The sequence below is a fragment of the Callithrix jacchus genome, chromosome 17 (genome assembly GCF_049354715.1).
Source record: "Callithrix jacchus isolate 240 chromosome 17, calJac240_pri, whole genome shotgun sequence".
Lineage (NCBI taxonomy): Eukaryota > Metazoa > Chordata > Mammalia > Primates > Cebidae > Callithrix > Callithrix jacchus.
The window spans coordinates 62,293,946-62,366,034 of record NC_133518.1 but is presented as its reverse complement, the minus strand read 5'-3'; the positions used below and the strand labels follow the sequence as shown (position 1 = coordinate 62,366,034).

General features: G+C 42.5%; 1 protein-coding gene and 1 pseudogene across 1 annotated transcript; both read right to left on the bottom strand.

Annotated features, from left to right (window-relative positions):
• Positions 1 to 588: 588 nt before the first annotated feature.
• On the bottom strand, positions 589 to 1,743 carry LOC100393966 (nucleophosmin pseudogene; annotated as a pseudogene).
• A 34,492-nt stretch (positions 1,744 to 36,235) lies between these two features.
• Positions 36,236 to 71,416, bottom strand: NR1D2 (nuclear receptor subfamily 1 group D member 2). Its single transcript, XM_035277735.3, has 8 exons — positions 71,123 to 71,416; positions 61,012 to 61,278; positions 59,726 to 59,814; positions 57,019 to 57,163; positions 53,351 to 53,979; positions 50,795 to 50,980; positions 48,015 to 48,225; positions 36,236 to 39,620 (listed from the first exon to the last, which is right to left on the bottom strand). Exons 1-8 carry the CDS (start codon positions 71,136 to 71,138, stop codon positions 39,424 to 39,426), a joined length of 1,740 nt encoding a protein of 579 aa, XP_035133626.1. The 5' UTR covers positions 71,139 to 71,416; the 3' UTR covers positions 36,236 to 39,423.
• Between the last annotated feature and the right edge of the window lie 673 nt (positions 71,417 to 72,089).

Below are 72,089 nucleotides of genomic sequence, written 5' to 3'. Positions count from 1 at the left end.
AAGTTAACCAGAAAACTAAGCCTGGGCTGTTGACACGGGGTTTATCTCCCTGAGAAGCAGAGTTTGGAGGGAGTTCAGTAGACAGGATATACATTAGAAAGCACCCTTGGAATCAACACCTATGAAACAGAGAGAGGAAGGGATCAAGTGGAAGGGAACCCAAGCCTCTGATGTAGGTCCAGCAGCCTCAGTTAACCTGATGCTGAGCCCTGGAGCTAAATGGCCCATCTGAATTACACCAGGTAAAGAGAACATGGCCGGGCCTTTATATCTCTTCCTCCATCAGTGGCTGGATATGGTCCACCAGGAAAGGATACAACCTTGATCTGAGACAGTCCATGAAGGAATGACAGCTGAAGGCAGACTGCCAACAGAAACGGGGGCAGCGGGTCCTTTCTTGAAGGGGAATTTGGGAGGCACATACTGAAAAGCAAGAGGTTTTTTTTTTTTTACTTTATTAAAATACTGAGTTTTATTTCACATGTATATTTTTGTCTCCCCACCATTTCGAAGTCTGACCAGCACTACTACTATGTCCTATCATAACATTCCATACATACTTAAAACCAAGCAAAGAGTGGAGTTCCATCTTTAAAAACTACAGGCATTTTGGACAACACATTCTTGGCAATGGAATCTCGACAACATTTATCAAACACGGTAGGGAAAATTCTCACTCTGCATTATAAAAAGGACAGCCAGATATCAACTGTTACAGAAATGAAATAAGACGGAAAATTTTTAACAAATTGTTTAAACTATTTTCTTAAAGAGACTTCCTCCGCTGCCAGAGATCTTGAATAGCCTCCTGGTCAGCCATCCGGAAGCAATTCTTCACATAATTGATGAACTTGGCTTCCACTTTGGGAAGAGAACACCTTTTTCTACACTTGCTTGCATTTTTGCTTTAATGTCTTCTACAGAACTAGGTCCTTTTGGTGTTTTCGGAGTTTTTTCCTGTTTTTTGAAGGATTCTTGTCCTTTTGATCTTGGTGTTGGTGATGGTTTTGAGTCTTTTCCATTCTGATTTGACTTTTGTGCATTTTTGGCTGGAGTATCGCATATAGATTTCTTCACTGGCACTTTTTCTTCAGTTTCCTCATCATCGAAATCATCTTCATCATCATCATCATCTTCATCATCATCATCATCCTCATCATCTTCATCAGCAGCAAGTTTTACTTTTTTCTGTGGAACCTTGCTACCACCATCAGGGGTAGATCACTTTCCAGACATACTTAAGAGTTTCACATCCTCCTCCTCCTCATCTTCTGACTCTGCATCTTCCTCCACAGCTACTAAGTGCTGTCCACTGATATGCACTGGCCCTGAACCACACTTCAATCGTAAGACCACCGGTGGTGTTATTTCAAAGCCCCCAACGGAAACCGTTGGCTGTACAGACATTTTCAAAGTTGCCAGTGTTACTTTAATTGGACTGCCTTCGTAATTCATTGCCTCTGCTTTGACAATGTGCAATTCGTCCTTTGCACCAGCTCCTAAACTGACCGTTCTTAAAGATAACTCGTGCTCATTTTCATCATTATCCACCTTAAAGTGATAATCTTTGTCGGCCTTTAGTTCACAACCAAAAAGATAGTTCTGGGGCCTCAGGGGGCTCATGTCCATGTTCATTGAATTTTCCATCGGGTGGCGACATGCACTTAGGTGGAAGAGAAGGCGGACGGAGATAAACGACCACAGCTCAAAAGAACAGCCGCTCAGGACAGACTCACACCAGGCAAAGCAAGAGTTTTGACTGAAAGTCTACATCAGGGACAGTTAGATCTCAGGCTCACACTCTCCCTGACCCCTGCAGGGAAAGCATGTTCTAACCTCTGGGGAAATGTACAAGGGAAGCTCCAGACTCTTGAAATTCAGATATAGTGGAGAGTTGGGGGTGAGGTCCCAGATTACAAGCAGTAGATTTTCAGAAAGTCTGCCTCCTGAATGATAAGAATCCCTCCCAACTTCCTTACCCAGCCAGTCTCCCAGAAATTTCACAGCCAAGCTGGAGAACCTCCAAGTGGGATAAAAAGATCCTTGTCAAGAGAAACTGGGCAAGCCCAGAGGAAAGATGGCCAGGTACTAAAATCTTGGAATCTCCCAGTGAAAAAGCCAGCTTCTTACCAGATCAGTCTGAAATGACAGCCACAACGAGCAAGCCTCATCAATGCTCACAGAGTTTCCAATCATTTTCTCAGAGCCTCAGTCTTCATTCTAACAGTTCCCTGGTTTAGGATAACTTGACATTTAAAGACAGCCTTGGGCCGCGCACCATGCCTCACACCTGTAATCCCAAGCTTTGGGAAGCCAAGTGGAGATAGATCACATGGCATCAGGAGTTCAAGACCAGCCTGACCCACATGGTGAAACCCCCTTTCTACTAAAAATACAAAAATTAGCTGGGTGTGGTGGTGCACGCTTGTAGTCCCATCTACTCAGGAGGCTGAGGCAGGAGAATCATTTGAGCCCAGGAAGCAGAGGTTGCAGTGAGCTGAGATCACACCACTGCACTTCCAGCCTTGGTGACAGAATGAGACTCTGACTCAAAAAAATAAATAAAGTAGGCCAGGCGTGGTGGTTTATGCCTGTAATCCCATCACTTTGGGAGGCCGAGTCAGGCAGATCACCTGAGGTCAGGAGTTCAAGACCAGCCTGGCCAACATGATGAAACCCCCATCTCAGCTAAGAATACAAAAATTAGCTGGGCATGGTGGCAGGTGCCTATAATCCCAGCTACTCAGGATGCTGAGGCATGAGAATCGCTTGTACCCAGGAGGTGGAAGTTGCATTGAGCAGAGATCGTGCCACTGCACTCCAGCCTGAATGACAAGAGCGAAACTCGGTCTCAAAAAAATAATAATGAAATAAAATAATAAAGACAGCCTTGAACATAAAATACAGAGAGTGAAGCAAACAAACAGAAAAGAATAGGAAGAAACTGGGCTATGCAGAACATCACAAAAAGCAACTTATTTAAAAAATATGACAAAATCATAGACATAGTCACAAGAGACACTCATCCATGAATGAAAGGCAGGCTGCCATTTTTTTTAAAATGCAGCAAAGAACAAGAAATATCAAGAGCTCTTGGAAACTAAAACTATGGTAGTCACAATTAAAAATCACCCAGTTTGGAAAAGGAAATCAAAGAGATCTCCCCAGTTATAAATGAGTGAAATGGACAGAAAAGAATAAGAAATGAGAGGTTCAGCTGACAAGGTTCACTATCCAAATAATTAGAGTTCTAGAAATGAAGACTGAAAAATATTGGGAGGAAGAAATTTAAAAATAAGAATAGTTACAGAACTGGAACAAGTGAATCTTTGGATAGAAAATGACCACTTGGAACCAAGCACAGTAAATTTTAAAAGACACCCCCCACAATCATTGCAGGATCTCAAAAGAGCAGGAATAAATAAGAGATTAGAAAAGGTTCTAGAGAGAAATGGAGAAAAATAGCTAAAGCAGAGGAAGACACAGGATTTAAGAAACAGGAGAGCCAACAGAGTAGAGCAGAGGGGAAAGTTCTAGAATGAAGAGAAGCCACAGGAGGACAGCAGGCCCAGAGAGCACAGAGTCCAGATCTGAGCTGGAGGACTCCAGGAGGGAGGTCTGGGAGGTCGGGGAGTGAGACTAGCAAGTTTTCTGCTGGAAGGTGTGTGACGAATTAGCAATAGATGCAAAGAAAACTAAGCAAATGTTGATGCAATTAACAACTTGGGAAAAAATAATATGAGGCCAGGCATGGTGGCCCACATCTGTAATCCCAGCACTTTGGGAGGCCAAGGCGGGCAGATAATCTGAGGTTCAGGAGTTCGGGACCAGCCTGGCCAACATGGTGAAACCCCATCTCTACTAAAAAGTTACAAAATTAGATGGGCGTGGTGGCACATCCCTGTAACCCCAGCTACTTGGGAGGCTGAGGCAGGAGAATCACCTGAACCCAGGAGGTAGAAATTTCAGTGAGCCAAGATCACGCCACTACAATCTAGCCTGGGTGACAGAGTGAGACTCTGTCTGAAAAACACAAAGAGAAAGGAAGTGTAATTTTACTGCAGTAGTTGGTTAGTGGTAAACAATATGCACATGGAAACAATATTTACATAGGTATAATCACATAAACACTAAATATTACTCTAACCAGGAACACTCACTAGACCGTATCAGGAGACAAAGAAGAGCAAAGCAGCTGAATGACAGGGAGTCCCATAAGAGAGCTAAATGCTCATCTACCGAAAGTGGAAGTCAACAAATCAATCTTTAAAAGTCTAAAATAAACAAATCACAATAGTATTTAGCAATTCCAGATGTAACTGCTGCATGGATAAAAAGTGGGTCTCTCACAGAAACAGGACTAGGGGTGTGGATAGGATAGGAAACTTTGTTTTGTTTTGTTTTTTGAGCTCTGACACCCAGGCTGGAGCTCAGCCGTGTGATCATGGTTCACTGCAACCCTCAACTCCCGGGCTCATGCAATTCTCCTGCCTCAGTTAATTCCAAGTAGCTGGGATTATAGGCATGTACCATGACACCTGGCTAAACGTTTTTATACATTTTTTTTGGTAGATGGGGTCTCCCTATGTTACCTAGGCTCAAACGTCTGGGCTCAAGAGATGCCGCTGCCTTGGCATCCCAAAGTGCTTGGATTACAGGCATGGGCCACCATGCACAGCCAGGTTTTTAAATTTTAAGCCTTTGTGTCCTATTTCACTTTTTAAGGTTGGTAATAAAATAACTTTTAATAATAAATAGAATAAAGAGAGCGCTCTTTATTAAGAGAAAAAGCACAACGGGCCTGATTCAGTCTGATAAAGTCTACAAGTAGCATCAATTCAACCCAATCATGAACTGTTCTTTATCTAGGCTGGCTTGAAAAATCAACACCTTCCCTTTTAAACAAAGCTCAGCCTCAGATTAATTAATACCTGAGCTGGCACACACTTGTATTCAAATGATTCCTTCAGGTTCAGTCTCAAATTAATTAATGACTCTCCATTGCACTTGAATGTCATGTATTTAGTCTTTCACAACTACTTAGTTTGCCTTCTCTGAAGAAAGATTTACTCTTTGGCTCTCAGTATACTAATAGAAATTTACTTCTACCCTGCAAACAAGAGGAGAAGAAGCAATTCATCAGCCCAGGAGAAGGCTCAAGGTGAAGACCTCCTCTGTCTAAATCACACTTTGATTAATATGAAGCTGACAGACTGCAATGAGCATATAAGCTGACTGTTTTTCTGTGCTCCACTTTTAGAAGAAATCTCAAGGTGTATCACACACACAAAACACAAGAGCAGATGTTACAGATGGAATTCCAAGCAATCAGACTCAGGACAAACCTTGAGGCTAACGCATGTAGACACCTCTAACACCCCAACTCACATCTCTGAGCTCCCCATTTCACCTATGATCTTCACAGGCTTCACACCCCACAATGATGGTGCTTCCCCTCAAGCACACACCGGGACTTCTCCAGTACTCCAGAGCCCAGAGGTTTCATCAAGGGCTCACAGAGAGAGTTACCAACCCATGGCAAACCTCAACTAATGGGGGCCAGGAGTTGATGGATAAATCTCTCTGTCATGCCAGGTGCAGGGGCTCACACCTGTAATCCCAGCACTTTGGGAGGCTGAGGCAGGCAAATCATTTAAGGTCAGGAGATCTAGACCAGCCTGGGAAACATGGCAAAACCCTGTCTTAGAAAAAAAATACAAAACTTAGCTGGGCATGGTGGCAGGCGCCTGTAGTCCCAGCTGCTCGGGAGGCTGAAGGCAGGAGGGTCACTTGAAAGTTGAGGCTGCAACGAGCTGATATTGCACCACTGCACTTCATCCTGGGCAACAGAGTGAAACGCTGTCTCAAAAACACAAAACAAACTTCTTGCAGTTGTAAATGTCCCAGGGATTCCGCATGACATAGGACATTCAGTGCCAAAGCTGGGAAAGTCCCCGGCAAGCCAGGATGAACTCACCCGAGTAAGACAATGACTTTTTGTCCAGTCTTTGACACTTCTGATGTTATTATATGAATGACTTAAGAATTGTTGTTCTCTATTATTTTTCATCAATTCATTCAATATTTACTTGGCTTATACTCTGCCCCAGTCACTGGGAATGAGAGATGAAGGGGATATATCTCGGAGTTCTCTTGGTCTAGTGGGGAAAACAAATATAAACACATCACAGTATGTTGCAATGCATATTGCAGCTGAGTAATACATAAGGCACCCCCAGGGCACAGAAAGAGGCCTATGTCTGTGATGAAGGTGGCAAAAGTATGCAGAACCAGGCACAGTGGTTCACGTCTGTAATCCCAGCACTTTGGGAGGCCGAGGCAGGTGGATCACTTGAGCCTGAGTTTGAGACCAGCCTGGGCAACATGGTGAGACCCCCATCTCTACTGCAAATACAAAAATTAGCTGGACATAGTAGTGTGCACGTGTAATCCCACATACTTGGGAGGCTGAGGCAGAAGGAAGGCTTGAACCCAAGGTGTAGAGGTCGCAGTGAGCCAAGATTGTGCCACTGCATTCCAGCCTGAGCGCTGGAGAGAGACCCTATCTCAAAAAAAAAAAAAAAAGACAAGCACATTCTTATTTACCATTAATAAGCAATTAAAACTGTAGTATTTTATTTTATGTTATTATAAGGGTCTCACTCTGTCACCCAAGCTGGCTCACAGCAGCCTCGGCCTCCCACTTTAGCCACCTGAATAGCTAGGACAACAGGTGCACACAACCACGACAAGCACATTTTTAATTTTTTTTTTTCCGAGAAGGAGTCTTACTCTGTCACCAAGGCTGGAGTGCATTGGCACAATCTCAGCTCACTACAACTTCCGCCTCCCAAGTTGAAGCAATTCCCCTTCCTCAGCCTCCCAAGTAGCAGGGATTACAGGTGTGCGCCACCACGCCCAGCTAATTTTTGTATTTGCAGTAGAGAGGGCATTTCTACATGTCTGTCAGGCTGGTCTTCAACTCCTGACCTCATGATCCACCCGCCTCAGCCTCCCAAAGTGCTGCGATTACAGGCATGAGCCACCGTGCCTGGCCTGAATTTTTGTAGAGATGAGGTTTCACCATATTGCCCAGGCTGGTCTTGAACTCCTGGGCTCAAGTGATTCACCTGCCTCAGCCTCCCAAAGTGCTAGGATTATAGGTATAAGCCACTGTGCCCAACCAGAAATTGTAATTTTTAAAAATTCCATTCATCATAGCAACAAAAATTATTAAATGCCTGAGAATACACTTGAAAAAATGTATAAGACTGATATGAATAAAACTATAAAAATTCACTCCCAAACATAAAAGGTGGCCTGAATAAAGGGAAACACATTCCATGCCCTTGAATGTGAAGGCTCACTTTTGTAAAGGAATTATTTCTTTCATAAATTATCAATGCAAACTAAATTAAAATCCCATTATGACTTGATAATGAAACTTGATAAATTGATTATAAGTTTCCTCTGGATCAGAAAGATGTTTTAAGGCAGGGCACGGTGGCTCACGCCTGTAATCCCAGCACTTTGGGAGGCCAAGGTGTGTGGATCAACTAAGCTCAAGAGTTCAAGACCAGCCTGGCCAACATGGTGAAACCCTGTCTCTACTAAAAATACAAAACTTAGGCTGGTGTGGTAGTGTGGTCTGTAATCCCAGCTACTTGGGAGGCTGAGGCAGGAGGATCACTTGAACTTAGGAGGTAGAGGTTGCAGTAAGCCAAAAGAAATGTTTTAACAGCAAGTAGGGCTTAATCCACTGGCTATTAAAAGATTTTTACAATAATAAACGAAAGAAATGAAAGACAGTAGGAAATTTGAAAAGAGACTCATTACTCAGAACACATTTAGGCAAAATGGTATTTAAAATCAGTAGAGAAAGGAAAAATTATTCAAGAGATGAGGACAATAGGAGTAGGATTTTCTTTTTTCAATATATATATATTTTTTTATTGCACTTTAGGTTTTGGGGTACATGTGAAGAACATGCAGGATTGTTGCATAGATACATACATGGCAATGTGGTTTGCTGCCTCCATCCCCATCACCTATATCTGGCATTTCTCCCCATGTTATCCCTCCCCAACCTCCCTACCCCCTGCCATTCCTCCCCTAGTCCCCCCCAACAGAGCCCAGTGTGTGATGCTCCCCTCCCTGTGTCCATGTGTTCTCATTGTTCAACACCCACCTATGAGTGAGAACATGTGGTGTTTGATTTTCTGTTCTTGTGTCAGTTTGCTGAGAATGATGGTTTCCAGGTTCATCTACGTCCCTACAAGGGACATGAACTCATCATTTTTTATGGCTGTATACTGTTCCATGGTGTATATGTGCCACATTTTTCCCTATCCAGTCTATCATCGATGGGCATTTGGGTTGGTTCCAGGTCTTTGCTATTGTAAACAGTGCAGCAATGAACATACGTGTGCATGTGCCTTTATAACAGAATTATTTATAATCCTGGATATATATACCCAGTAATGGGATTGCTGGGTCAAATGGAATTTCTATTTCTAGGTCCTTGAGGAATCGCCACACTGTCTTCCACAGTGGTTGAACGAATTTACAGGATTTTCATTTAGAAAACATTAAAGCTAAAGCCCTACCTCACACAAATGCTTACTGAAGATCTAGTGATAAGCACTAAAATAAAGAGACACGTTCCGTCCTGTGGCAAGGGCTACCAATGAGTGCCCCTTGCTGCTATGAGAACTTGGAATTTGCCTGTATTCAGCCAGATAAAAAAGTAAGTAAAAATTTTTTTAAAAGAAAAAGAGAGAGAGAATTCAGAAGAGTGGAAACTGGCTTAGTGAAGTCAGAAAAAGCTTCCCTGAAACAGACTGAGTTGAGTTCTAAAATCTGGAAAAAAATAATGAGGATTTGCCTGGCAAAGAGTTGGAAGGCAATATACCTTGCAAAGGACACCGCTTGTACAAAAGCTCATGGAGGAAGGAAGCAGGCGGGCAGCGTTCAAGGAAGTGGAGCAGGTTAGTATGGCTGGCACCTAGAAAAGAGGGAGCAGGTTGCAAAATGAGCCAGCAAAGGCAGGCAGGGCCCAGATTATGCAGAGCCTTGAAGGCCATATTAGAGGTTCCAATCCCTATCCTAAGAGCTATCGGAATCTACTGAGAGTCTTTGCCAGGGGAGTGACCAGAGGAGATCTTGGTTTTGAAAAGGTCAACACAGGATGCAAGGGAGAAAACTGGATGGGCTGAGAGGCTGTACTGAATAAGGGAGTAAGAGAATGTGGACAATAGCCACAGGCCACACAAAAGATACCATGGTGGCAATGAAAATAGAGGTGGCCAATTTAAAATGTATTTAGAGGCCAGGTGTGGTGGCTCACACCTGTAACCCCAGCACTTTGAGAGGCTGCGGCGGGCAGATCACTTGAGGTCAGGAGTTCAAGACCAGCCTGGCCAACATGGTGAAACCCCTTCTCTACAGCTGGGCATGATGGTGCACACCTGTAATTCCAGCTACTCGGGAAGCTGAGGCAGAAGAATCATTTGAATCCAGGAGGCAGAGGTTACAGTGAGTGATCATGCCACTGCACTCCAGCCTGGGCAACAGAGTAAGACTCCATCTCAAAAAATAAAAATAAAATGTATTTAGAAGGTAAAATGTGTAGACATTATCAGTGGACTCGATACTAAGGGTATCAAACACAAAGTGTCAAGACTAGAAGGACGGTTATGCAATCCGCTGAGATAAAGAGCACAGGATTAATTTGGAGTTGGGGAAATCACAGATTCAGGCTTGGACATGCTGAGTTTGAGACATCTTTGAGATATTCAGTTATAGCTATAAAGTAGGCAATATAGAACCTTGGAGAAAACATTCATGTATCAATTTTCAATGGAACATAAAATAGGGTATGACTAACTGCTATAACAAATAAACCCCACAATTTTGCAGATTTGACTGAAGTTGATTTTTCACCCAAAGAACAGTCCAAGGCAGCTCTTGTCTGTGTGCATTGTGGGAACTCAGATTTTGTCCTTGTGACCTGCTTCTCCCCTAGGGCCTCACAGGTCATCTGCAGACAGGCAGAAGTGGAAAAAAGAAGGGGAAAAAACACATCTTAACCACCTCAAACAGGAAGTGGCACACATTACACATCATTTCTCACTATATGCCATTGGTAAGAACTACTCATATGCAAGGAAGCTGAGAATTAGAGTCCCTAGCTGAGCAACTGCTCCCAAGTGTAGCATTGCCAGACAAAATACAGGAAGCCTAGTTAAATTTCAGTTTCAGTCAAAAGTGAATGGTGTTTTAATATAAGAATGTCCCTGACATTGTATCTGAAATTCAAATTTAACTAGGTATCTCGTTTTTCAATTTTGTTTGCTAAATCTTGCGACCCTATCTCAGGGACAATCCTATCTATGGCAAGGGGTCACATATTTTGATGGATAGTTAGTTATGTCTGGTGTAGGATACAAATAACTTAGAGAAAATGTGATACAAATGTATCGTGGAACACTATACAGCCATAAAAAAGAACGACATCATGTCCTTTGCAGCAACATGGATGTAGCTGGAGGCCAAAATCCTAAACTAACCCAGGAACAGAAAACCAAATACCACATTCTCACTTATAAGAGGGAACCAAATACTGGGTACTCATAAAGATGGCAACAATAGAAAGTGGGGGGCTACTAGACAGGGAAGGGAGGCAGACAAGGGCTAAAAAACTAAGTATTGCGTACTATGCTCAGTACCTCGGTGATAGGATAATTCATACCCCAAACCTCAGCATCACACAATACAGCCAGGTAACAAACCTGCACATGTACCCCCGAATCTAAAATAAAAGCTTTCTTAAACATGGCTTAGAGCAGACCTCCTCCATATTTCCTGTATAAGCCATGGGTAGGGTTGTGGAGAGGGTATGCAGTAAGTTTTTCTTACATTTGGGAGACCAGGGAAGAGGACTTATAAGTAGAGGATGAATGAGGAGCACCCTTGATAGATCTTAAAGTCAAAAAACTAGAACATGGCGCAATTCCATGTACTGTATCCATTTAGTCGGTGAGCATGTATTGAGCATCTACTATGCTCTAAGTGCCACACTAGAGGCTGAAGATACCAAGATATTACAATCCATGTCTTCAAGAAGCCTAGAGTTGTGTGGAGTCGGGGGAAAGGAGGAAGCGTGACTCAGCAGATGAAGGCGCCAAGTCAAACTGGTGAAAATCCAAAAGGTGTCCCAGGGGAGGTGGTGGCTGAATTGCACCTTAAAAGTCAGGCAAGTAGGAATGAACCAATTGAAGATGTACGGATTGCTACATCCACTCGTGGAGTAGTAATTGGTACAGGACATACCCTCCCACGATAAACATCTAGAAAACCGGGCAAAATACATGACACTGTTGGCCCTGGGCAGAGCAAGACTGTGATACCTGAGAGAAGAGAGGCAAACAAGGGGAACCCTCACTACAATTGCCCTGGTTTGCTTGGAGGCCATCCATGGACCTTGGCAGAGGGAAGGGAACCCAGATAGAACCTGGAAACTTCACCGAGTTGAATAGACAAAGACAGGCATTTGGGGAGTTTGACGGTTAAGTGTTTGTGTGTCAACTTGGCTGAGTTAAGCGATACCCAGGGAGCTGGTAAAGCACTTCTGGCTGGCTGTTCCTGTGAGGATGATTCCAGAAGAGACTAGCATTAGAATGAGTAGACTGAGTAAAGAAGAGCCAGTGTAGGCGGACATCATCCAATTTATTGAGAACCCTGATGGGACAAAAAGATGAAAGAAGGAAGAAAGGCAATATGGTTTCTCCGGTGAACCCCGACTAACAGAGCGAGGCTAAGGTGGCCGAAATGTATAGACCAGAGCACCAGAGAGGAGGGAGCTACACAGAGAAAACTTCCCATAAATCTGTGCAAGGTTCTCCTCAAGTGTTTCACTGAATCCTAATCCATACACAGTTAGGGTAAAGCTCCATGAAGCCAAAAAAAAAAACAACTTTCAGGTAGTTCTGAAATGAACATTCTCAGAGCCCATTTATGGTTGAGAGATGTTTTGAGCTCCTCTCTGCCAGAGTAGAGAGGACTCATTTAATATAAGGGCATTCAGAGAGACTCCAGAGTGTCACACCTTTGTGGTAGAGGAAAGGCTACTCTAGACCAGACCCAACAGAGCTGAAATCAAGCCTAGAAAAAAATCAAGCTTATCTGCAAGTAAGTTTACCGCCTACCGGAACAAACTTCAACATTCCTCAGGCAACAAAATACAAACCCTCAACAAAGTATCATTCACAATGTCAACATCTCATTTTTAAATTACTAGACATGCAAAGAAGTGGGAAAATCTGATTCAAGCCCGGAGGAAAGTTAGTCAATAGAAACAGAGTCAGAAATAACAGGGTAATGGAATTACCCAGCGAAGGCGTGTGGGAAGGCAGTAAAATTCCAAACCAAGAGAGTAGTTGACATGCACAAGGCTTCTTTTGGTTGCACTGGTGAGAACAAGTTGTACAGGACAGGCTCCCACTGTCATCAGAGGGGCTGGGTGACATGGGACAAAGGTAGAAGTAGGCTCTTCTGAGAAATCTGGAAGACTAATGTATGTCCCATTAACTGACAAACAGAATGGCTGCCTTCCTCCCACTAAGCTGCTTCACAGTCCCTGGGACAAGCCAGAATTTGAGTGTCTCTCTCCTAATCACAGTTTTCTCACTTATTTCTAAGATGAACTTGAATTAAATACTTGCATTTCTAAAGAAAGGAAGATGAGCTCCCACTTCATGCCAGCAGCTATACCTAAACACCCTCAAATTCATTACTTTACTTAATCCTTAGAGCAGTCCTGAAAGACAGGTCCTTATCTCTTTTGAAATGGAAACTGGATGGGAAATTAAGGAACTTGCTTGTGTCAGTCAAGTAAAGTCAATTTGAACTGAAGTCTGTGAAATTCAATGAATCAAACTGTGGTGAATGTTTTGAAGTCCTCTTGTGCAGTACCGTCTTTGCAGTCAACACACTTGGGTTCAATTTTCAGCTTAGCCACTTGCTAGCTGTTTGCCTTTGGAAATTCCCAACCTCTTCAAGACTTAGTTTCTAAATCTGTTGAGCAGGGGAACAAATCATACTTTGTACAGCATAGGGAAGGTTAAGTGAGGCGATTAAGAATGTAAAGAGCCTGGAATAGAAGCAAGTATATACCAGGTGTTCAACAAGTATCTGCCCACTGTCCTCTTCCTCCTCCTCCATTCATTAAACGTCTGATTCTGACCATATATAACTGCAGGAGGATGAAAACCAAAGCCAAAACCAGATCAAACAGAAAACTTTTTCTACAAAAGTATGACAGTGGTTCTCAAAATCAGGTCCCTGGACCAAGAGCATAAGCACCACGCAGAATTTCTTTAAAATGTACATTTTATGACCCCACCCAGACCTACTAAATCAGAAATTCTGAGAGTGGGGCCCAGCAATCCATGTTTTTAGAAACGTTGGCATGATTTTGATACATAGCAGTGTTTCAGAACCACTTGTATGATAGCTCTTTTATTGCATCAATTTAATTCATATATTGCATAGACTGTGCCTAGGTCTTAATAATCAATGTAACAATTGCTCATTCTTTGTTTTATAGAGTGCCTTCGGATTACTTTAATATTCTGAATTATCTCTCTCCAGGAAAGAGTAAACAAAGTAAAATGCTGTTACTTTAAAAACCTTACAAAAAAAAAGACCAAGCTATTGATGAGATACAGAAAGACAAATGTAAAGAAGTTCTTCTTGAGAAAAACTATTTTAATGACCACGTAGTGAAAGTGAAGCCTAACGCCTGTAATCCCAGCACTTTGGGAGGCCGAGGCGGGTGGATCATGAGGTCAAGAGATTGAGACCATCTTGGTCAACATGGTGAGACCCCGTCTCTACTAAAGATACAAAAAATTAGCTGGGCATGGTGGCGCGTGCCTGTAATCCCAGCTACTCGGGAGGCTGAGGCAGAATTGCCTGAACCCAGGAGGCAGAAGTTGCGGTGAGCCAAGATCACGCCATTGCACTCCAGCCTAGGTCACAAGAGCGAAACTCCGTCTCAAAAAAAAAAAAAAAAAAAAGAGCGAAACTCCGTCTCAAAAAAAAGAGAAAGTGAAGCCTACACTGGAAGCATTTTCCCTAATCCCTAACAGGTTAGCACACGTGACCCTTCAAAGAATCCAACCATTTTCATAATAAATACTTTTTTCTCTTAATTTAGCTGTTCCTATTCCAATCCCTTTAACTAAACTTGAATTCCTAATTCAGCTGTCCTGTCTTCCTGACTGTAAGTTTGGGGAAACCATAAAGCAATTTTGATTTCAAAATCAGGCACTTGTCATTAGGTGCAAACGTTTCCGTGCTGAAGACCTCAAACTATTGAAAGTTACAAAACAAGAACTGGGTGTGGGTTGGGCAGCTGAAACCAATTATGCAGATTTGGCATCTAAAGAAAATGGTACATCTGAATACTTTGAATGATTCCCAATTACATTCCAGTTGTTTTCATTTTTTCCAACTGCTGCAATCCTCCTCCACATCCCTCTCTCAAGGCTGTATTCCTCCATCCTTGCTTGCAGATGATTTCGATTGTTTTCTATTTTTTTAATCTTCTCTTTTATCTCGATGCTTTTCCTTCCTTCCTCATTTCATCATTTTTTTTTTTTTTAACAAGAGACTCATGCGTCTGATGATTCTACAGATGCAGGGATTTTTCTTCCTGTCCTTGAAACGACAGCCTGTCTTTCCCCTCAAGTGTCTTTGTCGCAATGCCTGATAAACTGTTTATTTTTCTTAACGGCTTTCCTTTTTAGCCTGAAAAACAAACATTAACCAAAAACCTCCTTGTTTCACTAAAGTGTCACTTTCAATGCAATCCCTGGTGCTGGAGCGCCGCCTGCTGAGTAAATGAGAATTAGCAGGTCATAGTGCCTTTGGTTTAGCAGCAGAAAAAGCAATGGACCGTTTTTTCATCAACAGATTCTTCAGAAATGACTGGTGTAATGTTCTTGATATTGTTCTTTCCCCAGCCATGCTGCTTAAGTCATTGTACATTATCTGTAAGAACTAATCCAAAGTATTTTTAGAACTGCATATTTTTAGCACCATCAACTAAAAACTCAGTAAAATGCCCTCCATAGAATAGAGCTCAGTAAAAACTTGCAGACAGCAGTCAATTAATATCATGTGAAAACATTTATCAAACTGTATTTCAGGTGCCTACTTCTCTAACTGTAGAGCTCCTTGAGGGGAAAAAAACTTTTTTTAAAAAATCCTATGGATTGGCCAGTCACAGTGGCTCACGCCTGTAATCCCAGCACTTTGGGAGGCCAAGGCAGGCAGATCACTTGAGGTCAGGAGTTGGAAACCAGCCTGGCCAACATGGTGAAACTCTGTCTGTACTAAAAATGCAAAAATTAGCTGGGCATTATGGCAGGTGCTTGTAATCCCAGCTACTCAAGAGGCTGAGGCAGGAGAATCGCTTAAATCTGGAAGGCGGAGGTTGCAGTGAGCTGAGATCTTCCCACTACACTCCAGCCTGGGCAACAGAACGAGATTCCATCTCAAAACATAACATAACAAAAAGACAGAAAGAATTATATATTTCACCATTTGACCATAGCACTTAGCTAAGTTTGTGTAATAGGTATTCAAAATACATTTTCAGAATACTGATTAAATAATTCTAAATATTTAATAGTCATCATTTCTAGCACTCATTATGTGCCAAGAACTATCCTAGCTATCCAACATTTTCTCTAATCCTTAAAACCTGCCAACAATTCTTGGAAAAAGCTCCTTATGAGCTGCTAACTTGACCTCCCAACTGAATGCAAAACCCTCATTTCCGGGGATTCTATTACTCTGACACATTCTTTGCACCTGGCTTTTCAGAAGCTTATATTTCCTTTTCTTTTTTTTTTTTTTTTTTGAAACAGAGTCTCACTCTGTTGACCACAACTGGAGTTCAATGGTATGATCGCGGCTCACTGCAACCTCCGCCTCCCAGGTTCAAACCATTCTCCTGCCTCAGCCTCCTGGGTAGCTGGGACTACAGGCACCTGCCACCATGCCTGGCTAATTTTTTTGTATTTTTAGTAGAGACGCGGTTCCACCATGTTGGCCAGGCTACTCCCGAACACCTGACCTCAGGTCATCTGACCACCTTGGCCTCCCAAAGTGCTGAGATTACAGGCCTGAGCCAGCATACCTGGCCTAGAAGCTGACATTTTCAACAGTAGTTTGGGACATTTTCCTGCTAGTGGTCCTTACACAAGGTGAGAAATCATGTACTGATAAAAATTACAAACCCAAGTGTAGTAGACGAAAGAAATGGCCACCAATTCTTTCCCTCCTTGTACCTACACCCTACCAATGTGACACTGTAACTCCTTACATCAGGAAATAAAGTCTTCTTCTCCCCTTCTTGAATCCAGACTGGCCTTGAGATTTTCTTGGGCCTACAATTCAAGAAGTCTTGCGCGCTTCTGCTCTCATGCATGGAACCCTGAGCTGCCATGAGAATGAGCCCAAGCCAACATGGGAAAGAGTGAGTGATCACGTGGAGAGAGACTGATCATCCCAGCCGTATGCACCATTAGTCACCCCAAACTACCAGACTAGAGACACATGAGCAAGTGCATCCAAAGCCATCCAGGCTCAACCTAGACCAGAAGCTCTTCCCAGCTTATCCCAGCCCAAATTAAAGACCAACCTGCAGAATCATTAGCTAAATAAATAGCTATGAAGGCCGGGCATGGTGGCTCACGCCTGTAATCCCAGCACTTTAGCAGGCCGAGGAGGGTGGATCATCTGAGGTCAGGAGTTCAAGACCCGCCTGGCCAACTTGTTGAAACCCCATCTCTACTAAAAATACAAAATATAGCCGGGCGTGGTAGTGGGTGCCTGTAATCCCAGCCACTTGGGGGGCTAAGGCAGGAGAATCACTTGAACTTGGGAGACGGAGGTTGCAGTGAGCCAAGATCATGCCACTGCACTCCAACCTGGGAAACCGAGCAAAAGTCTATCTCAAATAAATAAATACATAAATAAATAAAAGCTATGATGCTATATAAACCAGAAACATCACCTATTATATATTATAGCTTTAAACAGTTAACTTGCATCTAATCAAAACTCAGATCTAATTTCCAGTTCACAGAAAATGTAAGATAAAGGAACAAGCTACCTGATGTGCTGAGATGAGGCAGGTATACACAAATACACACATGCCACACACACACCAATTTACACTCTTACTTTAATGGGTTAAGGTAGCCCAAAGTAGTCTAAGAAAATGTTTAAAGGATCAAACTCTCGTCCCAGCACTGCCCAGAGTGTTTACAGTGTTCTGCCAGCAGAAGATGTGAAGTTGTATTTTGTGGATCCCATGGAATGTTGAAGTCTAGCCACTTTAGCATCTGTGAAGATTTATCTATACAGTCTCTGGATTGATCACTTCCCAGTTCAATCTTTTTTAGGACCATTTTAACAGTCAGTTTCTGGAGCCAACCGTACAGTCTCAATGATTCACTCAGAGCCAGGGGAAAATCATCAGACTGACCATTTTTCATCTCACAATTTTTATTCTCATTGTCATAAGAAAGGATTTATTATCAACTTCTGCAAGATGCAGATACTAAATCAGCCTGGGGGTTTGAAGTAAAAATGAATAAACATGGCAGGCGTTTGAGTTCATCTGGTGTCTGGAATGGTTTGGGGGTTTGAAATTCTTTTTAACTACTATGATACGGTTTTAAAACCCAAAACATATTTTCTTAAGGCTTTTCTCCCTCGTGTCTAAATCCAAGTGTCTGATCAAGGAAAATGGAATCCGTGTGCTACTGAATGTATCTGCACTCCATTCAGTTCAGGGCAGTCAGTGTAGGATACTGACATTCTCTTTTGTAGGAGTTATTTCAAGGCCTAAATAATTCTGAAGCTCAACTTTTAGAGAATTTTCTTTCCCAGCCACTTAAGGAGTCCCAAAATTTGCAAACCATACTCTTGACTCCTCACCTGGACTCTGAGGTTCTTAAGTTTTCACATTCACATGATGGACAGATTAGTGAAACAAGTTCTTCCTCTCTCTCTTTTGTCCTTGGCTCTAACTGCTCTGGATGAATAGAAGGAAATGGTGTATTTATGAAGGCAGTCAATACAATCTTGCAACTCTCTCAGCAACTGACTGGAATGGATGACAATGGACAGTTCTACAGTAAAGAAATAAAGGGCACAGTATGAATACAAAGTGCTACCAGGCTCTTCACAAAGCCCTTTGCAAAATATCATCTCCTGTTATTGCAGCATCCCCAGGGAGCAGGTGGAGAATTGTTAATGGTACCACTGGAAAAGCTTGCTAATGCAAGCTCAGGAGAGTGTCCTTACCTCCCTGAGCTTCCCGTGCTTCCTCTGGAAAGTGACAGACTACCCTTACCCTAAAAGATGTTATGTGAGTGTTTCTCCCGCATATCCATCAGAGTGCTGGCAGCTGAACCTCCATGCTTGGGCAGATGAGCTAGTGACGCTGCAAAGGAGCAGTTTTGAAGACTGGCAGTGTCCCAGAGAACTGGCTGTGCAGAAAGGAAAGTGCTTACATAGGAGGATTTAAAAAAAAAAACAAAAGTTTTGTGCATTAATTAAAAATAATTTTTTTTGAGATGGAGTCCCACTCTGTCACCAGGCCAGAGTGCAGTGGTGCAATTTCAGCTCACTGCAACCTCCACCTCCCAGGTTGAAGCGATTCTCCTGCCTCAGCCTCCGGAGTAGCTGGGACTGCAGGTGCACACCACCATGCCCAGCTAATTTTTTATATTTTTAGTAGAGATGGGGTTTCACCATGTTGCCTAGGATGGTCTCAATCTCTTGACCTCGTGATCCACCTGCCTCGGCCTCCCAAAGTTCTGGGATTACAGGCATCAGTCACTGTACCCAGCCTAAGTATAAATAAATTTAAAAGGATAGGTGTGGATAGATTGCATTGGCCATCATTTATGGAACATACCACATCAGATGTTGCTAATATTCAAATATAAAGGCTTTTCAATAACTTATTTTTCAAATATGAATTAAAGTAGATCAGAAGTTATCCCTATAAGAATGCCACTCTTACCAGCATTTCCTAGATTAGTAAGAAAAGATACTATTACCACCAGGGTCCTGGAAATTGTATATTAAGTGTTCCAGGTACTATGACAGCATAACAACGTACTTCAAACGTAGAACCTGTAAAACAACTGTCATTTTATTTTGCTCACGAATTGCATGGGTCAGGAATTCAGGCGGAGCTTGATTGAACAGTTCGCACTTGGAGTCACTCAAGAGACTGCAGTCAGATGTTGACTGGAAATGCAGATAATTGAAGGTTCTGACACCAAGACAGCGCCCCCACATGGCTAGCAGTTGACTGGGAACTCCGCTGGGGCTGACCAGAGAGCTTACTTATGACGGTGCCAGCATGGCAGTCTCAGGATAGTTGACTTCTGACACAGCAGATCAAACTTTTGCATAACATTTTATGACTTGACCTTGGAAGTCACATAGATCACTTCTGTCATATTCTATTGGCCAAAGCGGTCACAAACCTGCCTAGATTCAAGGGAGGAAGCCAAAAACCCCTCTTAATGGAAGGTGTGTTGAGAATTTACAGATAAGACTTTTTAAAGTCATCACAGTCACTATAAATACTATCACAGAACTGCATTATGTCATCAGAAGTTTACCACAGAGGCAGACACTATCGCTGCCCTGCCCTATATCCCCCTGGCCCATGTCTGAGTTCACTGGCGACTTCGGTGCACAGTTCCTGTGACTGCTGGTGGCTTCCTACCTCACGTCCCCAAGTGCAGAATCCTTCAGTTCCCCCCAGTTTTTCCTTTGTCCTGGCCAAGAAATACAGGGTGCCTTAACTGCTCTGTGACCAGCCAGCTTCATATTTTTCCCTGCAGGCTTGAACTGAGGCCAGACCTTGAATCTTCCCAGACACTGACAAACTGGCTTAGGTTGTTGATCAAACTACTGAAAGAACAAGCACATTGCTAAACAGGTAGAAAGTCGTCCCCATCCCTAAACGGAATTCCTTAGACCTGCATATAACTCCATACCTGGACCTGCATGCTGTAGACATACCTAGACGATCTTGTTTCACTGTCCATCAAGAGGACACGCTGCAGCCCCCGCCACACATAATTTCCCCTAACAGCTGTTGGCACTGATCACCCTGGCATTTAGTGCCTCTTTCTTTGGAATGCCATCCAGCCCCATCTCAGGATGGTTTGGGGCAGTTGCCTGCAGGAATTCCCCTGCTACCACTTTTGGGCTGATTCCAGGCTCCAGTTTAGCCAGACAAGTCTCTGTTTCTCAGCCTGAGGGCTTTCTCTGGTTAAGTGGGAACTGACTCAGCTCACAGAGGTAAGCTTCAGCCAATAAGAGACAGACAGTGGATAAATACCCTGACTCCCTTGTCCCTGAGTGGGACAATTCTAAGGCACATTCAAGTGGTCCTCAACATGACCGAGCCCAGATGCCCTTGGGGGCACCCAGCTCATTAGACCCAGCATGGCTCTCCTGTGCCCCTCCAGATTTCTCCCTCCCTCATTTCTGATTCCTGGCATCACTTTCCCGTACCCAACTGCTTGTTTCTGACTTGGCTTTGGGAGGACTCAAACTAAACACCCATTATATGTGTCCGGGTCTGAGAATAAATGACCTCTAAGGTCCCTTCCTAGGCTGAATTCCTGTTATCGTTATTGTCATGTCATAAAACAAAAAAAATTTAAAAACAGGATTTCCTCTGTTGCCCAGGCTGGAGTGCAGTAATGTGATCATAGGTCACTGTAGCCTTGAACTCCTGGATTCAAACAATCCTCCCACCTCAGCTTCCAGAGTAGCTAGGACTACAGGTACACACCACCTTGCCCCACTAATCTCTTCACTTCTCTGTAATTTCTTTAATTTTCTGTAGGGGTGAGGGTAGGGGGTCTTGCTATTACCCAGGTTGGTCTTGAACTCCTAGTGATCCTCCTGCCTCGGCCTCCCTAAGTGCTGAAATTACAAGTGTGAGTCACTGTGCCCAGCCATTTTATAAACATGGTTCCTGAGAAGCTCTACAATTGCCCTGAGTTCTCAAAGAAGTCACAGGGTAAAAGCAAAATCACCCCGATGCCAGGGTGGGTAACAGTGTTTCATTAGTTGATCTAACCTTCCAAAGAAAATAAACATTTCTTACTCCAAAAAAAGAAAGTTGTTGCTCCCATAAAACAGCCATAAAAGTCAGCACTCAACAGTGGTCTAAAGTCTGCAAAATTAAGTGAGACTGTAAATAGCAATATCCCAGTAAAACCTAAACTTTCATAGACAGGAAACTTAGGGTAGTCGCAATGTCTATAGCAAAGGGTACAGTTCGTTTTATTCTTTAACTTCTCATGCCTCCAAGAAGTACAGCCATGCACCTCATAATGGCATTTCAATCAATACAAAACCATATATGGCCAGGCACTGTGGTTCACGCCTGTAATCCCAACACTCTGGGAGGCTGAGGCAAGTGGATCACTTGAGGTCAGGAGTTCAAGACCAGCTTGGCTGACATGGTGAAACCCTGTCTCTACTAAAAATACAAAAAAATTAGCTGGGTGTGGTGGTGGAAGCCTGTAATTCTAGCTACTCGGGAGGCTGAGACGGGAGAACCTTTTGAACCCACGAGACGGAGGGTGCAGTGAGCCAAGATCACGCCATTGTATTCCAGGCTGGGCAACAAGAGCGAAACTTCATCTCCAAAAAAAAAGAAAAGCCACATATATGACAGTGGTCCCTTTGGATTATGCCATATTTTTACTGTACCTTTTCTATATTTAGTTATGTTTAGGCAATAAATACCACCGTGTCAGAACTGCCTACTGTATTTAGTACATGCTATGCAGGTTTGTAGCCTAGGAGCAATAGACTATACCACACAGCATAGATGTGTAGTAGGCTATCTCCTCTAGGTTTGGGTAAGTGCACTCTATGATGCTGCCAGGACGAAATTGCCAAATGACACATTTTTCAGAAAGTATTCCTGTTGTTAAGCAACGCATACATCCAGGCTCAAGTTAGGCTCTGAAATTAGCTTATCAAATGAATCAGCCCTCCCTTGGCTCTTAAACCTTATATAATTAGCTTTGTAACGTAATGCATTCAGTGGCTGTGGGCAAAGCTCAGAGGAGTGAGAAAACCCATTTAGGGCAGTGGCCAGAATTTCCGGTGTTTCCTCAAGTTTGGCTGCTAATTCGTTTTCTTGGCATAGCCTAGGATGGATCCCAGATCTGCCAGGGCCTTCTGGCTTCCCCTCCGTTGGAAATGTCTCGAGAATCAGTCTTCTGTTACTTTGGGGCCTTCTTTTGATATCCCACCCGAATGAAAGAAATGTGGTCACAGAAAAGACAGAAGTTTATCATTTGTCAAACCTTGGATTTGAACGGGAGTTGATGAACTACGTATATGCCAATCAGCCCCAGAGTTTCTTAACTCCCAGAGCATGTTACCAACAAAAGTCACAAAACTGTATAGGAGACAGATAGGCAGTTGTTTTCTTGAAAGGACTCCAGAAACCAAATTATACAATTTCTAACACTGGACTAATTCAGGGGCCTGGTAAACACAGAAACCACAGAGGGGAGGGAAGAGGAAACAGGGGCGAGCAGGATGTCTGGTCTAATTCAGCATTCACTTTGCTCTGCTCTGTTTTATAACAATGTCAGCTCTATGGAATAAAACAAAATGTGATTTCTGTGTCTTTAAGGCCCAGGCAGCACTGGCAATGGCTAGGTTTCCATAGCAACTTGTAATTCCACTATCTATTAAGTGGAAAAGCAACAATAGAAAATCCCTAGCAAATAAAGTGTGATACCTCTCAATGACAATTATCTGCTTATTACAGTCTCACTTTGAGTGCTTAAAAATACAAACACCTAGAATCTTTTACTACATTTGAATGAAGCAAGGCTATTTCTTTTCTTTTCTTCTTTTTCTTCTGAAAAGCTCTTAGATACAAAAGAAGAAACAAGTTTCTGAGGGTTTTGAGATGTCAAGCCTCTTTGGTGGCCACAGGAGAATTCTCCCGCTCTACACGCACACTGCACAAAAGCAGCAAGGAGGATTAAGCAATTCAGAAATCTACAGCAATGTGAGGTAGATTCCTACCACAGGACCTCATCCAATCAGTGTCCATCAGACTTGCTTGTAAAAGGCCTGGGACCATATTAAGTCTGGAGCAGTGTACTTTGCACACAAAATAAATTTTTTTAAGATCATAACCTCGCCAGGCACAGTGGCTCATGCCTGTAATCCCAGCACTTTGGGAGGCCAAGGCAGGCGGATCACGAGGTCAAGAGATCAAGACCATCCTGGCCAACATGGTGAAAACTGCCTCTACTAAAAATACAAAAATTAGCTGGGTGTGGTGGCACATACCTATTATCAGCTACTCCGGAGGCTGAGGCAGGAGAATTGCTTGAACCCAGGAGGCGGAGGTTGCAGTGAGCTCAGATGGTGCCATTGCACTCCATCCTGGGTGACAGAGCGAGACTCCGTCGTAAAAAAAAAAAGATTATACCTCAATAAAACATCGATAAGCCTTCCATCTGTAGTTGTTCAATTTAAATAACGTTTATTGAAAGACTGTTAGGCAATTTGTGAGACACTAGAAAATCTTGACAAGAAAGACTGATCTCTAGAAGCTCACAAATGGGGAATGTAGAGAAAAACAGAAATCTTTATATGACCAGGTTTCCCAAGTGTCATGAGCTGAATTGTACTCCCCAAAATTCATATGTTAAAATTATAACACCCAGTACCTCCGAACATAAACTTATTCGAAGATGGAGTCTTTAAGGAGGTCATTAAAATGAGGGACTTAAGGTGGGCCCAATACAATGCCACTGGTGTCCTTAGAGGGAAGACAATGTGAAGACACGGGGAGAAGATGCCCCTCCACAAGCCAAGGAGAGAGGCCTGAGCCGCACCTGCCCTGCAGCCCTCAGAAGGAACCAACCCGGCCCACACGTCGATCTCAGACTTCCAGCCTTCAGAACTGTGAAGACATTAACTTCTGTTGTTTAAGCCACAGAGTCCACAGTCCCTTGTTATAGCAGCCCCAGCACGTGAATAGACCAGGCCATATATATAATTTATTTTTAAGATGGAGTTTTGCTCCTGTCACCCAGGCTAGAGTGCAATGGTACAAACTCTGCTCACTGTAACCTCTGCCTCCTAGGTTCAAGCGATTCTCCTGCCTCAGCCTCCCGAGTATCTGGGATTACAGGCGCCCACCATCATGTCCAGCTAATTTTTTTTGTATTTTTAGTAGAGACAGGGTTTTACCATGTTGACCAGGCTGGTCTTGAACCCCTGACCTCAGGTGATCCACCCGCCTCGGCCTCCCAAAGTGCTGAGATTACAGACAGTCATGAGCTATTGCACCTGGCCTTTTTTTTTTTTTTGAGACAGAATCTCATTCAGTTGCCCAGGCTGGTGTACACTGCAATCTCTGCCTCCCAGGTTTAAGTGATTCTTGTGCCTCAGCCTCAAAGTAGCTGGGATTACAGGCATACACCAACACGCCTGGCCAATTTTTTGTATTTTTAGTATAGATGGGGTTTTGCTGTGTTGGCCAGGCTGTTCTCAAACTCCTGGCCCCAGGTGATCCTCCCACCTCAGCCTCCCATAAGCCACCATGCCCAAGCTATATTCTTCTAGAGCAGTGGTTCTCAGTCTTTGAGCTGGAGCAGAATCAGCTGGAAAACTTGTTAAAACACAGACTGCTGGGCCCTACCCCCAGCCTTTGATCCAGGTGGTCTATAGTATGACCCCAGAACCTACATTCTAGATGATGATGATGGTGGTGGTGGGAGGACTATCCTTTGAGAATCACTGGACTAGAAGATATTCAAGATACAGGCTGCGTCTAATCCTAGCCAAGTCAGGAGGTGTCATGCTCTCTCCTCCCTGGATCTAAAGTAGACATAATTCCAACCTGAGTTTCACACCCACGTGCAGTCACAGGAGGTATGCTGCCCAGGTAGGCTTGCCGCACAGGAGAACACAATCACCAAAGCTGTACCCTGCAGAGACCCTAAGCTTTAAGGCACAATAAGCTTGTCCACTACTAAAACATGGCTGATGAATGAGCATCCCGGGTTCTGAAATATTAGACCAGCAATTCTCCTTTCATCAGGAAATGAGGCAGGTAGATGGGGTGGAGGTTTTCTCTCCTATCCAGGCAGAGGCACATGGTTGGGAAGAAGGGACAGAAGTATTCTCCCTCTTTTCTCCTCCCTGCAACTCAGGCTACTAGGTCCACTGAAGACCCAACTCTGGCCCTCATCTAACTATGACCCTGCGCTAAGCCAAAAGGACACACCTGCTCAGAACCCAGAACCCCTTCTAGACCAAGCTCCAACTAACTCAATTCCCTGCCCAGAGGGACCTGGGCCTTCCAGGGCCTGCCTGAGACTCTCCTTGGTCCTCTTGCAGGCAGACCTCACTGCCCACGTGTGCAGACCTGGCCCAAGAGGTGGCTCAGGGGGTGACTGTGTGAAAGATGGGGTAGACAGCCTGGACCTAGGAGCTGGGATGTCCTCGGTCACACGTAAGAGGCTCAGCTGCAGGCAGGTACTTGGGGCTGTAGCATTTACTGATTTCCACAAAATCAATACTACTCCCACCATGGTCAACCTCAAGCTACCAATGTGAAGTCAACTGGCTCACAGAATTCCTGCAACATTGGCTTTCATGAGCTGTAAGAACTGGCCCGAGCACACCACTAAAGAGGTCCTTCATGCTAGGGGACAATGGCAAAAGTGGAAAAAGGACAAAGGCAGACTGAGGACCTTCATCTGTATTTCTGCTCTGGCCCTTCATGTGTCTGGCCCTGTATTCCTATCAACCCGGATGTTGTTCAGGTCACCACTGATGGTGGCCCTCAGTACTGAGCTCACCAAGAAGGACCTTTTCTTCCTTAATATTCAATGTAGAAGATATGAATGACGCTGGGTGGCCATATTAGTCCGTTGTCACACTGCTATAGAGAACTACCTGAGACTGGGTGTGGTGGCTCACGCCTGTAATCCTAGCACTTTGAGAGGCCAAGGCAGGCAGATCACTTGAGCTCAGGAATTCGAGACCAGCCTGGGCAACATAGTGAAACCCCATCTCCACTAAAAATACAAAACTTAGCCAGGCATGATGGTGTATGCCTGTCATCCCAGATACTCGGGAGGCTGAGGCAGGAGAATCACTTGAACCTGGGAGGCAAAGGCTGCAGTGAGCCGAGATCGCACCACTGCACCCCAGCCTGAGTGACAGAGCAAGACCCTGTCTAAAAAAAAAAAGAACTACCTGAGGCCACGTGTGGTGGCCCACACCTGTAATCCTAGCACCTTGGGAGGCCAAGGCGGGCAGATCACTTGAGCTCAGGAATTCAAGACCAGCCTGGGCAACATGGCAAAACCCCATCTCTACAAAAATTACAAAAAAATTAGCCAGGCATGGTGCTGTGTGCCTGTAGTACCAGCTACTTGGGGCGCTGAGGTAGGATCATTGCTTGCCGTGAGCCAAGATTGCGATCGTACCAGTGCACTCCAGCCTGGGTGACAAAGTGAGACACTATCTCAAAAAAAAAAAAAAGGAAAAAGAAAAGCAAATAAAAAGGAAAAACCAAATCTAAAACAGAAAGAACTGGATGGGCGCAGTGGCTCACACCTATAGTCACAGCACTTTGGGAGGCCAAGGCAGGGGGATCACCTGAGGTTGGAAGTTTGAGACCAGCCTGGCCAACATGGTGAAACCCTGTCTCTACTAAAAATACAAAAATTAGCCGGCCATGGTGGCAGGCACCTATAATCCCAGCTACTTGGGAGGCTGAGGCAGGAGAACAGCTTGAACCCAGGAGGCAGAAGTTGCGGTGAAGTGAGATCACACCATTGCACTCCAGCCTAGGCGACAGAGTCAGGCTCCACCTAAAAAAAAAAAAAAAAAAAAAAAACAGAACTACTTGAGACTAAGTGATTTATGGTGACAGGAGGTTTGACTGACTCAGTTCTGCAGGCTATCTATACTGGAAGCACAGCAGGAAGGCCTCAGGAAACTTATACAATCATGGCAGAAGACAAAGGAAAAGCAAGCACATTTTGCCATGGAGGAGCAGGAGAGAGAGAGTGAAGGGGGAGCCATTTTTAAACAAACAGATCTCATGAGAACTCACTCGCTCTCACAAGAACAGCCAGGGGAAAATCCACCTCATGATCCAATCACCTCCCATCAGGTTCCTACCCCAATATTGGGAATTATAATCTGACATATCTGGTTGGGGACACAGAGCCTAACCTACCCAATAGCCTTTCGTCCTTAACTGCTTCTTTCTGGAAGAGCCTGCTGCTCTCTACAGAGGCTGAAAATTTTTAGATACTTGCTTTCCCAGGCTCCCTTGAAAGAGGAAACCCAGTCTGGCCAACAGAGCTGAAGGGTGAAGACTGCTAGAGCCTTCTGGAAAAGGCTCCCCGCTAACGAACAAGAGGAAAGTCCTTGCCCTTCTCCTCTGGACATGGTACCTCTGCTGTGATGCCTGAACTGTGGCAGCCATCTTGCAACCATGAGAGAAAACATTAAAAATGGGCACAGGATGGCAAAGAAGGATCAGAACTCCCGGGTTCCTTTTTTATCGTTTCATTAATTGTGGTAAAATGCATGTAACATAAAATGTACCATCTTAACCATTTTTAAGTGGACACTTCAATAGTGTTAAATACAATCACTTTGTTGTACAACCCATCTCCAGAATTCTTAAAAACTAAAATAATTGTATGTATTTATGGGATACGTGTGATATTTTGATGCATGCATATAATGTATAATGATCAAATCAGGGTAATTGGGGTACCCATCACCTCAAGCATTTATCGTTTCTTTGTGTCAGGGACATTCCAGTTCCACTCTTAGTTTAGAATTCTTTTCCTCTTGCAGAAATAAAATTCTGAAATAACTCCCCACTTTCCCCCTCCTCTCAAACCGTGATAACTATTTTTCAACTTTCTGTTTCTATCAATTTGACTACTTAACGTATCTCACGTAAGTAGCACCTTACAGTATTTGTGACTGGTTTATTTCACTTAGCATAACATCTTCAAGGTGCATCCATGTTGGACCATGTGCCGGAATTTCTTTTTTCTTTTTTTTTTTGAGGTTCAATAATATCACATTTTGTTTATTCATTCATCATTCTATGAAAATCTGGGTTTCCCCACATTTGGGCTATTATGAATAAGGCTGCTTAAACATGAGTACAAATAACCTCTTTGAGACCCTGCTTTCAATTCTTTGGGGTGCATACCCAGAAGTGGAGTTGCTAAATCAGACGGTAGTTCCATTTTTAGTTTTTTAGGAACTGCCATGCTGCTCTCCACAGTGGCTGCACTGACCCACCCCCAGCAGTGCACTGTGGTTCCAGTTTCTCCACATCCTCACCAGCACTTGTTTTCTGTTTTTTTCTTCTTCCTGATAGTAGCCACCCTATAAGTGTAAGATAGATCCTTGTATTTTTTATGGAATTTGTAAAGCCACTAAACAAGCCTGAAATTGTCCTGCCTCCAGAAGGAAAAAAAATAATAAGCAACCTTGTTATGGAACTCCATGTTTTTCAATTTTTATTTTTTTAAAGATAGGGTCTCACTCCATTGCCCAGGCTGGAGTGCAGTGTTTACAGTAGGTGTGTAGCTCACTGTACAGGCTCAAGCCACCAAACCCAGCTAATTCTGAAAAAAAAATTTTTTTTTTTTTGAGACAGAGTTTCACTCTTGTTGCCCAGGCTGGAGTGCAATGGCACTCCAACCTCTGCCAACCTCCACCTCCCGGATTCAAGTGATTCTCCTGCCTTAGCCTCCCAAGTAGCTGGGATTACAGGCATACACCACTATACCCAGCTAATTTGGATTTTTAGTAGAAATGGGGTTTCTCCAGTTGGTCAGGCTGGCCTCAAATTCCTGACTTCAGGTGATGTGCACGCTTCAGCCTCCCAAAGTACTGGGATTATAGGCATAAGCCACCATGCCTGGCTCTGAAAATTTTTTATAGAGATGAGTTGCCCAGGCTGGTCTTGAACCCATAGCCTGAAGCAATCTTCCCACCTCGGCCTACCAAAGAGCTGGGATTACAGGCATGAGACACCATACCCTGTCTGAACTCCCTTTTATTTTATTTATTTATTTATTTATTTATTTTTGAGACGGAGTTTCGCTCTTGTTACCCAGGCTGGAGTGCAATGGCGCGATCTCGGCTCACTGCAACCTCCGCCTCCTGGGTTCAGGCAATTCTCCTGCCTCAGCCTCCTGAGTAGCTGGGATTACAGGCATGTGCCACCATGCCCAGCTAATTTTTTGTATTTTTAGTAGAGACGGGGTTTCACCATGTTGACCAGGATGGTCTCGATCTCTTGACCTCGTGATCCACCCGCCTCGGCCTCCCAAAGTGCTGGGATTACAGGCGTGAGCCACCGCGCCCAGCCTGAACTCCCTTTTAGATAGAGTTAAGCGTCTTCTAACTGATGCACTGCTCCTTCAGCAAGACCAAAGACAGAAAGTATTAATTCTCTTCATGATTTACTTCTGTTTCTCATGCTCCCCATTATATACTACACCCTTAGAACTTAGCACAGATTCTATACCAGGGTTAAGTCACAAAACAGTGCAACTGCAAATACGTAACAGCTTTGTACATAATAACCAAACTGTCAACAATCCAGGCGTCCATTCAATAGGAGTATGGATAAACCATGATACATCTTACGACGGAATAGGACTTGCAGTAAAAAGGAAAAACTGCCAGTACATGAATGACATGGACGAACCTCAAAACGTATGCTGGGTGAGGAAGCCTGACCCAGAAGAAAACGGCTAGTCCAACTCCTGCTGCTATAACGAAACAGTGCAGACTGGGTTATTTATAAAGAAAAGACGTTTATTTAGCTTAAGGTTCTGGAGGCAAGAAAGTCCAAGATTGAGGGGCTGTACCTGGGAGTGCCTCCTTGCTGCATCCTAACAGAAGGGTAAGCAAGCACATGAAACAGAGAGAGGAAATCAGGCTAAACACACCATTTATAGGAACCCAATCTCACTATAATGGCATTAATCCATTCACAGAGGCAGAGCCTTCATGGCCTAATCACCTCCTTTTTTACTTTATTTTTATTTTTTTGAGATTGAGTCTCGCTCTGTCACTCAGGCTGGAGTGCAGTGGTGCAATCTCAGCTCACTGCAACCTCTGCCTCCCAAGTTCAGGTGATTCTCCTGCCTCAGCCTCCCCAGTAGCTGAGATTACAGGCACCCACCACCACACCCAGCTAATTTTTGTTTTAGTTGAGATGGGGTTTCACCATGTTGGCCAGGGTGGTCTCGAACACCTGACCTCAGGTGATCCACCCACCTCAGCCTCCCAAAGTGCTGGAATTATAGGCGTGAATCACCGAGCCCAGCCTAATCACCTCTTAAAGGCCCTGCCTCTTAATACTATTACAATGGCAATTAAATTTCTACACAAATTGTAATGGAGAAAGTCAAGCCATAGAAAGTACATGCTTCAATGATTCCATTTATACAAAGTTTGAATACAGGCTATTCTCTTCTATGATGAAAAAGCAATTAGTATCTGTATAGGGCTTCGCTGCAGAGGGCCTTTGAATATATTCATTCAGTCTTACGACCACTGTAAGTATTTTATCCTTTTTACACGAGAGAAAAATATATTTAGGGGCTGGTTGAAGATAACATTAAATTCCTCTTATGTATTGAATCTTTGACTAGGATCCAAAGTTCTCCTTCATGTACTCCCAAACAATCCCATAAATGAGTATTAGCTCCACATATGCACAGATCAAAGCAAACTTACCAAAAATCACCCTGCCAAGGAGGAGACTCCAAGCCCAGTTAGGAATACTGTTAAGAGCAGACTCCGGAGCCCAAATGCCTGGGTTTGCAGCCCAGCCCTTATTTAGTAACTGTGTCACCTTGAATAAGTTCTTTTTTTTTTTTTTTTTTTTTTTTTTTGAGACGCAGTTTCGCTCTTGTTACCCAGGCTGTAGAGACCGAGTTTCACCATGTTGACCAGGATGGTCTCGATCTTTTGCCCTCGTGATCCACCCGCTTCGGCCTCCCAAAGTGCTGGGATTACAGGCTTGAGCCACTGCGCCTGGCCCAAATAAGTTCTTAAAACTCTCTGAGCCTTAGTTTCTGTATCTAGAAAACAGAATTGCTCTTGGGGTTAAGATCAATTATTCAATGTATGAAAATAGTGCTGCAGTGGCAAATGTTTAACAACCAGCTCTCAGGAAAGGAAAAATGTGTGTATGTATTTATTATTAACTTTACTAAAAAGGCATACAGAGAACAATTTATAAAATGTACAATACTCTTTATTGTAAATTCCATAAAACTAATTAATTCTCACAGAAAGCAAAGTACTGGATTTCTGCCTAAACAGCCTCTGACCAACAAGCATAGTTCTGGTGTAAATGTAGATTGATATTTGAATGTATCTTAATCAGTAAAACAAAAAAAGAAACAATAAAATCTATGTCAGGACTTCATGTGTGTGACTCCTTTGCTGAATTTCAAACACTAGGATATTTCTTCAGTTTTCTGCGCTGTCCACAATGTTAACCGCTACAGACATGACACACTTCTAAGTTTAATCTGTATTGTTAACATTTTCCCCATCACCTTCTCAAGTCTAGACAGTCAACAGAGTAATACCTTAAATCCTGGTTTTCATGGTACTTGCAGATTTCCATGGTATAAAGAATCCCACCCTAGCCAATTCTGAGCTACCAAGGTGCCCTCACCAGCAAGAAAGAGACGTGCAGGTGCATGCTGTTATGAAGTGTTTCCACCACGCAGACCAACAATCAAGGCATTTAACCTCAAAACTGCAAATGACAGTTAAATCATTAGGAAGTAAATTTTGAGCATTATCTTTTAAAAATAGAATTCATTTCGTAGAAAGCTTAATTTCATTGGTAATAATGGGTGAACCTATAACAACTGGCTCCCTAAATTCCCGGAAACAAGAATCAGACCTCAGGAGCCCTCACAAGCCAGCTCCAGCATACAGGTCTACAACAGCAGTACCTGGCAATTGTCCTTCCAAATACAGGGGTTGGTAGCCATTGTGCTCCACATGCAAAAAACTCCCTTACCACTATCTGAAGTAGTTGCCCAGCATTTCATGGAACCTCATTTTGCATTGGAATTTTTTTTTAAATCCTGACACACAGATATTCAATAAATGTGTGCAATTAATACGGGAGTAGGTTGGGCACAGTGACTCACAGCTGTAATCCCAGCATTTTGGGAGGCCAAGGTGGGTCTCCCACTTGATGCCAGGAGTTCAAGACCAGCCTGGCCAACATGGTGAAACCCTGTCCCTACTAAAAATACAAAAATTAGCTGGATGCAGTGGCATGCACCTGTAATCCCAGCTACTCAGGAGGCTGAGACAGGAGAACTGCCTGAACTCAGGAGGCAGAGATTTTGGTGAGCCGAGATTGTGCCACTGCACTCTAGCCTGGGCGACAGAGTGAGACTCCATCTCAAAAAATAATAATAATAAATGACTAAACTATTAGTCCATTCATTGAAAATCTGGTCAGATAAAACAGCTTAGGAAAACAGCAGCCACTATAGGGAACAAAAAGTTGATCAAGAGAATGAAAGTAGGTGCTTTCCATTTTGTAAATGACCCTAACTGCATTTCACTGCAAAACTCGAACAGGAAACTAAACAGCTATTGCAGGGGGAGAAAAGAGATGAGCATCTATAAGCAAAGCAACAAAATAATAGGAGGAAAACTGCTGGAGTTAAGGTGTTCAGAGCAAAATAAGACAATAGAAAAGAAGAGAATACAGAACTGACCTCAGAGACTTTAGAAGATCATATTTGACTCTACAGACTCCAATAGCAAAAATAGGGGAAAACATTTTAAGAACACCATATTCACCTGTGGATTTTGTTTTTGAGTCATTTTAAAAACACTGATCCCACCCCTGTGAGTAACTTGCATTAAAAAGTATGGGAAATGCTAACTTTGAGAGCATGTTTACATTCTGGGGAATAAGCGTGCCCCATATGAAAGCAATTGGAAAGATTCTGAGCTTCCCCCAAGACCTTCCTTTGGGCCTCCTATACCCACTGCATTCAGTGTCATTCTAAGTGGATTTTTGTATTCATAGTGTCAAAAATCACTCCACATCAACCAACTCTTAAATAGTGAAGAGCAACCCTGATGTGGCTACTGACATACATGCCTCTGCTGTTTCTAAGCTGCTATATAGACGGAGAATTTTAAAAACCAAACAACAAATTTTAACACAGGCCCAATCTAGTGTAAAAACTAAAACCAGATCTGTGAAGGAGTTATCCTGTATTTACAGGCAGCATTTCTCAATTTCAGAAAGAATTGAATCCATTTTGTTTTCCATCAACCACACATCTACTTGGAGCTCACCTATTAAACCATGCAAAGAAGGGCACAAAACAAAATGCTAATTTGTGCAATAATCCACTGAATTCGATCAATATCCTGATCAACACCCAAAGTGAGTATAAGGTTAACAAGGCCTTTTCTCCTAAAAGCTCTCTTTCCCAGAAGTCCCAACAAGTGCTCAGCACATTTAAAAAAAAAAAAAAAAGGGCAAAAGGGTTACCTTGGGGAGAAAGTTTGATGGAAATGGCATCCCATTAAACCTTTCCTGAAAGGATTCACAACGCACACTGCCTCACTGGAGAACAGGACTGACATGGAGACGTCTCAATAACCTTGTTTAACCCAGCATTTCCAAATGTATTTGATCAAGGAGCCCATTTTTCCCACCTAACATCAATTAATATCCATAGAAACATAGTGGATATTTATGGCAGAAGCTGCTCAGACGGCCCAGGTACCTCCAGGGCTGCAAGCTCCATAAAGCTGGTGGGAGGCCCGCCCCAACATCCCTGCACTGTTATTTTTGATTTTGGGGTTTTTTTTTTTTGAGGCAGAGTCTCTCTCTGTTGCCCAGACTGGAGTGTGGTGGTGCGATTTCGGCTCACTGTACCCTCAGCCTCTGGGGCTCAATCACCCTGCAATCTTGGGGGCACGAGGAAGGCCCCACCACCACCACCACCCTCGCAGGCTCAGAAGTGCCTGCTTCCACTGCCTGGCTTCTCCCTGCTATCAGCACCCATTCCAACCTTGGAGCAAAGTTCGGGCTGTGCCTGCGGGTCATGAACAGCAGCAAGAGACAGGTCCCTGGGTGGAAGGAGGTTGGTCCTCAGTAAGGCCCCACGTTCAGGCCACAGAGGGCCTCACTGGGGACTGAGCTGCCAGCCCCGTGGACCCAGAGTGGGAACTTGTGGTACCTTTTCCAGGCCCGCCCATGGCTGCCATGGACCAATCAGCATGCACTTCCTCCTCTCTGAGGCCCGCAATCCCTGGGCTCAATCAGCGCTGGGCAGAGGTAGGGATGACCCGCTGCAGAGAGGACCTACCAGCTCCAGAGCCTCCTCTCTGCTGAGAGGATGGTGAAAGAAAGGGATGACCAGCTGTAGGGAGGTCCTGAGAGCTGCGGAGAGGACGGGACAACCTGCCTGCAGAGAGGAGCCAGCCACTCCAGGGCCTCCCTTTTGCTGAGAGCTAGTCAGTAAGACAACCTGCATACAGCAAGGGGCTTCCCACTCCAGGGCCTCCCTTTTGCTGAGAGCTAGAGTCAGTAAGACAACCTGCATACAGCAAGGGGCTTCCCACTCCAGGGTCTCCTCTCTGCTAGGCCTAAACATTCATTGAGACACCCTGGCTGCGAAAAGGAGCTGCCCACTGTGGGTGCCCTCTGAGCTACTATTCTGTCGCTCAACAAAGCTCATCTTACCCTCCACTTGTCGGCGTCCCCTCATTCATCCTGGTTGTAGGACAAGAACTTGGAACCCACTGAATGGCAAAGCTAAAAGTTGTAACACAAACAGTACTGAAACATGCCCCTTGCTCACCACATTGTGGGAGGAGAGAAAAGCTGCAGCTCTTCAGGGACCCCACACCTGGAAGCTCCCCAAGCCAAGGCTGTGATTCCCTCTTTGGGGCCCTGTGGTTCCTGGCATCTTCAGGCTCCCAGGTACCACTGCATCCCCTGGCACCGGCTTGGAAAGCTGCTTATGGTGCACCTGGTCCAGCTGCAGCCTCTCAGAGAGCCAGTGCCCGTGCCGGCACCTGGAGTTGCCCGCCTGGTGTCTAGCAGTAGCTGGATGCCACACTCACTTACATAACCCTTGGTACACAGCTGACTCAGTCTCCCTTGAAGGCATTGGATCCAAGCCACTAGCGTGAGTTGTCTGCCAGGCTAAGTGGGTGGAACAAGCTCAGTGGGCCCGAGCAAAACTCAGGCAAAGGTGCCACCAGCCACAGGTTTCCGGAGACAAAAGTGACCCTAAGATCATTTAACAGTATTACTGCAAACAGTGCAGATTTATGTGGCTATCTTAATGTTGCCAGCATGGGTACAACTGACAGGAGAGGGAAAGGGGCCAGTAGTCTTGCTGAGGTGCCCTACCGCATTCATGGCCCAGGGTGATTCTTAGTATCAAGTAACCCATTCCTCTCTTACAACTCCTTTCTAGACACAATGAACCATTATTCACTTGGCATTATAAAAAATAGCAAGTCAGCTGTGCACAGGGGCTCATGCCTCTAATCCCAGCACCTTGAGAGGCCGAGGCAGGCAGCTCACCTGAGGTTGGGAGTTCAAGACCAGCCTGACCAACATGGAGAAACTCTATCTCTACTAAAAATACAAAATTAGCCAAGCACGGTGGCACACGCCTGCCTATATGTCCCAGCTACGCAAGAGGCTGAGGCAGAAAAATCACTTGACCCAGGAGGCAGAGGTTGCAGTGAGCTAAGATCATGCCACTGCACTCCACTTTAGCCTGGGCAATAAGAGCAAAACTCCATCTTAAATACATACATACATACATACATACAATGGTGACGATCCTTGACAGAATCGCTAAACTCTAAAATCTTTTCTTTTTAAGCCGTGTGCGTGTGTGTGAGACACACACATTTATCTCCTCATGCTGAATCAGAGGTTTACATGTAAGATCCTGCTATGTGCTCAGGGAAAAGATAACTTGTAGTGGGTTATAGTTTTACAAAAAAGGCAAGGCAGATTAGACACCAAACAGCACACTTGGTTAGAAATATTTATTATCCCCTCCCCCCACATACAGATTACTTCTCAGAAACATGAAGATATCATCAATGTCCTCATCAATTACAGCTTGTAGAAAATAAACAACTCATATCCCATCAACAATGTATTTCTACCATTTTTTTTAACAATAGCCATTTCATTTTTTCCATGTTAGTTCCAGAGTAGCTTCAAGTTTTATCTTTTGGATGGAATCAAGTCAATCTTTGCTTATAGGTAACAGTTTCCTGACAGATCCCCTCCCCCCAACCCCTAAAAAAATTCTATATCCTAAGTGATAAACTCTTCTTGTACATTCAGCAAACTTTATATTGGAAAAGAAAAAGAATAATTGAGATAGGTATTTACTCTCGTGCACAGTAATAAATCTAGCTGAGCTGCTACACCTTGCTTTGCAATGATGTTTATGTAAAATAAATCATCTCTTATCAAGTTACAATGGTAATTTCTTGAAATGTAAATATGAAAGCTATACACTTAATCCACTGAAATTTCCTTCCAACTTTTTAATCTGTAATTAAACCATCACCATAAGGACAAGCTTCATCTCAAGATGTTCCCCCCTTTCCCCTCAGCTATTTCTAACAACTTGAATCCTCTCTCAGATCATGTAAAGAGATACATTAAAAGCAAAGGAAAAAAAAAATGTTTTAGCTTGCTGACATAATGCCCTTAAGTTTGCTGACATAATGCCCACATTTTAACTTTAAAATGTAAAATCAAAGTTAAAGCATCACTTAATTCATACAGTACATTATTGATCAACAGTGTCCCACCAACTCAGAAGTTTCCTAAATTGTTTGCCTTCTCTGCATTTAGTAAGTTTATAACCAATGACTCAATCAAAGAATGTGCTTGTAATAGGCTGCTGGTTTAATTTTAGAATCAGAAGTTTCATATTGGGCTACTTTCAAATATAGAAATGCTATGAGTGACATCTGAACTATTAATTTTGTTTCCCATTACCTACAGGAAGAATTTATTCAAATAAAATTTTACAAGACAAAATGCAAATCTACATACCTATACAGAGATGTATATATGTATATATTGAACCTAACTAAAGTTTTATAAGCAATACTAACATAGTTCTGGTTACACATTCCTAAAGACTTAATTGTTTTAAAGATACATATTATAAAGAGGCTTATGCAAAAGGCAAAAATTAAGAATCAACATGATCTTTGAGGTTTTCAGTATTACTTCAAAAAGCTGTTTCTATCCCCCATAGAAGAAAACTATGCATTTATCTTAGGAAAAAAAAATTATAAAAAGATAATGCTATCATGTAAAGATTCACAAAAACTATACTGTATATCCCATAATAGTTATACCTACTGAAGGTAAATCACAATTATGGTTTATATTGTATTACAGACATCACCATCCCCTTTCCTCTTTAATAATGAGAGGGTTTAACTTTTTTTTAACTTACTTAACTAGTGCCACAGTAAATCAAGTCCCAGTAGCAACAAGTTAAACAAGATTACAAAATAAGGCATTCTGCTCACACGTCATGAAAGTAACAGGCTTAGTACAGTAAAGCGGGCTCTTATATTTTTGTAATTTTATATAATCCAAACATAATATAGAAGGCAATCTTTACCCCAAAAAATCCAATTAATTGCTCTTTTCCAGGGAAACAGAAAAGCATACATAAAATCCTCAACTTTGGCTATTTCTCCTACTATCATAAACAGATGCTGATCTTATCTATTTAATAAAGTCCACTATTAGAAACGTGTGGATAAAATGTTTTTGACTATACCATTTCTAAGCCTGTAGGTCACACACTAGATGATTTTTCAAATTATAAATTAAATCTAATATGACAAAATCCCTGTAGTGTTTAGGGGGAAAAAAGTGGACTCAGAACATACACACACGCGCATACACACATGCCATCATATTAAACAGTTTCTTTAAACATTAATTAGTTCTTCAGAAAGAATAAAAATTCTTTAACATCAAGCTGCAGCATGTGTATAAGGAGCAATGCAAACTTTTTCAGCATAAGGTAAGAGTATTAATCAACTTTTAAACTAGTACTCTGAACCAAAGGTTTTGCCAAAAATGAACTCTAAAATAAATGGTTTTTCTGTTGTTGAAATTTGGACTTAATTGCCTGTTGCACTTTTACATTAAGTGTTGCTTAAATAAACAAAAATAGAGCATAAATTCAATATTCTACAGTCTAAACATTTTAAAGCAATGGTTATGCCATCATCAACAGGTAAAATGCACCTAATTTTGGGTTTTTTGACACCTCTTGTTTTATGTTTACTGTATGATAAAGTTCTTCACAGTTTAAAATATTGTGAAGAAATATATTTAACTATATTCACATACATATTATGTACATGTACTATGTATTTGTTGTACCCATAAACTTTGAATATGTGTGTATCAGTAGGATACCCCACACATATGCAGGAACCCTGAATAATATGGTTGGTGTGGACAGTGAAATGATTTCCCAGAAAGGCTTAGAAATAAGAAAAGAATATTACTGTGAATAATTATAATAACAAAAATTTTACCTTATTTACATAGTGCCTATCTCCCAAGAGGTAAATATGCTTTCCAGACATTTTTTAGTAACTCTGTGAGGTGGGGCATTGGGGACACTACCAATTCTCATTTTCCACAAGCCAAGTAAACTGCCCAGGACCACACACTTTAATAGTGGTAAGAGTAAAAATACAGACATGGCGATCTCTTAAATCCCAAAGTCTCCAATTACCAGATCAAATAGTCTTGTGGTAGTAATAAGATTTCCATTGTTCCAACGGAACTCCTACCACAAACGATTAATTCTAAGTCCTCATACACTTGTGATTGTGCGCTGTATTTATACCACAGGGAGATCAAAATGGTTTTTGGTTTTGGCAGATGAAAAAGTCTAACATTCAGTGTGATTATACTTCAGTGTAACTTCTCCAGTTTAAGTGCGACACAGCTGATTGGTCTATCAGGGAGATGCGGTCAATGTCTAATCATGGCTGAAGAGTTCTCAATTCAAACAGCTACTGCATGATTACAGAGATAGCCTAAAATCTTTTATTGTCTTAAAGGTCTTTTCTATCTCCACATATGGTATACACATATAAATAAGCATTTTAGCACAAAATGTACAGTTACCGTCAGTTCATGTTTAAACAAAGGCCTTAAGGGTGAACTTTAAAGGCCAAGAGCTCCTCAGAATGCATGTTGTTTAAAGATCGAAGATCTGGCAACTTTAGAAGTAGTTTTGTAAAAATAGAGGCCTCATTTGGATGGTTTTTCATTATTAAGGTCCTTAGTGCACGAATGAGGGTTTCCTGCAAAGCCTCCACAGAGTTGACGTTTTCTATTCCAGATCGATCTAAGAGAGACCAGGAATAGGGAAATATGAAAGAGAGGATAAATTATTAACATTAAGTATAAATAAAATCTTATCAATGTCACTAATGAATTTAAAACAGGGTTTTATACATTTGAATAAAGAAAAAAGTTAATTGACAAATTTCTCAAAATCTCAATGACAAATCATTAGCTAGTTCCTGTATTATAAAGCATATAAATCACATAAAACATTTGATAAATCATAATTATTTACTGCTTAAGAATTTTTATTCACAAAAACATAGAGGTTCTGACTTTTTAAGATTAGATGTCATCTGATTTCAGTTGCTTCTAATCAGCAAAATAAAATAATGTAGTATATATTTTCAATACCTATGTGTATTGTATATCATCATGTGTGGTAGGCAGTCTCTAAAATGGCATCCAATGATCCCCTCATCCTGCTCTTCACACCCTTGTGCAATCTCCTCCTCCTAAGTGGGCCTCTGCTTACATATGAGACACAGCCCTGTCCACAGCTTAACTACAACCTCCTAAGAAACCCTGAATCAGAAGCACGTATCATATCCTATCCCTCATATCATATCCTATCCCTCATATCACATCTTAACCCTCAAAAACTGTGAGATTAAATAAATGTTTGCATTTGAAAGGCACAGAATTTTGGGACGATTTGTTATGCAGTAATAGGTAACTAATACACTATGCAACTTTACTGCTGTTACCCTGCATTCACTTTTTTTTTTTTTTTGAGACGGAGTTCCGCTCGTTACCCAGGCTGGGGTGCAATGGCGCGATCTCGGCTCCCCGCAATCTCCGCCTCTTGAGTTCAGGCAATTCTCCTGCCTCAGCCTCCTGAGTAGCTGGGATTAACAGGCACGCGCCACCATGCCCAGCTAATTTTTTGTATTTTTAGTAGAGACGGGGTTTCACCATGTTGACCAGGATGATCTCAATCTCTTGACCTCGTGATCCACCCGCCTCAGCCTCCCAAAGTGCTGGGATTACGGGCGTGAGCCACCGCAACCGGGGCATTCACTTTCATTTAGTGTGTTGTGTTTATTAAATTTGTCACACAGTATGTTAATAAACCAGTCACTTGGCAGAAACCTGTAATAAAGTATCTTAAGATTAGGCAAACCCCTGTAGATTACCCATAGACTTTTTCATCAGCGAGGGTTTTTTTTTCTCCCTTTACAACAGTAGGCAGGAATACACAAAAATATTCAATGCCAAAGATGGGAGGTTATAATTAACAAGAAAAAGCCTTCTAACTTCTACAAGGGAGCAAAACTTCTGGCCATTCAAACCCTTTCATTTTTTTTTTACAAGGATATTGAGGAGGACTTCTATTATAAGCGGTACCTGAAAAAGGTCATTTGCAATTCAAACACTTAGAACAAGGGGGGAAATAGGGGAGAGAGAGCATGGGGAGAAATGCCAGATTAGGTGATGGGGAGGAAGGCAGCACCTTGTTGCACGTGTGTACCTATGCAACAATCTTGCATGTTCTTCACATGTACCCCAAAACCTAAAATGCAATAAAAAAAAAATTAATAGTAAAGGGTAAAAAAAAAAAAACAGTTTAACTCTAAATGCAGAAAAAGGATAAAATAAGTTTATCTCATATTTAACAAAATTTAAACTATTACAACTATGTGCCAATTGTTTCTGGAAAAAACAAGGGCAGGCATGGTGGCTCATACCTGGAATTCCAGCACTTTGGGAGACCAAGGCAGGAGGACTGCTTGAGCTTAGGAGTTCAAGACCAGCCTGGGCAACATAGTGAGAATTTTTCTTTATAAAAAAAATGTTCTTTAATTAAATGGGCATGGTGGCACATGCCTGTAGTACCAGCTTACTTGGGTGACTAAAGTGGGAAGATCACTTAAACCCAAGTCAAGGCTGCAGTGATCCATGACCATGCCACTGCACTCCAGCCTGGGTGACAGAGTGAGACTCTGTCTCAAAAAATAGAAAGAATGTTGGGGCAGGGTGTGGTGGCTCACATCTGTAATCCCAGCACTTTGGGAGGCAGGTAGATCACCTGGGGTCAGGAGTTCCAGACCAGGCTGGCCAACATAGTGAAACCCCATCTCTACTAAAAGTACAAAAAAAAAAAAAAAAAAAAAAAGTCTTGCACTTAATGAAATCATTTGCCAAATATTTATTAAATATATGTGCTGGTCACTGTTCTAAGGTGCGTGGAAATCAGCAGTTAACAAAACTAGAATTTCTTTAAGGAGCTTACATTTTGACAGAAGAAAACAGTCATGTGCCATATAACAATTTTGCAGTCTATGGCAGACCACATATAAAAGGGTGGTCCCATAAAATTATAGTGTTGCTGAAAAATTCCTATCACCTAGTGACGTTGTAGCTGTTGTTGGAACATCATAGCACAACACATAACTAACACATCTATAGTGATGCTGGGGTAAGCAAACCTACTGCACTGCTAGTCATATAATAGTCTAAGCAAGAGCCGAGCGCGGTGGTTCAAGCCTGTAATCCCAGCACTTTGGGAGGCCGAGGTGGGTGGATCACGAGGTCAAGAGATCAAGACCATCCTGGTCAACATGGTGAAACCCCATCTCTACTAAAAATACAAAAAGTCAGCTGGGCATGGTGGCGTGTGCCTGTAATCCCAGCCACTCAGGAGGCTGAGGCAGGAGAATTGCCTGAACCCAAGAGATGGAGGTTGCGGTGAGCCGAGATTGCACCATTACACTCCAGCCTGAGTAACAAGAGCCAAAATTCCGTCTCAAAAAAAAAAAGTCTAAGCACATACAACTGTGTACAGCACCTAACAATAATAGTAAACAACTACATTACTGGTTTATTTACTATACAATACTTTCTTTCATCATTTTATGGTATAGTCCTTCTACTTTATTTTTTTCTTTTTTTGAGAACTCCTGACCTGAAGCGATCCATCCGCCTGGGCCTCCCAAAGTGTTAGGGTTACAGATGTGGGCCACCTCACCTGGGCCCTCTACTTAAAAAAAAAAAAAAACAGTTAACTGTAAAGCAGTCTCAGGTGGGTCCTTTGGGAGATATTTCTGAAGAATGCGTTGTTTTCACAGAAATATAGAAGGTGATAGAGGACAGCTCCATGCACGTTACTGCTCCTGAAGACCTCCCAGTAGAACAAAACATGGAGATGGAGAACAGTGATATTGATGCTGAGCCTGTGTAGGCCTAAGCTAATGTGTGTGTGTCAGTTTTTAACAATAAAGTTTAAGAAGTTAAAAAAAAAATTTAATAGAGTAAAACGTATAGAATAAGGATATAAACTATTTTCGCATAGCTGTACAATGTCTGTGTGTGTTAAGCTAAGTGTTATCACAAGACTCAAAAAGCTTTTAAAAATTTAAGTTTATAAAGCAAAACAGAGTGAGCTAAGGTTAATTTAATACTGAAGAAATAAATTTTTAAAATAAATTTAGTGTACCCTAAGTGTTCAGTGTTGATGAGGTTACAGTCGTTTAAGGTAATGTCTTAGGCCTTCACGTCCCCTCTCCATTCACTTACTCATTCACCCAGAGCAACTTCCAGTCCTGTACGCTACATTCACAGCAAATGCCCTACTTAAGTATGACAGTTTTTATCTTTCATACCTATTGTTACTTTTCTTTGCTTGGCTATGTTTAGATACACAAATGCTTATCATTGTGTTACAAACTGCCTACGGTACTCAGCACAGTAACATGGTGTATAGGCTTGTAGCCTAGTAACAGTATAGGCTACACCATAAAACCGAGGTGTATAGTAGGATATACCGCCCAGGTTTATGTGAGTACACTCGATGATGTTCACACGATGACAAAATTGCCTAAGAACGCATTTCTCAGAACCTATTTATGTCATTAAGCAACGCATGACTCTGGTTTCAATCATATGATTAATAATTTATAATACTGAAAACTGAGAAAGAATGACAGTAATCCCCACAAACAAAATAATCTAGATGGGCAAAGAAAGAAACAATTGGTAAGTGGGGAAGGTATCTGAGTGGGAACTAGTATTATTAGCAGTTGGTTGGACAGGTGTAGCAAGTCACACAAAAACTTAAATTTTTTTAAGTCATTGGTCTTTCAGTGGCTATTTTGTGTCTAGATGACCTTTGCTTCGTTGTACAACTCAGAACTTCAGAGAAATGGATGCCTATACCTAAAAACATAGATTGTAATACATTTTTCTAAAGCCTCAATTTCTAAAACCATGGTTTTTAAGATTTCAAGGCCAAAGAACCTACGTACAAATCTGGTTGGAACCTATGTATAAGTTCTGGAGACTATAATGTTAGAGTACACATATTGAAGTGAAAATTCATCTTCTAAATGGTGTACTAAATGCTACACTAGTACTGCAGAGTTTAATTTATGACACTTCTTTCTATTTCCTTAGCTGGTTCTTCACTGCACTCCCAAGCTTGTACTCCTTACTAAATATTCTATTTATTTTCACTTCCTACACGATGAAAGTCAAATACCTTCTACAAAAATCTCTATGAAGGCACGCGGTGGCTTCATGCCTGTAATGCCAGCACTTTGGGAGGCCAAGGCGGTGGATTACCTGAGGTCAGGAGTTCAAGACCAGTCTGACCAACATGGTGAAACCCCGCCTCAAAAAAAGAAAAAAAATCTCTATGAAGACAACTGAAATCTGTATGTAAATGAGCCTTGACCTCACAACTAGATGTCAGTTCTTCATCTTCGACTGGAAGTTAACTGCTGTCACTTTAAACAACCTGAAAAGAAACTTACCTTCCACGTATAATTCCCTTTCCATTATTTCAGGATTCTTCCAATCTCACAGGCAAACATCGTGTTTGAGATTTTTCTCCCCCTTAGCAGCTAGAGCTATTCTGTTAACAAGCAGTATAAAGGAAAGGCTTTGAAGCCAGACTAATGGGAGTTCAAATACTTGCTTAATTAAAAATGGACTTTGGGCAAATTACTTAACCTCTCCGTTCCTCAAATCCCTAGTCTGTATAACTGAGAACTAGCTCACAGGGATCTGCTATGAGGATAAAATCACATAATGAGCTACAGAAATTAACTAGCATTTCTTCTGACAACCCAAAAACAACAAGAGGTTCTCTCTGAACTATCCAAAAGAAATTATGTATAAGGTCAAAAAAATGTTAGTATATTAAAATTACAAATAAAACCATTAAAGTAAATTAAAAATAAAACCTAAAAAACTGAGAGGGAAAAGTAAGGATTCTTTTATTTATAAGTTATACTAAATAAAAAGGGGTATAGGCTGGGCGCAGCAGCTCATACCTGTAATCACAACACTTTGGGAGGGAGAGGTGGGTTGATCACTTGAGGTCAAGAGTTCAAGACCAGCCTGACCAACAATGGCGAAACCCCATCTCTACTAAAAATACAAAAATTAGCTGGGCATGATGGCAGGCACCTGTAATCCCAGCTACTTGCGAGGCAGAGGCTGCAGTGAGCTGAGATCACTCCACTGCACTTCAGCCTAGACGAAAGAGTGAAGACTCCATCTCAGAAAGAAAAAAAAAGAGTAATGGAGATTTAAGCATTGTATTCAGAGTTGGATGGTCAACAACCAGAAAATTAAAAAGAAGGATGTTAAGAAATCTAGTTTTCTGAGGAATAAGGCTGGGAGTAGAAGAAAGAAGCAGAGACTTTTCATTTTAAACTCTTCTGTAGCTTCTGAATTTTATTTTCCTGCCTAGATACTGCTTTAAAAACAGCTAGTAATTTTTAAGTGGCAAAGATTAAAATTTGACATGAAACTTCATATATGTGCACTTGTATATGTTCCTACAGTGATATGACAAAAATGAGAACGTACTGTATTCTTTTACTATCAGTTGTTCCAAATTAATATTTCAATTTCTAAAATATGTCCTACATAAATCAAAAGGTAAATAGATAGACGGATAGATAAATGAATAGACTCCCAATGTGAATAGTGATCTTTTCTGGTAGTGACATTATAACCTTTTCTTTCCATCTTAATATTTTCTACATTTTCAAAAAACCCATATTAAACTTATAATCAGAAAAAAAAAGGCTTTTTCAAAAACAGATTAAATCAAACTAAAAATCATGTTCCTAGAGAAAATATAAATGAAATACCAAGGTTCCTGGCATAGAGCGTTTCCCTTCACCCCTTTGCCGTCATTTCTTTCTCTGAACTACCTCTGGGATGCTGGCCCTTCCACTTCATCTCCCCTGCCCTCATTTAATTTAGGAGAGTTCACCCCACTGCCTCATACCAAATGTCATTTCAAAAGCTTCTCAACCTGACTCTCTATCACTAATAACTTACCTGTCTAATCCACCCACCATAATAAAAATACCGAATTAATGTTAAACATCACTTTGCTCAACCGGATCACGCCTCTACTTAAGAAGGCACACAGACTTTCTTCTGCTCCGTATCTTGGTTAAAACCTCTCTGCTTAGTTCTCATAGCTGTTAGTCCATAACCTGGTGCTCCCCAACTCTGAAGGCTTTTGTCCCCCTTCGTCCTTGAAGTACACTTCAGGCTTTGGCCACCTGAACTTCACTGGCCCTAACTTGTACTCTCCCGTGCTTTTCCATCTTTTCCCCATTGGGAAGGCCTAATAATTCAACCTTCCAATTCCAGCTCCACTTCTATCTTTCCCCAGAGCCTTCCGAGATGATTTCATCTTCCTTTGGGTAACTCCAACTGACCTCAGTCAGAACTATAAGGTTTAGTAGTGTAAAGCCCGTCTCCCCAAATAGAATGAAAACACTTAGCAAGCCTTAAAGCTTTTTTGTCTCCGTCTCCCCCTGTGCATCTAACAGGTAAGGCACATTCATGAGATAATTTATCAAGAATTATCTTTTGTTTCAAAATAATCAATTTATTAATCTAACGTCAACTCAACAATACTAATTACTTATCAAGAGATTCTGTAAATGATAAAATGCAAGCAGCACTGTAAGTTAGCGATAAAACAGGCATCCCTTATTGACATATTCCTTTCATGCTACTCCCATATCATAATTGCATTTTTTTTCCCTTGAGACGGAGGCTTGCTCTGTCGCCAGGTTGGAGTGCAGTGATGCAATCTCAGCTCACTACAACCTCCGCCTCCTGGGTTCAAGAGATTCTTCCGCCGCAGCCTCCCAAGAGTAGCTGGGACCACCAGTCCCAGCTGGGAGGCCTCCCAAGAGTAGCCTCCCAAGAGTAGCCAGGACCACCATGCTTGGCTAATTTTTGTATTTTCAGTAGAGACGGGGTTTCACCATGTTAGCCAGGATGGTCTCGATCTCTTGACCTTATAATCTGTCCACCTCAGCCTCCCAACGTGCTAGAATTACAGGTGTAATATAAATGCATTTTTAGTTATCCAGGTAGAGCTAGTCAGAAAAGGTAGCCAAATTGTGCTTCCAAATGGCATGTCTTTATTTGTTCCACTGAGGAACAGGTCATTGATATTATACAAAGAACTTGTTCTAAAGAGCTACTAATTTATAGTTTAGCCACATCATCAGAGGCCATGTCTTATAACTCTCACAATGCCTCAGTGCCCTTTACACAGTAGGAAGCAAATGGGAAACAAAGTCATAACCAAATACTAAAAAAGTCCTAACAAATGTTATAAAATGATACCTAAAAACAGCTGGCACTTACTTAGATGTCCCCAGGAAAGTGTCTCAATTTCCAATTTGTTACTAAGAGTAACAATCTCTGCCTTAATAGATACTGTCTGAATTGAAACACTTTAGGTGAGAAATAACTAAACTAGATGGCAGGGAAATTGGGAAACATCATAAATGACTCATAGAAACATTAAAAACTCAAAAATCTTGCTCACTCAGTCAAACAGTGACTGAGTAGCTCTTCCATACCAGACACCACACTGGGTTCCCAGGGTACAACCCCTTCCTTTGACAGAATGAGGAAGGAATCCAAGACCCAAAAGAGTAAAGTTACTTTTCACCCAAGTTACACAAAAAATTCAATGGCAGAGCTGGACTAAAGCTTATAACTAATTCGTATTTCTCTGCAACAAACTATACTAATACCTCAATACTTTTAATGTTTCCAAGTAAGCCACATTTTATTTGAATAAAAAATGAAAGTCATATTAGAACTACCTACCCAGAGATACACAATGTTCTAAAAAATCCATGAAATAAAGATTTAGACTCACAAAAATAATTATGAACAAAAAGCTAAAGACTAACAGAGGTAAATGCAAGGCCCAGATGTAAGCATTATTTTATTCCTATAGCACTTTGACATGTATTGTCATAATGAAAAAATTGGTTACATAAAAATAGCAGGATCATACAATTTAGCATCTTCCTTAAAGCCTTATTCCCTTTATAGAACTTTCTGGAACCGAGTTAACTGCCACTTTCTCCCCAGTTGATCACTATACCAGCTTGCTTACCTGCAGATACCAGGACAACAGCTGTAAACAAACTCATCTCTTCATCACTAAGCTGGAGGGCATTCAGCTTCTCACTAAATTCAAACATAGAGTTTAGCAGATCCCCTGCTCCCATTGAGTGTAAATCATCCACACTGTATTTCTTTCCACTTAAAAAGGTGACAGTGCGTTCCTTTGCATCAAATAATGATGCAAACCGTACCATTAAAACCTGGAAAAAGAAAAAGACTTAAATGTATTTGGAGAAGTTCAACAGCAATACTAAAAAATAACTTAGTATTCAAGTCAGTTATGAAACATCCCACATATAAAAGAAAGTTATAAAAGAAAAACAGGGTTTATTTTTACCCAAAACCACTTTATTGCATTCATTTACTCATTCATTCATTTATTTTATTATTACTATTAATTTTTAAAACGGAGTTTTCTTCTTGTCACCTAGGCTTGAATGCTGTGGCACAATCTCGGCTCACTGCAACCTCAGCCTCCCTACTAGCTTGGATTACAGGTGCGCACCACTATGCCCACCTAAGTTTTGTTTTTAGTAGAAATGGGGTTTCACCATGTTGGCTGGGCTGGTCTCAAACTCCTGACCTCTGGTGATCCACCCACCTCAGCCTCCCAAAGTGCTGGAATTACTGGCATGAGCCACTGTGCCCAGCCTATTTATTTATTGAGACAGTGTCTTGCTCTGTTGCCCACGCGGGAGTACAGTGGTGCCATCACATCTTACTGCAACCTCAACCTCCCAGGCTCAAGTGATTCTTCCCACCTCAGCCTCCTGAATAGCTGGGAATACAGATGCATACCACCACACCCAGCTAATTTTTGTATTTTTGGTAGAGAAAGGATTTCACATGTTGCCCATGCTGGCCTCGAACTCCTGGACTCAAGTGATCCACCTGCCTTGGCCTCCCAAAGTGCTTGGATTACAAACGTGAGTCCCGCACCCAGTCCTGCAACCACTTCTTAAGAGAAATTCTCTACCAAAGCCAAATACTCCAAGAACATCAAAAAAAATTCTCGCCACCAATGGCAAAATACTTGAGTCCTGTGATACTCTGACACTCTATTAACAAAGATTCTGAAATATAAATATAAAATTCGAGCAAGAAATAATGCCAGTAAGTTTAAAACTGGGCCCTGGCCAAAGGCATTAAAAAAACTCTTTAGGCTGCCAAGTATACCACAGCCTCTATGCCTCAAGTAAAAAGAGCAAAATTCCACTGCAACAGTACTTCAAAACATCAAATGCAGCCAGGGCAAAGGAAGCAGATGAAGTCTAACTGAACTACTTCAAGAAACCATAACCCAAAGAGACTATTCACAAAGAAAACTATCACAGTTAGTGTTCTAAGCACCATGGAATAATTGACATCCAATTATTAAATCAGTTAACAATTGTATTACTTAAGTTTTCTTACTCTCTCCATTATACTAAATCCACGGAGAATAAGCGAAAATATAGCCCTGGCTCCCTTCTCCTATCGATCAAAGGTTCAAAGATTTGGCCCATCAAACATCATCTTCCTCTAACTACCCCAATCTCAGTTATCCTTAATTAGGTCCCAAGGCGCTTCACACCTCAGCATCAAACCGGAGGCCCTGGGGCAGAGAGAAAGTGAAAGACACCTAACCAAGGACCAGGAGAGGCACTTCTCTAAATTATGCAGTAGAGACTACCCCAAGCCCAGGCAGGACACAACGTTGTAAGAGAAGCTGGAGCAGCCAAGGAACCTGAAGCAAGGAGGATCTGAGGTGGCACATAAGAAATACCTGATATATCCCCAAAATATTCTACAGTCCCTCAAAAAAACAAAAACCACATTCTATTTGCCCTTCTTAATCTGTATCAAATATAGTAAATGCTAGGCTAGGCTCTCAGAAGGTGTCTAACACTGCAGAAACTTGTTAAGTCTGCATCTGAAAGCAATACCAGAACTTAGTTCATATGCTAGAGATACAGAATACCTATAGTTCAAATCCTAAATAATAAAAACTAAATATAAAATCCTAAATAATTCTGGATTTACCAGGTCTTGTCCCAAAATCCTGAGACGATTATCATTTTGTTGATAGATTCAAACTCTGGACTATAAATACTGACTTAGGAAAGAATGAAAACAGCCAGGCATGGTGGCAAATGCCTGTAATCCCAACACTTCAGGAAGACGAGGCAGGCAGATCACAAGGTCAGGAGTTCAAGACCATCCTGGCTAACACAGTGAAACCCAGTCTCTACTAAAAATACAAAAAGTTAGCCAGGTGTGGTGGCACACACCTGTAGTGCCAGCTACTCGGGAGGCTGAGGTAGTTTGAACCAGGAGGCAGAGGCTGCAATGAGCCGAGATTGCACCTGAGTGACAGAGTAAGACTCTATCTCAAAAACAAAAAAAAAAAAAAAAAAAAAGAATAAAAACATCTGCCAGGCACAGCGGTTCACACCTGTAACCCCAGCACTTTAGGAAGCCAAGGTGGGTAGATTGCTTTCAGGAGTTTGAGACCAGCCTGAGCAACATGGCAAAACTCGTTTCTACAAAAAAAATTAGCTGGGCATAGTAGCTCACACCTGTAGTCCCAGTTACTCAGGAGGCTGAAGCTGGAAAATGCTTGAGCCCAGGAAGCGGAGGTTGCAGTGAGCAGTGATTGCACCACTGCACTCCAGCCTGGGTGACAGAGCAAGATTCTGTCTCAAAAAAAAAAAAAAAGAATTAAAACATCCATGAAAATAAAATACTACATGCTCTTCCTGCATCAATATTAGGATAAATAAAACCTACCTCAAAAGTCCCAGCCTTTAAAAGGTTGACCTGGTCATGCTGAGAGAGATCTCTGAAACCAGGAATACGCTTTGCAAATTCCACCACTTCTTTCACTGCTGGAGTGAAGCTCATCGAAAACTCTTCCCAGATTTCATGCCCCGATTTATGAGGATCCACATATGGAGACTTACTCATTGGACAAACCTAGTATACACAAAACAGAAACACTCTTAAATACCAAGAGGTGGTAAAGAAATGTCAAAAGCGGCATCTCAATTATCAGAAACCCCAAAACCAATTTAACCCCCAAAACACAAGTAAAATCTACTGAGATTAGTACTTTATCCATTTGCTGCCCACCACACTGTAGAAAGCCTCTGGACAATCTAATATAAACAGAAATTTTTTAATCATAAAAAACATAGCCTAAGCAAAAACACCATCTATAACAAGCTATTTCAAACCCCTGTCACAGTTTTCAGAGTTTATTTTGTAACACTGCTGCCACCTTATGCTAGTATATGGTGTTTTATAATTTTTCAAACAAATTCACACAAATTTCCTTGATTCTCAACCTGTTATTCATGGCAGATTAAATTTCCATTTCTTAGGTGGGAAAATGAGACTCTGAGAGGTTCAGTGATTTGTACCACACAGCTAGAAGTCACAGGCCTAGACCCAAATTCACATTTAGTTAATATTTCAAAACTCCCTTATTTCTAAATAGGCAGAATTACAATGTTGTAATTTCCGAGAGGAAAACATAGCGAGGTGCCTCATTTTGTTAAAAAGGTCACTGCCTGGCTGGGCAAGGAGGCTCACACCTATAATCCCAACACTTTGGGAGGCCGAGGCAGGTGGATCACGAGGTCAGGAGTTTGAGACCAGCCTGGTCAAGAGGGTGAAACCGCATCTCTAATAATAAAAAAATTAGCTGGGAGTGGTGGCGGCACCTGCAGTCCCAGCTACTCAAGAGGCTGAGGCTGAAGAATCGCTTGAACCCAGGAGGCAGGGGTTGCAGTGAGCTGAGATCACACTACCACACTCCAGCCTGGGGGACAGAGCAAAACCCCGTCTCAAAAAAAAAAAAAAAAGGTCACTGCCCATTTATTTCAAAAACAATGGTGTGATCACTGACTTCTACTTGTTCAATTAGGAAACAAAAACTGCAGATACAGGTGTACCTTCTAAGTGAGGATTGAGTGAGGAAAACAGGAAGCCAAGAAGTTATAAAAACACCAAAAAGCTGATGTGACACCCTCTGTATGTTCTATTAGTCAAATCAGCCTTTAAATTTTCACTAAATCCTAGCCCCAAAGAAAAAAAAAAAAACTAAAAGAATAAGCAAAATAAATTTTCACTAAATCCATACAAAATTGGGATGATTATAAAACCATGGAGAATATCATGAAATGAGAACCTAAATGCCTACAGATTTTACCTTCATTAAAGCAGCCACTTGGCCAGATGTGGTGGCTCATGCCTATAATCCCAGCACTTTGGGAGGCCGAGGCAGGTGAATCACTTGAAAGCCAGGAGTTCAAGACCAGACTGGCCAACATGGCAAAACCCATCTCTACTGAAAATACAAAAATTAGCCAGGCATGGTGGCACACACCTATAATCCCAAATACATGGGAGGCTGAGGCAGGAGGCTTGCTTGAACCCAAGAGATGGAGGCTGCAATGAGCTGAGGTCGTGCCACTGTACTCCAGCCTGGGCAACACAGCGAGACTGTCTCAAAAAAAAAGTCAACTACTTAGCCTAACAAAAGGTTCACAGAATCAAATACTTGCAAATGACAACAAAAAATTTAATGAAGACTGAAGCAGAGTCAACTATTTTGAAAATGAAAAAAAAGACTTTAATTCCCTGTCAGTAGAAAATACTAAGCACTATCAACCTCAGGGTTTAAACTAGAAATGGTGTAGCACTGTTTTTGATGAAATTTTGGCTGAATATGAACACTGTACTTTCATGTAGAATGTCGTATTTGATGGAAAAACTTGAATGATATGACCAACATTAATTCATCTCTTAAGATGAAGTCTGAGAAAATCCTTAGAAACTAGCCTATGAAATTAAAATACTCCTAAATTTATCAAACCATAAAATACCTATGTTCTATATCCAAAGACATTTTTGCATAATAATGGTTAAAAAATATCTTTCTATAGAAATCAAAGAATTTCTAACTATGGCAAGTGAAAAGTTCAGCCTTTGAGGAAATCCCAAAGCTAGTAAGGTACTAATTAATCAGAATGCTTACATTTTCAAAGGGATTTCCAAGAATTAAAGGACAAATTCTGCATGAATCATATTTTACATAAAATCCTAATCCCAATCACAGTATCAATCAAATCACATGCTTGTACCTAGCTGGGTGTGAAATTAGGTCATTCATTAAATGATGCTGATTAAAATTATTTGACCTAAAATACTGTACAGAATTGATTCTATGGATTTCTTAGGTTTTCTGACACCATCCCCTCAAGTTAACATATCTCCCAAATAAAAGAAAACTTTCAAAGCTTTCCCTGATACAACATGAGCAAAAAGTTGATTTCACTATACCAGATGCATTCTCCCTCCAGTGTTGCACAGATAACTATTCTTGTTCTCATTCTGAGAAAATCCATCTATCGGAACTCTATCACATACTCTTTGAGTATAAGCATTGGAGAAGTTCATACAATGTCCATTTGCAATACAAATGGCATGTCCATTTGGGTAATGCATTATGTTCCTCCCTTTGAACTGTCCGTTGAGATGCTGCTGGCTCTCACTACAGGGAAAATGGCTGCTAAGCCCACTGCCACAATGGTCATGATTTAAATTATATTGCTCCATGTTCTTGGGAATCCGTTCTCCTCTCTGGGGCTGCATGCTCTCTGCTGAGTTTTCTCGCTGCTCTTGATTATACATAAAGGTATCCTTGTGAGCTCTGGTAACCATGCCAATCACTTCTTCCTTTGCAAAATCAGAAGAGGGAGGAGAAGAGCTTTTGATGTTTTCTTGCTCCAGCTGGGGCTTGGGTCGCAGCTGTTCCTGCGCTGGTAAGGCTGTCTGTTCATGATGTTCTATCAATGTGTCATTTTGCAAGTGACCACTGAACTGGCTGTTCATCATGGTCTTCATCGCACTTTGCATTTCAATTAGCATCCTCTGTTTTTCACGCTTAGGAATACGACCAAACCGAACAGCTATTGAAGAAAAAGATATTTAACATCTATAGTCTAAGTAACACCTGTTTTGTATAAAATAACAACACAAAATTATCCAATAGCTATGGCCTCTAGTCATACATGTAAAGAATGGGTCTACATGTCTCTGGTCCACATTCTTCTAAACTTGCTGGTCTTGATGCACCAAAGGAAGCAGGAGAGGGAGAGAAAATTTTACATTTTCCCCCAAAACAAAGTGAAACAAATCTATCTCCTAAGTATTTCATGAGCAAAATCTAAGAAAAGAAATAGGAAATTCAGACGGGTGCAGTGGCTCATGCCTGTAATCCCAGCACTCTGGGAAGCCGAGGCAGGTGGATCAACTGAGGTCAGGTGTTGAGGCCAACACAGTGAAATCCTATCTCTACTAAAACTACAAAAATCAGCCAGGCATGGTGGTGGGTGCCTGTAGTCCCAGCTACTCAGGAGGCTGAGGCAGGAGAACTGCTTGTACCCGGGAGGTGGAGGTTGCAGTGAGGTGAGATGGTACCAAAGCACTTCATCTTGGGTGACAGAGCAAGACTTCATCTCAAAAGGGGGAGGGGGGAAGGGAGGGGAGATTAGCTAATGAAAAGTAGTTTGAAGCAGACCAGTATTACTACATGCTCCTTACCAACAAAGCAGAGGACTGTTCTCAAGAAGGCATGTGAGACTCAGCTACACACATCCTTTACCATTAATAGATGGCAGGTACAATCATTCTCTGAACATCTGGCCCTTGCTAATTCATTTTTGTAATCTTACTCTCAAGATCTACCTATTAAATTATCTGCTGTCTTATTTTCCAGCCTCTTTAAAAAAAAAAAAAAATTCCACAATCAGTAGAAATGCACTTACTGAAAAATAAACTTGGTAGATTTTAATTAAAAGCAGGGAAATAAGTAAAAATGAGATAAGTCATCCTCTATTATTTTAAAAGCTGGTCTTAGGAGGTGTCCTGTCTCCAATAATCCTATCTATGAAAGAAAGAAAAGCTTTTTTCTAGTCTAGTATTTATACAGAGATAATAAAAATTCAATATACTTGCCCAGAAAGCTTTATTAATCTAATCATAACCTCTGACATTACAGCTATCAAAAACAAACAGTTTAATCATGTTTGATACTTTACCTCTACTTCTCCCTTCACAAATGATTGTCAGTTTTATTCATTTAGGGCAATCACAATATCCATCAACTATTTTTATAGCACTAGTACTTTTAACACTATAAAAAAATTTTCAGGCAACTGAGAAAAACAAAACGTCAATTGCTGAAACTTGTTATTCAAAAACTCGTGGCCAGGCATGGTGGCTCACACCTGGAATCCCAGCACTTTGGGAGGCCGAGGTGGTTGGATCACTTGAGGTCAGGAATTCGAGGCCAGCTTGGTCAACAGGGTGAAGCCCCATCTGTACTAAAAATACAAAAATTAGCTGGGTGTGATGGTACATGCCTGTAATCCCAGCTACTCAGGAGGCTGAGGCATGAGAATCACTTGAACTAGGTAGGGTGCCGAGAAGACACCACTGCACTCAGCCTGTCAACAGAGCAAGACTCCATCTCAATTAAAAAAAAAGAAAAACTCCTTATTGCAAGAGTCCATGTCTATATCAGTAAGATACTAGAGTAATCTAAGGAATCGCTTAAATGGCCCTTCCCTAGATAAACATGAAGTCCATTTTTTTAACAATCCTTTTTTTGAGACAGTCTTGCTCTGTCACCCAGGCTAGAGTGCAATGGCGCCATCTCGGCTCACTGCAACCTCTGCCTCCTGGGTTCAAACGATTCTCCTGCCTCAGCCTCCCAAGTAGCTGGGACTACGGAATTGAGCCACCATGTCTGGCTGCTTTTTGTCTTTAGTAAAAACAAGGTTTCACCATGTTGGCCAGACTGGTCTCAAATTCCTGACCTCAAGTAATCCACCTACCCAATCCACCTCCCAAAGTGCTGGGATTACAGGCGTGAGCCACCCTGCCCAGCCCATTTTTAACAATTCTTAAATAACCCTACTGGTCCCTTTGAAAACCTCATACCTCTGTTATGTAACTGGGGGAAAAAAAAATCCAAAAATGAATAAGCATAATAGAAGTGTCCAATCTTCCAAAAATGTCATCCACAGGTAATATAGTCCCAAAACTTACTCCCAATTTTTATTTTGCATGAGAATAGATCATGCCAGAAGTGAGCAACCACCCCCACTCCAGACCCTAATGCTTCTTTCAATTTTGCATTCCTTTCCATGTGTTCAGAATCTGTGCCCCAAAAGCACATTATCATCTCAGAGCTAAGAAAGACAGAGAATTCATGTAAGAAGAAATGAGTTCCTTAGTAATGCTAAGAAATCAAAAAGAGCCAATGATTCCTCTATCAAGAAAAACGATAGTGAGGTTTGGGCTTCTGGTTAAAAGAAAAACATAGATACATTAAATTAAAAAAAATTTTTTTTAGACTGAGTCTCACTGTGTCACCCAGGCTAGAGTGCAGTGGCACAATCTTGACTCACTGCAACCTCCACCTCCTGGCTTCAAGCTATTCTCCTGCCTTAGCCTCCCAAGTAACTGGAATTACAGGTGGCGAGCCACCACATCTGGCTAACGTGTGTGTGTATTTTTAGGAGAGATGGGGTTTCACCATGGCTGGTCTCAAATTCCTGACCTAAAGTGATCCACACACATCAGCCTCCCAAAGTGTTGGTATTATAGGTGTGAGCCACCATTCCCAGCCATATAAAAAATGTTTTTAAACGCCATTGTTTTTAGAAAAAAATAAAAAGTAATCAAATTGCACAGAAAAAAAAAAATTGGCTCTTTTTAGAAGAAGCAACAACAAAAGTTTAGCCAAAAACTGTTTCTGGGGTAATGCTAAAATTTGACTTTAATGAATTTGGTGTCCTATAAGGCAACAAAATGTGTTTTCTGAAATTCTGCTTCACCTCAAACACAAGAGGGTCCTTGGTAACTGGCTCATAGCTCTAGTTCATGCTGAGGAATAAAAGCCAAGTTCCACTTAAGGAATACTCTTTAAACTGGGAACATACCATCTCTTGACATTCCAACAGAGAGACACTTTTTGAAGCGACATTGCTGGCATCTGTTCCTATTCATTCTCATTATAGAACAGTTTTCATTCTTCAGGCACTTCTTGTACTGGATGTTTTGTTGAATACTTCTCCGAAAGAAACCCTATGAACAAAGGAAGATTTATATATCCATTTAAAAACACCCAGATGAACTTCTAGAAACACTGCTCCCATACCTATCTAGTATATATGACTAACTATAGTCCCAGTATATGACTAGCTATCTGGAAAACATTATATCTTAGAACAGAGGGAAATATAATGTTGACACACAGAATTTAACTAGATTCTTACTGGTATGAGTAAGCACCTACACCTACTAGCCAAACAAAATTCTTCTTCCCTTTAGAGATTCTTTGCACTGACCCAAAGCACCCTTGCAACAACCACACCATCCTGATACCAGACCCTGCGGGCAGTCACATTTTCCATCTCATACTTTAATTCACTACAAATTTCAAAACTCTTGAAGTATGAATGACCGATTTTTTTTTTTTTTTTTTGAGACAGGGTCTCTCGTTCTGTTTCCAAGGCTAGAGCACAATGGCATGATCACCACTCACTACAGCCCTGACCTCCCTGGCTCAATTAATTCTCCAAACAGAGCCTCTGAAACAGCTGGAACTACAGGCACATGCCACCACACACCCGCTAATTTTTGTAGTGATGGGATTTCACCATGTTGCCAGGCTGGTCTTGAACTCCTGACCTCAAGTGACCCGCCTACCTTGGCCTCCCAAAGTGCTAGGATTGCAGGAATGAGCCACTGCACCCTTTTTTTTTTTTTTTTTTTTTAAAGAGGCAGGGTCTGGCTCTGTTACCCAGGCTGGAGTACAGTGACGCAATTATAGCTCACTGCAACTTTGAAATCCCAGGTTCAATCAATCCTCCTGCCTCAGCCTCTCAACAGCTGAGACTACAGGAATGTGCTACTGCATCCAGCTTTTCGACTTAAGAGGAGTGGTATTCCTACGTTGCCCAGGTGGGTCTCACACTCCTGGCCTCAAACACTCCTCCACCTTCCACCTCCCAAAGACCTAGGATTACAGGCCTGAGCCACCCCACCCAGCCCGAATGACTGCTTCTTAAAAAGGTGAGTGAGAAATATGTTTGATAGCTATAATCCTTCACTAGAATTGTGGATTACATTCATAGAAGTTGGTCTTTCCTAGATCATTACCTGCTGATACTGCCAAGGCCTACTTCACGTCAGCAACAGGTAAGCGTTAAAACACACACCAACACACCAGCTAACTAACCAAGGAAAGACAGTTCCCAACTAGATGGTTACAAACAGCTGCCTTTACTCCACAAGCAATTCAAGCACATGTTCTGTGACAGGTCTTCAATGATCTCCAGTTTCATGGTTCCAAGGAGGACAGAAAACTCAAGAACACAATTACCAAAATTATTTTAAACTGCATTTTCCTTTTGTATGACAACTAAACACATTTCACAAAACTACACTAGGTAGTCATCAGACACAACATTTTTATATTTTATTATTGTGATACTATACACTTGAGTTGGATACTATAAGAGCTGAGCTAGACACATTTTTAAGCGAATACTAAACAGATGTGTATTTATCAAGAATACCCAACCAGCTCATTCAGTTTGTGCTTTTAGTTTCTAGCTATAAAGGAAGAATAATGCCTGCCCCAAAATTACTTCACATTTTTGTAAAAAAAATAAATAAATACATATATAAAGAGAGGGAGAATTTAAACAATGGAAAAATGCTACATCTATAAAAAATACTGACTAATCTTACAAAGTTACCTGGCCATTAAAAGCTAGCAAACTCACAATTTATTCAGAGCCACACTTGAAAATATTTCCTCTCCCATCATGTATATTCATTATCTTGTTTACCCACCATACCTTGCCAAACTGGATTCCTGCTTGTGGCCTCAAGTCAGAGAACAGCAAGAAGCAAGAACATGTGTCTTCGCCACATTAATTTTTGATACTCAAGAGAAAAGATTGGGCCAATTTTTTGAAAAAGGGAGAAAGACTCCCTATATACAGGTAGGGAGGTAGAGACCATCTCACTTGGAAATATTTGACCAATACTCTAATACCAATAACTAGGAAATATTCAACTAAACTTACAAATAAACTAGCTTTCCCAAGGGCTCAACTCATATTCAGGATGATTTTACTCACTTGGCATTATTTCTTAAAACATCACATTTTTTTTTTAAGTATCTAGGAATTACTCCCAGCTCCCAGTACCTGAAGTGTCAGAAAGTCAAAGCATGTGATGAGATCTAACTCAAAGATTGGTTTAAACTAAGTTCCCACAAGGCAGGAGTAGTGCCTTGTCTGTTTTGTTCCTTGTTATTTCACTGCCACCTAGAACTGTGCTTGACACACTAATGAATAAGCATTTGGTGCACTTGGTCTAACGCACTAAGTATGTTTAATTAAGATAGCAAGTTTACTTTGTTCAAAATCTTAAAGAAAAAAGAAATACTTTCACTGAATTAAGAACATTTTTCAAAACAAGTTATGCTTATATACCACATAAAATCCTTAAAACTTTAAAAGAGCAGCTGACTTCTCACTCTCTCTCAGATTATCAATTGTGGAAATTGGTAAATCTAAACCCAACTTCTTAAATCCCAGAATCAGTAGCTTAAAGAAACAAAGCATGCTTTACCTTACAGCCTTCACAAGCATGAACTCCATAGTGGAATCCTGATGCCACATCCCCACAGACTTTACACAGTAGAACCATGCCACTAAATTCTAGGGCACAAACGGACATGAAGTAAAAAGTAGGAAGAAACACTGAGTTTGTTTTTTTCCAATCTTTTATTTCATTCAACTTGCAAGAACTTTTAAAAGATACATATCTACTTTTAGAATGTAAAAGAAAAATCTTTTCAAGTCAAAAGTAATCATAATCATAATTTTTTTTTTTTGAAGATAGAATCTCACTCTTTCCTCCAGGCTGGAGTGCAGTGATCTCGGCTCACTGCAACCTCCACACTTCCCGGGTTCAAGCAATTCTCATGCCTCAGCCTCCCAAGTAGTTGGGAATACAACAGGCACGCACCACCACACCCAGTTAATTTTTGTACTTTTAGTAGAGATGGGGTTTTGCTATATGTTGCCCAGGCTGGTCTTTAACTCCTAGGCTCAAGAGATCTGCCCTGCTCAGTCTCCCGAAGTGCTGGGCTTACAGGCGTGAGCCACCACACCCAGCCATAACTTTCTTTTAAACACAGCTTATGGCACTGACAAAAATACCTCACAGACCTGGATTTTTCCTTTCCTGATTTTAGAATTACACTGAAATTTTGTAAATTTATGTTTTTTCCAGACCTCTCAGCAGGAAATAAGAAATTTTGTAAATTTAGAGTTACTTTACATCATATATGCAACTGGAACTAATAAAACAATTCTCTGGATAAAAATTAAGAATTCAGGCAGAGAAGTCAGTCAATAAAGGTGGAAAGGGATGTCTCTCCACCGACAGCTTTGTCAGTTTACTTCACCTACAGGGGCCAGATACGTCCAAATCCTACCACTCATTTGGTTATCCCGATCTAACATTTCCTAATCCCAAACATCCACATCACCAATTTCACTAATGTGACCCCTTCCCACAATGAGCAAGTACTCTGTTCTAGAAACAAGATTCAGTTCTAGTAGTCAAGAAGTAACTGTAAAATGTAGTAAAAGAGGGTACCCTAGAGGGACCAAGGTCAGGCAGAGCACATAACCACATACCTTGCTCTGTGGCAAGGATTAATGACAGTCCCTAAGTTACAACTTCTAAAATCATCACTGATTTCTTCTCTAACTACTGATTTATGATTACTCAGCAAGGAGTGAAAACTGTACTCAGAAATATAATGCCCCCCCCCAAACGAAAAGCTGGTAAAATAAGCCCCATTTGCAATTAATGGCAACAATCTTTAGAAAACTAAAGTAACTTACTTGTCACACCACTATGACTTTTTGTCATCCCAGATGCACTGGATTTGCTTGTTTTCACAGAACAATCTATTCGATCATTCTTCAGGATGCCTTCAATATTGGAGAGATCACCATTCTTGGGATTACCATTGGTATCAGAATTAGAGCTATTTGGAGAAGATGGAACAGAAGAGGAAGAGGACTGGAAACTATTCTCAGAACCCTCACTGTGACAAGAGGCAGGGCTTGAGGCTGAGCTGGAAGAACTGATATAGGCAATCACACCTCCTAGAAAATAGAAGGAAAATCACATAATTAGATACAAGATAATATGTATTTTTTGTTTTGCAAATTTCAACAGTAAAGCCATTAACTTTAGAAATAGGATACTGATATGAAATGTTTGCTTACACCAAAAGCAGAAAGCAAAGTATTTTCTTATTTCCTATTATTCGTCCTATTTCTGCAAAGTTCAAAGCATGTATAACTCCCCCTGATTTAAAAAGGGGCTGGGCTCAGTGGCTCACACCTATAATCCCAGCACTTTGGGAGGCCAAGGCGGGCAGATCATCTGAGGTTGGGAGTTCGAGACTAGTGTGACCCAACATGGAAAAACCCTGTCTCTACTAAAAATACAAAATTAGCTGCATGTGGTAGCATATGCCTGTAATTCCAACTACTCGGGAGGCTGAGGCAGGAGAATCACTTGAACCCAAGAGGCAGAGGTTGTGGAGAGCCAAGTTCATGCCACTGCACTCCAACCTGGGCAACAAGAGCGAAACTCTGTCTCAAAAAATTAACTAATTAGTTAAATATAAAGGGAGATAGGCCCTGCGCAATGGCTCATGCCTCTAATCATAGCACTTTGGGGGCTGAGGCAGGAGGATTATTGCTTGAGCCCAGAATGTGAGACCAGCCTAGGCAACATAGGGAGACCCTGTTTCTACAAAAAAATTAAAAACTTGCTGGGTGTGGTTTGCACCCAGCACCTCTAGTAGTCCCAGCTATGCAGAAGGCTAAGGCGAGAGGATCACTTGAGCCCAGGAGTTCGAGGCTGCAGTGAGCCATGATCGTGCCGCTGCAGTGAGCCATGATCATGCCACTGCAGTGTAGACTGGGGACAGAGCAAGACCTTGTCTCAAAAATAAAAAAATAAATAAAAGTGAGAAGGATTTCACTGGGCTTGGATATTCTGAGCACATGAAGACCCTCACACCTAAAGCTTTTCATTTTCCAATCTTTTCCTAAAAGTGCTAAAACATGTTCCTGAGTGACTGACTTCATTGCTTAAACAAACCGGCCATGAAGAATTGTTGTTCCGGTCTCTTCTTTGCCTCCTGTTATACTGTTATCCCACACAATCCTACGAACAATGAATTTATCATCTACCTTCCCCAACACCTGCCTAAAAGCACAGGTTAATCCAGAACAGATGTAACATTCAGAATGGTGGATAAGGTAATTTATCTCAAACAGAGATCCTTTCATAGCCCTTGCTCCCATACCTTTCTGTTTTGGCATTTCCAGAAGACACATGTGGCTATCCACTACCCAACCCCCAGTTCAATACTCTCCCTTCTCCACCCCGTTCTGCCATTCATCTCTAAGCAACTCTTAAGAAATCCAGACTCACTATTTGTTCTGATTCACTCTACAGATGTTAAAGATGCTAGAAGGAAGAATGCATGCTATACCAGAATAACAGTAAGGCTGATGCTAATTCCCTCAACACAGAGCTATTCTCAAAACCTCAACACAGAGCTATTCTCAAAATGTTACTCGCAATTTAACATAACCACTACAACCCCTCCGAAAACTGGCCTTTTTTTTTTTTTTTTTTTTGAGACAGAGTGTCACTCTGTCGCCCAGGCTGGAGTGCAATGTCACGATCTTGGCTTACGGCAACCTCCACCTCCTGGGCCCAGGCAATTCTCTTGCCTCAGCCTCCTGAGTAGCTGGGACTACAGTCGCAAGCCACCACTCTCCACTAATTTTTCTATTTTTAGTAAAGATGGGCTTTCACCATGTTGGTCAGGCTGGTCTCAAACTCCTGACCTCAGATGATCCACTTTTGGCATCTCAAAGTGCTAGGATTACAGGCGTCAGTCACTGCACCCGGCCTATCCATCTTTTTTTTTTTTTGAGACGGAGTTTTGCTCATTACCCAGGCTGGAGTGCAATGGCGCGATCTCGGCTCACTGCAACCTCCGCCTCCTGGGTTCAGGCAATTCTCCTGCCTCAGCCTCCCGAGTAGATGGGATTACAGGCATGCGCCACCCTGACCAGCTGATTTTTTGTATTTTTTTTTTTTTTAGTAGATACGGGGTTTCACCATGTTGACCAGAATGGTCTCGATCTCTCGACCTCGTGATCCACCTGCCTCGGCCTCCCAAAGTGCTGGGATTACAGGCTTGAGCCACTGCGCCCGGCCTATCCATCATTTTTAAACAAAAATCCACACAGCAAAATGCCGAGGCCAAAAGAATCCCCAAAAGATAAAGACATTTCCATTTACAGTCAAGAAAAAAAAAACAGGCAGAGAAATTTAAAGTCACTTTTAGTCTGTCATGTATTAGATATGAGGTATGTATTTATGCACCAAGAATACATTTTGAGGCTGAGAAACAAACTGCCTAAGGAGGAAAGCACAAACCCAAGTCTCACCGGGTTTCAGTGCAACCCGGAAGGGAAGATAAAACAGGTGCCTACTATGCCAAGAAACACACAAGGTTGTTCATCAGACACAAGTTTTTTGCGTTTTTTTTTGAGACAGAGTTTTGCTCTGTCACCTAGGCTGTAGTGCAGTGGCGCAACCTCCATCTCCCAGGTTCAGGCTCAGGTGATTCTCCTGCCTCAGCCTCCTGGGTAGGTGGGACTACAGGCACATGCCACCATGCCTGGTTAATTTTTTTCATTACTTTTTTTAATAGAGACAGGGTTTCACAAAGTTGCCCAGGCTGTTTACAAATTCCAGACCTCAGGTGATCCACCCGCCTCCGCCCCCAAGATGCTGAGATCACTTATAGGCACGAGCCACCTCGCCCAGCCCAGACACAAATTTAACATGTGTAAATTCAACTATATGCACTTGCTTTTTAAAGACAAGAATATCGATAATGTAGACAAATCACAACGTTTTACTCATGAAACCTGTTCCTGGAATCAATCATGAGGTCAGAGGTGCGAATCTGCTCTTCCTACCGTCAGACCCACTGTTCACACGCTCTCTTGGTATGTGCAACTCACCTGCCAGAAGAAAGTCGGTGCTTTACAATTAACATTTTTCCTGCAATGTGGTCCCTAACTACAAGCCAACCATCTCAAAGTGTGGGCCCTGGACCAGGGGAATCAGTATCACCCAGAATCTGTTAGAAATGCAAATCACCAGGCTCCACTCCAGACCTACTGCATCAGAAACTTTAATAAGCCCTGTGGTGATTCTCATGCAAATCCAAGTTTGAAGAACACTGCCACAAGCCAACTACTTCATCTGTGCTCCCTGGAAGACAAAGTGACCAACGGCAGTTTTCATCTACCATTCATTTTAAAATGTAAAAGCTCCAAGGCCGGGCACAGTGGCTCACGCCTGTAATCCCAGCACTTTGGGAGGCCGAGGAAGGCAGATCATGAGATCAAGAGATGGAGACCATCCTGGCCAATATGGTGAAACCTCATGTCTACTAAAATATAAAAATGAGCTGGGCGTGGTGGTGTGTGCTTGTAGTCCCAGCTATTCGGGAGACTGAGGCAGGAGAACTGCTTGAACCCAGGAGGGGTAGGTTGCAGTGAGCTGAGATCGCATTACTGCACTCCAGCCTGGCACCTGGCGACAGAAAGAGACTCTGTCTCAAAAAAAATTAATAATAAATAAATAAAATCTAAAAGCTCCAAAACTACAAACACAAGAATTCCTAACTCTGAGTTTATTTTCATCACCCGGAGAAATTATGTAAAATACATATCCTCAAAACTAGCTGGTGCTTTCTCAAAATACATGTTTCCAAGGTCCTGCCCAGAGCGGAGAAGACATCCTCAGGAATGTGTATTTTTAGCAAGTTCTCCAAGCAATTATTTGTACATTGAAGTTTAAAAATGGCTATAATCAGTGAATTCAAACACAAATTGGCCCATAGTTTTACAGAGTGATGTTTTCATCAATACAACTGCCAGAATATCATTAATACCCTGTAAATCCACAGAGAAACCATTATAACCTGGAAACCTAGCTAGTGTCATGTTACTGGGTAAAACCACTGTGCTGTCTTTCTAAAACTTTAGAGATCTTAAGTCTAATTAGAAATTCCAGGTATTAGCACACAGCTACTTTTTTCACACGTCTCCACTCAGAATAAGACACTGTACAAAGACAAATGCTCTTAGTCCTCAAACTCCACTGAAGTTTCACAGATATCTGTCTTCTCTAAAACTAGTGTCTTAGGTACTAAATTCTCACCTAACATCTCAGGAAAATAAAATTAAAAAAAAAAAAAGTGATGTTTTTCCTTGGAAGTGAGACTTTCCTAGGGCCTGCCCCTTTCAGTCATCTAGGTTCAGAAGATTTGCTGACTACCTTCGCTAAGAAATAAACTTTTAGAAATTAGAGCTATGCAAATGGCTTAAAAATTGGTTGAAAGCACTGACTGGGCAATGGAATGTATTGTAATTAACCAAAAAACAATTTCCTTTGCAAAAGCTTCAATATCCATCCTAAAAAAATTACTGGGCAATTACCAATCCAGTTAAGACCCAACTCCTGTCTTAAGAATTAACAAGAATTTGTGCCAGGCCCAGAGAATCAAACAGGACCCACAGAGATAGCTGCATTCTCCTAAAAAGACCTTCAGTATTGATTTAGTTGTCTTAGCAACCACTCTTGCTACTAGACACCCATCTACGAACCTGATTGTTAGCAACTCAAATGACTTAAATTTTAATTTCCTAGAAGGTAAGGAGTATATCTAGTAGTTCCTCCATCTAATGAATAAAGGAAAGTAAAATTACGAATCACCAAGTACCTATGTCAGGAATAAAATGACACAATCTCATCGTCACAGGAAGAACTCTGTGAATTAACTTTCCTTAACTCATTTTTGTAATCAAGGAACTGAGCTCAGAGAGGATAAGTCAGTCAGCCACTAAGTGACAGGTCAGAGTTTACAGTCAAGGTTGTCCAATTCCAAAGTATGAACTGTTATTTGGTAAGAAAACCTGAGCAAGCAAGTCACTTTCAACCTTTCTAAACCTGAATCATCTTCTGTAAAACTGGAGTATCTGCCAGTTATTACAAGACTGAAATGAAATGGTGTTCATAAAAAGGATTATTAAAGTACTTTTTACATATACTGCTTCTGATGATAAAGTAAGAAAGGTAAAAACCCCCAAACCAGCAAGTCCCAATACCTCCAAGAAACAGGCAAGAATGTACCTCTTAGAAACCTTGAGCTAAAATTAGCTGAGGCAGTCTTCTCTATTTCAGTTGAAAGGGACTCTGGACCTGGGCCAAGTTCCCATGCTGGTGCTTACCCAGTGGTCAACTTCAGACAAGCTGTAAGTCAATATCCAATTTTGTACTGCTAGGAAGCGCTACTACTCCTGTATGTGCTGGGCTTGCCCATCATCAAAACCCACCCACTCCCACTGTCCATGATACTGGAAAGTATGTTTGACTTCAAATCATGACTGTATTTTTCTGCATGGTGACTTAGAACCAAACATTTTATCACCAAGAAGCTTTAGTTTCCTCATTTTAAAAGTGTTTTAAATAATTCCTACTCAAAGGGTGGCAGAGTAGATCTAACTGAAGCACTAAACTTCCAATTATATCCTGGGTGTCAGGGCTCCAGAGAACAGCATGGTCCTTTCCCTAAAATGTCTTACATGTCAACTGGGGAAACACCTGTGTTATTAGCAGTAATGTTTCATACAAATGATTGTGAACTGCTGAGGATCATACTAAAGAGGGCAGAGATCAAGAGGGGCAACACATCCAAGGTGGCAATATCTAAGTGGGGAATTGAAGGCTGTGTAAATTACTGAACGATGTATCACAGAAGATATATTTTGTAAATGGGATGACAAAAAAAATGGTGTTTTGTTTTTTGAGGTGTTTTTGAGATAGAGTCTCACTCTTTCGCCCAGGCTGGAGTGCAGTGGTACAATCTTGGCTCACTGCAACCTCCACCTCCCAGGTTCAAGCGATTCTCCTGCCACAGCTTCCTAAGTAGCTGGGATTACAGTTGCGTGCCACCACATCCGGCTAATTTTTTTTATGTTTAGCTGAGACAGGTTTCACCATGTAGGTCAGGCTGGTCTCAAATGCCTAATCTTGTGATCCGCCTACCTCAGCCTCCCAAAGTGCTGAGATTAAGGTGTGAGCCACCACACCCAGACAAAATGGTATTTTGGGTTTTGTTTGTTTGCTTTTTGTTTTTTTGAGATGGAGTTTCAATCTGCTGCCCAGGCTGGAGTGTACTGCAACCTCTGCCTCCTGGTTCAAGCGATTCTCCTGCATCAGCCTCCTGAGTAGCTGGGATTATGGGTACCCGCTACCACCCGGTTAATTTTTGTATTTTTAGTAGAGATGGGTTTCAGTACATTGGCCAGGCTGGTCTCAAACTCCTGACCTCAGATGATCTGCCCACCTCGGCCTCCCAAAATGCTGAGATTACAGATGTGAGCCACTAAACCCGGCCAGATGAGTCTTATTTTATACAACAGACAATATTTTTACCTCCAAGTAAATTACTGGAGAAGGGAGTTCAAAGTATAATCTGATGTCTGGAAACAAGCCAGCAGGACTAAAGAGAGGACTGATGAAACTGGGAGGCCCTACAGATGACTGTCCTTTTCCACCAGCTATCACCTACATAGATCACTGCAAACTAAGTGGGACCCATACACATGCTGTATTGCCTTCACCCCTAAGACAGGACCACTAAGTTATGCATCAATCTTCAAATGGTATGCAGGTACATTGCAGCACAACAGTTAACAGTTTGTGTTCCCAAGTAAACTTCATGGATTCAAATTCTGGCTCTACTACTTGTCTGGGTAAGTTATTCAATTACTTAGCCCCTCATCATGAAGATGGTGGCAACAGCACCTACCTTCATGGAATTAACATGAGGAACACATGTAAAAGGCCTGGCAGAGTAAGAAGCTGGTGATTATTTGTCATCATTATACTAGAAGAGTTCCATCAGAATAGTTCAGGCCAAACCAACCCTCTCTATATTCTTTACTTCACTTTTTAATGTGTCTTAAGGATCTAGTGGTTTCTTTGTAGGTTATTTCCACACTACCTTTTGAATCTCTTAATCCTACTGACCAAGTAGGGCATCTTCTTACTTCACTTCAGATTCTTGCTTTTCCTAGCTCCAAGTAAAGACTTCTTTGCCCCCACGTCTCCTAATTTTTTCCAAGTTTTTCACTTCACCGTTTTCACATCTGTTACTCACGGGGCGAGCACAGAGCTGTCATGAAGGGCAGTAAGATTATATGATCACTGGTTCAATGTTTGTCAACTGATATCAAGTTAGAGAGAAGGGCTGAGGTGTGCCCCACAGCACTGAATCTGGCCCCACCTTGGTCAATGTTTACAAAAATTCGAAAGTTAAAGAGCTCTTTTTTTTTTTTTTTTTTTTTTTTTTGAGACAGAGTCTCGCTCTTGTCGCCCAGGCTGAAGTGCAATGGCGCCACCTCAGTTCAGTGCAAGCCCCACATCCCATGTTCAAGCTATTCTCCTGCCTCAACCTCCTGAGTAGCTGGGATTACAGGCGCCCACCACCATGCCTGGTTAATTTTTGTACTTTTAGTAGAGACAGGGTTTCGCCATGCTGGCCAAGCTGGTCTCGAACTCCTGACCTCAGGTGATCCACCCTCCTCGGCCTCCCAAAGTGCTGGAATTACAGGAGTGAGCCACCACGCCCAGCCAGTTAAAGAAAATTCTGATTAGACCTCCCGTTTACAGATAGATGGCAGAAATTGTTAACATACTGCGTAGCAACTTGTGACAGCCTTAAATTTAAGGCCAAAAGAACAAGAGAAAATTTAAGAATGACCACTGCACATTCCTACACTTCACGTCATGCAATGACCTGCATCATGAATGAAATCTAGCTTCATAATAGTTCACGCGAAAGGTCCTAGTTGATTGCAAAGTTACTGTGAGTCAGCAAAACAAAATGCCAAAATAACTAAGTCTGCCAGGGAATTAATTTGCAGCAGGACCCAAGACCAAGAGGGCGACTTGGAACTTGATAATTATCCAACTACTTCCACAAAAGCCTGTTCACTTCTGGGTGCTCCATCCCAAAGGGTAACAAGGATGATGAGTGATGAGAAAAAAACAACACTGGGCAAGGACCAAGAGATAACTGGAAATGGAAGAACTGAAGGGTTAAGGAGATGGTCCACATTCACCCGGAGGAATTTTTATAATGTGTAGCTCCCTAAGGCAAGATTTTGATCAGCGAAGTATTGGAAGAGGGCTCAAACCAGAGAAAAACTTTCTAACTGAGCCAGCCCTTTTGAGGCTGCAAAGCTTTTAGCATGAATTCTAATAGCCTGACCTTGATCACCTCTAAATTCTAACATGTAAAAGTTTAATTCTATGACAGACTTATTAAACTTTTAAAATACCCTCAAAGGCTAAATAGGCACATTAGGTAATTAAAACATAATTAGATACAGATTTTTGCGAAGTAGATTAAATAAGTAAATTTTTAAAATAAGTACATAAAACACAATCAGAAAATGACTTTATTTTTACTGTTGGTGAAAAGTTCACAATATACTTATTAAGGAGGCATGATTCTTAGAAACGCTTATTAACTCAAAAAATCAAAAACTGGCTGTTTCCATAACCTCACTTACTTCAAGTCTGCCCGTCTGGGGCACCCTGTTGTTCTGTGGCAATTTAACAAAATGTGTCAAGAAATATATTTATAAAGCCAAATTATCTTGATCAGATTCAGGAAAGGTTAGCGACCCACAGGGTAATTTTCATTTAAATGAAGAATGACCAATGATATGTTAGTGTCGCCTATGATCACTTGAGTCATCCTGACCGTAAGTGAACTGCACGCTCAGCTCCGGGTGTGACCTGTTTACAGGAAAACCCCAGCCCGAGGGGATCTGGAAGCAGTTTTGAAGACTGCGGGTGCATGAGACAATAGGTCGAGTCCTAGAGAAAACGGTGTGGTTTTTTTTTGTTGTTTTTGTAAAAGGGTGGCTTCTAACAGGTGCGGTGCTACCCAGTCAGCCGAGCGTCGCTTGGAATCGCTGCACCTCAGAGCTCCTGCGAGCATAACCCTTCGGGAAAGCCCCAAGCCTACCCCGAGCGCTTTCTTAGGCCAGCAGCACGCCCTCGCCCCGCACTTCCTCCTCGGGATCTGCAAGGCGTGCAGATGCCAGCCTCCTCGGGTGCCGGGGTCGTGGGGCTCGCGGAGAGCCCGCGCCTTGGGGTCACCTAGCTTAAGGGCGAGCAGCCTCCGGTGCACTGCGGCGTCAGCGCCCGCCTCGGGGCCGCCCCGCCGCGGGGCTCAGCGGGCGCGCACGCGCGGCCTCCTCCGCAGTGTGCAACCCCGCGGGGGAGGAGGGAATCGCGGCGACGTCACTGCCCCGAGGCTTCCAAAGGGGCGGGGCCTCCCGGGAGGCTGCGGTGTTCTAAGCCGGCGCGCGCCCGCGCGCGCGCCCGCCCCCACGTGTCCCTGCGGCCCCGGGGAATGTGGGTCAGGGAGCCGAGCGGCCTCACGTGTCCCCGCCCGCCGCCACCGCCTCAGCGCCCATTATGTAATGCCGCGTCACGCGCCCGGCCAGCCAACCGGCGCCCGCGCGCCGCCGAACGTAAACACAGCGCGCACGTGGCTCGTGCGGCCGGGCCATGTGAGGGGGGGCCGGGCCGAGCCGGGCGCCGCCGGGCCGCGCTGCGGCTTTGCAGGGAATCTGGAAGGCGGGCGCGGGGCTGCCCGGGGGGCGACGGAAACCGAGCCCGAGGCGGACACGCGGCGTGCAGCAGCCCACCCCGCCCCACCGGCCTTGGGGACACCCCTTGCCGCCGCCTCCCGAAGTGCCCCGCGGGCTCCGAGCGCTCCCTCCCGCCATCCCCCACCCGCCGCAGTCAGGCTCTTACCCGCATTCACCTCCATGGTGCCCTCGCGGAGGGGGCGGAAGCCGCTCGCTTCCCGCAGAGGGGGCAGCGCCGCAGGCGTCGCCTCAGCGCCGCGCCGCCCCAGGCTGGAAGCAGCGGTGGTCGTGGGGCCCCCTCATGGGCCGAGCGGGCGGGGCGCCCGGGCCCCGGGCCTCGCAGCGCAGAGCGGGCTGCAGCAAGAGAGGGTGGCGGCGGTCGGCGAGCGGGGTCCCTGACAACAAAAGCGGCGGCGCGGCGGCTTCCTGCAGCCAGCGCACCGCGGCGGCGAGGGCGGCTGACGGGGAGGGCAGCCGCGACCATGTGACCCGCGCACACACCCCCTCCCTCCTCCCGCCCTCGGCCGGCCGCTGCGGCGACTCCGCCCCGCCGCTTCCCTCCCTTCCTCCCTCCCTCCCGCTTCCCGGCTCCGCGGCACCCCTTTCCTCCTATGCTTCCCACTTTTCCCCTTCCTCCTCCTCGCCCAGCCCCTCCTCTTCCTCCGTTTTCCCCTCCGCGCCGTAATCCTGGTCTCCGCCGCATACTCCTCCCCTCCTCCTCCCAGCTGCCCTTCCCGCCTCTGGCCGGGAGCCCCCTCCACGCCCTGCTCCGCAGCCCTCCCCCGCCGCACCTGGTGGCTCTCCGGTCCAGGCGGTGGCTAGGCGCCCAGCAGGGGTTCTTTCCAGGACCCTGGCTGGCTTGGGCTTGCTCAACCCCTGGCCTCCCCTTTGCTGCCAGCCGACCGACCTCCAAATGCTGCTTTCTGAGGGCATAGACCCTTCTTTTTTCCTCCGCACCTTCTAGGTGATTTTATCCAATCTCATAGCTTAAGTAAACCTATGTTCTGGTGATTCCCAGATTTATATTTCAAGCCGAGACCTCTTTCCTGATTTCCAAATTCCTACTTCGAGCAGCCCGTTTGATTATGCTCCTTTTTTGTGTCTCATATTTTAGGCGAGAGTACGCGTGTGTC

Coding starts and splice junctions, on each gene's coding strand:
- NR1D2 (XM_035277735.3), bottom strand. Junction 53,980..57,018: donor TGTTGGAATGTCAAGAGATG/GTATGTTCCCAG, acceptor TTTCTTCAATAG/CTGTTCGGTTTGGTCGTATT. Junction 48,226..50,794: donor TAAAGGCTGGGACTTTTGAG/GTAGGTTTTATT, acceptor TTCTTTTTCCAG/GTTTTAATGGTACGGTTTGC.